The sequence below is a fragment of the Corythoichthys intestinalis genome, chromosome 10 (genome assembly GCF_030265065.1).
Source record: "Corythoichthys intestinalis isolate RoL2023-P3 chromosome 10, ASM3026506v1, whole genome shotgun sequence".
In the NCBI taxonomy this organism is placed as follows: Eukaryota; Metazoa; Chordata; class Actinopteri; order Syngnathiformes; family Syngnathidae; genus Corythoichthys; species Corythoichthys intestinalis.
In genome coordinates, this window is record NC_080404.1 from 34022407 (window position 1) to 34084813 (window position 62407).

The 62407-nt window shown below is 38.8% G+C and overlaps 3 protein-coding genes across 7 annotated transcripts; all 3 read right to left on the reverse strand.

Annotated features, from left to right (window-relative positions):
* Positions 1-1214: 1214 nt before the first annotated feature.
* On the reverse strand, positions 1215-17100 carry LOC130923456 (uncharacterized). The gene is made up of 9 exons (XM_057849189.1): positions 17065-17100; positions 16144-16547; positions 15656-15703; positions 12078-12239; positions 11324-11362; positions 10967-11240; positions 7079-9107; positions 6171-6276; positions 1215-1910 (listed from the first exon to the last, which is right to left on the reverse strand). Exons 2-9 carry the CDS (start codon positions 16516-16518, stop codon positions 1383-1385), a joined length of 3561 nt encoding a protein of 1186 aa, XP_057705172.1. The 5' UTR covers positions 16519-16547; positions 17065-17100; the 3' UTR covers positions 1215-1382.
* A 6392-nt stretch (positions 17101-23492) lies between these two features.
* On the reverse strand, positions 23493-36886 carry LOC130923162 (gamma-synuclein-like). Of its 4 annotated transcripts, none has more exons than XM_057848670.1 (6): positions 36615-36886; positions 28449-28490; positions 25451-25578; positions 25230-25256; positions 23984-24034; positions 23493-23876 (listed from the first exon to the last, which is right to left on the reverse strand). In XM_057848670.1, the coding sequence occupies exons 1-5, from the start codon at positions 36733-36735 to the stop codon at positions 23984-23986; spliced, it is 369 nt and encodes a 122-aa protein (XP_057704653.1). In that variant the 5' UTR covers positions 36736-36886; the 3' UTR covers positions 23493-23876. The 4 variants fall into 4 exon arrangements, with proteins under 4 accessions (XP_057704653.1, XP_057704652.1, XP_057704655.1 ...); XM_057848669.1 differs by having other exon boundaries at positions 23493-23879; positions 36615-36883; XM_057848672.1 differs by lacking the exon at positions 25230-25256 and having other exon boundaries at positions 36615-36880.
* Positions 36887-45572: 8686 nt separating this feature from the next.
* LOC130922526 (cytochrome c) lies at positions 45573-49449 on the reverse strand. Of its 2 annotated transcripts, none has more exons than XM_057847312.1 (3): positions 49282-49449; positions 48081-48255; positions 45573-46247 (listed from the first exon to the last, which is right to left on the reverse strand). In XM_057847312.1, the coding sequence occupies exons 2-3, from the start codon at positions 48247-48249 to the stop codon at positions 46102-46104; spliced, it is 315 nt and encodes a 104-aa protein (XP_057703295.1). In that variant the 5' UTR covers positions 48250-48255; positions 49282-49449; the 3' UTR covers positions 45573-46101. The 2 variants fall into 2 exon arrangements, with proteins under 2 accessions (XP_057703295.1, XP_057703297.1); XM_057847314.1 differs by having other exon boundaries at positions 48081-48252; positions 49282-49443.
* Between the last annotated feature and the right edge of the window lie 12958 nt (positions 49450-62407).

Here is a 62407-nt window from a genome sequence, read left to right on the forward strand (position 1 = left end):
TCCCTAATCCTGTTAGAGATACTACAGGGACTGCAGTAACAAAAGTTATATTAGAAAGTGTAACTGAACTTTGTTTTGGTGAGGCAGCAACTTGCCTCCACAGGTGAAAAGTGTGACATATTCAGAGCCCCTTCCACTTTACACTTTGGAAATGTTATTCTAATTACCATTAATGAGTCCTTCAGTGAATATAGTTCAAACAGGCTCCATTGCTGCCATGTTGATTATGTCATGACATCACAGGCATCATTTTAATGGGGGAAAAAATGACAACGGCCTAACATTATGGCTCACTAATTAAAAAGACAGTCAAATGAAACAATAGTCTAAAATTAAGTGAACCCAACTAAACCTGTTAAAAAAAAGCATGACCCCAGAGCAGTGGTTCTTAACTTTGCTAAAGATACCGAACCTCACAAGTTTCACATGTGGATTCACAGAATCCTTTTAATACTAATGAAGCATTTTTTTTTTCAAATTCATAAGGAGTATATCTAAGTTAGCAAGCTAACTTTGCAAATTCCCATTCAAATTCAAATTTGAGCCTATGCTACCAATTGGTCTGTTGCAGTCCCTCATTCCAAGTGCGAGTCAACCTTCCACTGAGCAAACCACTTCCTCCTCCCATCACATCGAGGACGGCAGTTAAAGAAATGGATTAAACCTGAAATTTGGAGCAAACCAGTCCAAAACCTGCTCTAAAAAGCCACATTCCCTAGATTTAATCAGCGTACAAAAATAGGGCTCTGCGTTTACCTTCACCAAACCCCTTAGACTTACTCACCGAACCCCTGGGGTTCGATCAAACCCAGGTTAAGAACCACTGTCCTAGAGTATTGGGGTGACTTTTATATCAATACAGTAAAGACACCAAATTATTATGATTTTTTTTTACATCGATTATTTTTAATGAGGATACAAAATATGGCCACATCACTATAACAAAAAAATAAAAATAAAGTCTATTTTTCAAACTTAATGCCAAAATGTCTCTACTGATACGCAACTTTTTTTTGGAAGAATTTTGGATATACAGGATGTTTCTCCTGGTGCATAATATGGTCTTTATAAAAACTATGGAAAACACAACTGCACCTTAGAATCTCATTTGTTCAATAGCAAATAGTCCTTCAATGTCAGTCCACCTGGAGATTTTGTGGTTGCAATACACCAGAGGGATCTCTTAAATTGAAGTGATAAAATGTGCAAGAGCAGAAAGCAAAATAAAGTTTTATTACTGAGGTAAGCATGTCACAAAAACAAGTTTCATTGCTGGTTAGAGTATTTATAATTTACACAATTTTACAATAGCTTTACACAAGATGACCATTTTGTGGTCCTCATGCTATTGATCTGTACACATAAAACAACATTACAGTGTTCTACTTTTTATATGTAAATGTACCCCTTTCAAAATGGGAAGAAAACTTCTCAATGACTCTGTGGTTAAAATCTGGGATGCTTTTGATAAAATTCCTCTCCATAGCGATCACAGCTAACGCATTGAGATGATTGTGCGAAACGGCGTTCTGGAGGAATGTCTTGATTTTCTTCAGCGTGGAGAAGCACCGGTCTGATTCCGTCGTCATCATAGGAATAGTGATGAGGATCTTGAGCAGAGTCACAGTCTCAGAGAAGGTGTCCTGAAGACCGTTCCTCATGAAGAGCTGGTACAGTGCCACGACACTTTTGCAGTTCCTGAACTCATCGTTGCCGTAAATCACACCCAATTCCATTTTCAGCTTGTTCTTGTTGAGCAGTGGGTAAGCCTCCACTGTGGAGTTTAGTGCCATTTCAGGGAAATTGCTGCAGTAGTGCTCGTATCTATCTGCTAGCAACAGCGTAGCACTGATCAGGTGCGTCGTGAAAGCAAATCTCTCTTTTGCAAGGTTCAAGATGGTGTTGCAGACCTGGAAACAAACATTTGATAAAAAGATGGAGATGGTTAGTGTCTATAATGTAATACACAGAAGCCAATACAATTAAGTGTGTGTAGCGGATGATGTTTGTGAGTCTGTGGCGGCGAGTCGAGTCAGTGTGTCGGGCACTCGTGTCTCTAGTCTCATTGACCCGGAAACCGGGCGTCAATTCTCCTCCGGAACACAACATCCCTCACATTAGTTCCGTGGGTGAATTATGTTGAGAGGATGTAGTGGCCACTACACAGACCACCCCAGAATTCACCCAAACACGCCAGGTGGAAGACTAATGAACGAGATGATCAGAAGGACGTCCATGGTGCCAGGCGTTGGACGACCGAAAGGGACGATCGTGAGGACGAATGGGTGGACGGCTAGGCCAAGGAGCGTGCCGTGCAGTGCCACCCAGTCGAGCCCGGAGATGAGGGCGACAGGTGTGGCAGTCAGAGTTGCCAAGCCATACCCGGGGACGATGGCAACTGGTGGAATGGACCCAGTCGACCAGTCGTAGCAGGAGCAAAGGAAGTGCTGAAACCGAAGTCGAAGCAACGTCGTCATTGTCTTGAAGCAGAGAACAGGAGAGACGGCGGTGGCGGCGTTCGCAAGCGCTGGCAGGAGAGCAACACCGGAGACTTCCGTAGGCGCAGGCACAGGAGCGATGGCGGTGCCCAGAGAAGCTGGCACAGAAGCGACGTCAGGGCTGGCCAGAGATGCAGGCAAAGGTTCGGCGTCGTCAGGAAGACCAAGAGCAGACGCGGCTTCGTCAAGCATGCGAGGAAAGGACGCGGCGGCGTCGAGAAGGCCATGAACAGACGCAACATCGGCAAGAAACGCAAGAGCTGAAGCGAGCAGGAGTGGCGCTGGAGGCGAGACGGGAACGTCCGCGTCGGGAAACGCCAGAACGGGAGCGGGCGCAAGGGATGGGACCAAGACTGCGAGGTACCGGGGCGGAAGCGTCGCCATCATCGTTGCGAACCTCGGGCAGTCTTTGAAGTCGTAAATGCGTACGACGGTTCAAGGAGCCTGAGAAGGTGCGCCTAGAGCCCCGTATACCTGTCCTCCCTTGGCGGAAAGACGTTGAAGCGCTGAACTTTGACTTCCGCCGAGTACCCTAGCGAAGACACCACGTTGTAGAAGGGTGTGGTATCGTCAGAAATAACACGAAGGGCGAACTGCGCCTCAAGCGCAAGCGAACTACGCGGCTGCAGCAAACTCATTGAACATCGATAGCTCGAGAAAGCCAGTGTCCGCCATCTCGTTTAATGTTCTTAAAATGCCTTGGAGACTTCAGCGAGGCAGATGTCGGGGTCACCGCTGTAGTGGATGATGGTTGTTAGTCTGTGGCGGCGAGTCAAGTCAGCCGCTCGAGTCTTTAGTCCCTCTGACCCCGACACCGCCCGTCAAGGAGTTCCCCTCCAGAACACAACATCTCCCATATTGGTTCCGTGGGTGAATTAAGTTGATAGGATGAAGTGGTCAGTACAAGTGCACTCAATTGAACAGGGACAGTTTCATACATTTTGGGTGATTGGTGAATATTAAAAATTTCATCGATCTTGTCCGCCGATTGCTTGTAGAGTCAGTTAGCTACATTAGCCTGCTAGCATTTGGTGGCAGACATCAATGGTCATTAATATGAACATATAAGTGTACTTGTTAGGTATTTTCACTTTCGCGACCCCAACATATTGTTTGTAATTGTAAGGTCTGTCGTTTGTTGCAATACTAATGTGGGAAGTAGTGAAATTTATATTTACTGTACGTTCCATATAGTCACTGTATGGTAATTGTTTTGTGGCTGCTAATTTACTTCATGACTGTCTTTCCTTTGTGAGTGAATTCAGTCAGATAATGCCTGTTGTTTAAGGTTTACGGCTTACATTTAGCTCATATTCAGAATGTTTCAGTATCAGGTATTAAAATGCAAAAACATAACTTTGACTTAGAGAACTGATGTAATTTAGTAGTTCTTTTCTCAGAAAAAAATAATTTCCTTAAAACTTTGATTTTCTTTTTCTGAAACAAAATACTTCTGTATTTTAATTTTGAGTGAAGAAAATGACAATTTAGTTGTTTGGAAATAAATGTTTTTAACTTTATCTTTTAGAGAACTACTGCATGTGCAGTTAAAAAAGTTTATTCACAGGTAATGTGCAATGTTTTATAATAAAACATGATTGAATGACAAGAATGAATGAATAAAAATTTAAAAAACACTTCAAGTGCTGAAAAACGCTTGAAAACATCTAAATGCTCTAACTCAGACATGTCCAAAGTCCGGCCCGGAGGCCGAAGGCGACCCGTGGTCAAATTTCATTCAGCCCCCAGCCTCTGTCATAAAATCAATCAAGTCTAGCCCACACACAGACTTAATAAATTGGTCAGCAGTACTGCTACCAGCATATGAAGTATTTTACACACTAAATGCTGCTCCTCATTTACCCACTAAAAGGCAGCGGTACTCTAAGCAACATTACCCGGTGTGACCCGTTACTCCCAATTTTCTAAACTGGCGACAACAACAAAAAAAGTTGACTGCGACGGCCGACGCTTCAAGGATAGGTGGAAATTGGACTATTTCTTCACTAAAATGCACAACAACTGTCTGCCTCATTTGCAAAGAGACAGTCATTGTTTTTAAAGAGTTCAATGTGAGGCGATATTACCAAATAAGACACACTGACATGTACGACAAGATTACAGGGAAGATACATAGCGAGAAATTGAAGCCACTTGAAGCTAGTTTAATTTCACAGCAGCGGTATTTCGCTAGAGCCCGAGAGTCGAAAGAGAACGCCACAAAGGCTAGTTGTGAGATTGTTGAAATTATTAAAAGAAATAATAAAGCAAATCTTACACACAGAATGGCTTGCTAAAATTTGCTTAAATATATTGTTCTACGTAAAGGACGTCAGCCAAGGTCGGCCCCCCACATTTTTACCACACCAAATCTGGCCCCCTTTGCAAAAAGTTTGGACACCCCTGCTCTAACTCATTGGCTTCCCTTAACAGCTATAGATGTCCAATCCATTTGGAATTTCTTATCCTTACTTACCACAAAATGAAATAACAATGTTTCACAAGCAGTAAACAATTAACCAGCTTAATACAACAAGTTTTCATCAATTTTAGGAAGAGACCTAATTTTTGAATGGGGTGGCATGGCACTCTCTGCAGCTGAGCAAAGGCAGTACGGTACAAGGTATCATAGTATATTTTCTCCGTATTATGAAGTTTTAAATAAATGACAATAATAATGAATAGTGTGATTGAGGACTTGTTCTTCAATCTGGTCTTTTACAAATAATGGGTCCAATCGGTACAGTAAATTCACTTTATTTCTTCAGCTGAATCTAAAAAAGTAAACATGCATGACGTCATGCCTGAGTACCACATTTCCCTCTAGAGTCCCCATCCAGCTTATTTTCCATGTATCCCTTCTCCAACCCACCTGACTGAAATAATCAAGCTCGTTATCAGGCTCCTGCAGAGTTTGCCGATGAGCTGATCCTTCAGGTGTGTTAAAGGAGGGAGATATGGAAAACAAGCTGGATCGAAGGTCTCGAGGACTGGAGTTGGATAGCCCTACTGTAGTGTAAAATGTGACCGAGCCGGTAAAGTACCGGTACATTTCCCTATAAGTCTTGATTTGGGTAAATTCTGAATCATGCTACTCGGTAATGTTACGTAAGATATACTGTATTGCGTCTGAAAGCAGCTAATGAATAAAACTTTTTTTTTTTTTTAAATAAAGGACCCAATTCCTAAAGTGTGGTGCGCAGCACCCTCTAGTGGTATACAAAATATTGGATTGACCCGTTTGTTGCAGTTATGTAAAAAATTTTTTAAAAACATCTAATTTAAGAGTACGTTTCAGTAGTATTTACCTTGGGAATACGTCAATTCCATTTAAACATTTGTGCATGTCCTAGTGTGGTCAGTTTCAGATTTTTCCTTTTACTAAACAATACAATTGGTCTTCCCTGTGGTTGATGCTATTTTCACACAAATATTGAAAATAAGTTTGACAGCATCTATCGCTTTCTCTCAAAAACGTGACCGAAAATTTGTCATTTCCAACACAAATATGTGAGGAAAAAATGGGTTTCTTAATATATATATATATATATATATATTTTTTTTTTAAACTCAATTTTGAATGAGTTATTTGCTGTAAAAAGCTTTTCTAAAGGTGTGTTTCTTATTTCAACACAATATATCCCTATTCTGATTAGCATCTGATTACCTCACCTTTGTAGCTACCATCTGATGATCACCTTGGCCCAGTGTTTGGTGTCTTTTGGCCAGTGAAGGTAAACTGCAACGGTGTTCTTCACCTAGGGAAGGAAGGGAATCCCTGAACAGAACCAGATGAGTTCAGGTATCATATCTCAGTGAAGTGGCTTAGACTTTGGTTGTCAGGTGTTAAAATAACAAGAAACTGTAACAATCAAGCAACAAAGAGAGCAAAACTACAGTGACCCTTCGTTTTTCGCGGTTAATGGGGACCAGAACCCGCTGCGATAAGTGGAAAAACCGCGAAGCAACCCCTCCCCCCAATTTTTTTTTTTGGGCTGTTTAATGTTTTTATTAAGATTTAGCATCGGAAAGAGATACATATGAGACATGTTTTTTCACTTTTTTCCCCAAAATATAATTTAAAAAATATATATGTATACAGTATTTTAATTAAAAAAAAAAAAAAATCACTTCAAATGTAATAATTATGATAGGTTTTAGACATGTTACTGTCCCACCGAATTATTTTTAAACATAAAGTAGTAGAAAAATGCATGGCTTTAATAAATGTTTCATAGAGTGAGTCCACTCAAATCTGCTCAAGCTGCTCACTTACACACAATGATTTGTCACAGCGACTGTTTAACAAGTTAAACGATGATTGACGCATTCAGCGCTTTTGAAGTTCGTGTCTCTGGGAAGCTCAAACACGAACATCTGTCAATCATCGTTAACTTTAATAAGCAACTCCAGTGCCTGTGCACTGCCAGCTGAACAAAGAGCAGAGAGTGGGGCTCAGGACACTTTATCTGTATTTATTTTTTTAATGAAAAAAAATCCGCGACGGACTGAAGGTGCGAAGTTTGAAGCGCGACGTAGCGAAGGATCACTGTATATCACTCTTCAAAACCTTAATGAACCTGGCTGCGTGTATGCTGTCAGTGAAGTTCTGCATTATTTCTTTAATGAAGATCGAGTTGATGGGCTGCTCCTGGAGTAGATTGTCAAGAATGCTGATGTGAAGCATGATGAGGTGGAACAGTCTCAGGAAGAAGCTGAAAGTGTCATCCTCCAGTATTCTCACCAACCCCCTGGCATCTCTCACAGTGTTGGAATCAAACTCTCCTGATTCAATGATTGTTTCAAAACACTGGAGCAGGTGCTCTTTGTGCCGGAAAACAGTTAGGACAGCCTGACTTTGGAAGTTCCACTCGATTTTGCCCACCCTTGGAAGTCTTTGGGCCACTGCATTATCAAGCTTAGCGATTCTCTTGGGAGATTTTGAAAAAAAGGTTGAGAAATGTGCCAGATCTGAAAAGAAATTAGTCACTTGCGGGTCAGAGGAAGTCACTTGTTGCATGATGTCGTTAAGTTGGTGAGCGTAGCTGTGGATATAGTGCGCATTTTCATAGAGGTGCTCTATCTTCTTCGGCACACTACTCACAGTGTCGTTAATGACACTCGAGCCGTCATACGCTTGGCAAATTAGCTTTTTCTTCTGGTGATCCGGAATGACGACACTCAACTGATCCAGCAGCATTGTGGCGATGGAATCGGTTGTGGCGTGTCGGAGAGGCATCAACTCAAAAAGCCTTTCGTGAACATCGTGGGATTTGTCAATGTAGCGGAAAACGAGCGCCAGATGACACTGAGCAGAAATGTCCATTATCTGGTCGGCCTGGATCGAGACATAATCGGCGCTCTGGATTTCTTCCACGATGCCCTCTCTTAAAACTAACGACATGCAGTCGAGGAGTTCATTCTGTAGGGTCTTGGAAATTCCCTCGAACACTATGTTCTGTAGGTGCTCATGAAGATCCGTTTCCAGTGCCGCAGCAAAATCTACCAACACTCGAAAAACAGCAGGATTCTCAAAGCCTTTGCTTTCGTTCTGGTTGTGCAGGGAAAATTCAAAGGCATCGCAGAACTTGATGCGGTCAATTATTTCTGACAGCATCTGCCTGTTTTTGTCCACCACCTCATTGTTTTTGCGAATCCCTAACCGGTAGCTTTCGTCCAGCTGACATGCTATGCTTGCTTTTCCGAACATGGCTAGTCGCAATGCGTTTTCCACGTGGATGGTAGTTAGTTCGTGATTCTTTGCTTCCTCGTCAAAGTGTTTTAAATCAGTCAATCCTGTCTTAATCCACAACGGGTCGGATTGCGGCATTTGAAAAAGGAGACACGGAAAGCAAAATAAAGCATTGGTCTCACTGCATCCGGTTAGCCAAGCCTTGTTGGCGAACCAGGTCTTGGAAAAAGTGTGTGTGCAATTCGCCCCCTTGTCTTTAAAGTGCTGATTCATCTGGATGTCCGGCTGATGAGGTCCACGTTCTTTCACTTGGAGTTTCTCTGTAAGGGTTCTTTTTTTAAAAGGTGTCATCAACAGTGACTTGACTGAATTATCCAATTTTGGTGAAAGTCTTTTTTTCACTGCGTGAACCTTGAAAACCTCATTTACTCTGGACGGTTGCGCTACATTTATTGAAGTTTCCACACTATTTGTGGCGACTCTTGTTTCCATATTTGGCTGTCGGGTTGTGGCGCCATCAGCACTTGCTGTACAATTTGCCGGGAAAGTGCCTGCTCCTAGTTCGTCACTTTGATTTTCAGCACTTTCATCCTCATCATATTCAGTCTTCAGAATGACAGTTAATGGAAAATTAGTTGACTCAGCCTCATGGCCTTCCACTTTAATGTGTGAGGCTCCAGTTCGAGGAGGTTCTGGCACTGCTTCGTCTTCTTTGTGGGGTGGTTGTGGCTCCTCTTCTAGATTAAAATGATGGAGTTCTGGTTCCTCTTCTTTTTGAATGTGTTGGGCTACCTGTACTACTTCCAACCTACTGTAAGGCTCCTCTTCCTGTTTAATGTGGTGGGGCGCTGGCTCGTCATTCTCTTCAAGGTCATGTGGCTCTGGCTCCTCACTATCAGGATCATTTTTACTGGTGTCTGCAGGGCACAAAAAGACAAACACACATGTTTGGTGCATGTGCATAATTGTTTAACCTCATTATAAAGTACACTTTTTTTCGGCTAACTTGGAAATGCGTCTCTGGCCTTTTGTGCTAAAGGATGAGAAAGCACCTAGTTTAAGTGACCTTCACGTGAAAGATGGTTGCTCAAAGTATACCATATTTCTTAGACCTCTGAAAATTGAGAAAACAATAGTTTAATGTGGTGGAACGTCAGAGCGGGCGGCAGGATTATCAGTTTGAGAAAGACAGTGGAAAAGGATTTAGCGTATTCTTTGGGAGAAGAATCAACGTCGGCAAAAGTTGAGTAACTAAATATTGTGAGCAGATCAAAGAATACTGTATGAACATAGATCTTTAAGTTGCTGTCTATCTCGTATTGTAAGTGTGACTACCAAACATACAAATTCCCACCATGGCAAGTTATAACAAAACTGACTGGTGAATTTTTTGGGACTAAACAACTGGACTTCCAGACTACTTACCAAGCGCGTAGGTTTGGTCTCAACATTGGTTGGAACAATATAACAGCATACACTTTTTGCTGGAGACGGGACATTAATAAGGTCAAACAGATTGGATGAACGGGATCAGGGCTACATTTCTACAGTGGCCGAGAGGTGTCAGGCGAAATGCAAAGTCCAAACACTTTGCAAATAGAAAAAAAGCACGAACCCCAATTGCAAACGCTTTGCAAAAGAAAAAAAGCACTGATGCAAACTGCCACAATATGATCCCCAATTCCTAAAGCACGATTACAAATTGGCAAGAGCACGAACCCCAATTGCCACAACACGACGGCAAATGGCTCGCAGCTTGAATGCAAAAGGCTCGCAAGACCATGATCCAGAAGTAAAAAAGAAAATTAAAAAAAAAGGACGACACTTTTTGCTTTGTGACCATCTCTATGGACCTCCGTAAAGTTGCCCCCCCCATCAGACGCAAATTTTATATATATATATGTAAATAAATAAATAAATAAATAAAATAATAAATTAATTCTTTAAAAATCAAACAATGTGATTTTCTGTTTTTTTTCCCACATTCTGTCTCTCATTGTTGAGGTTTACCAATGTTGACAATTACAGGCCTCTCTAATATTTTCAAGAAGGAGAACTTGCACAGTTGGTGGTTGACTAAATAATTATTTGCCCCACTGTAAATGAGGGACGGCTAGCTTGACTTGTTTGTACCTTGTGGAGGCTGGCCTGGCCGCAGTAGTTTTGCAGGCCAGTAAGTTTAATGCTATGCTAAATATGATGCAGGTCGAACTCTTAGCAGCAACATTAGTGGCGTTTCCCCGACCCCCACAACATTGAAGTCTTTTTACATTACTTAAAGTGGCTGCTGTTGCTTGGAAAAAAATGCTAATATCCCTCCTCTTTGAAGGGGGCGGAGGAGGCGGCGGCATGTTGTATTCCTGTCGGGCTGTCAGTGGGGCAGTGTGGGTAAGAGTGTGCGTCTGTGTGGCGGTTGCGGGGGTGGGGGGTCAAGTCATCAGGCAATCACAAACATGTGTTTGAGGGGGAAAAATGGACCAGCGCATTCAGCAAGTGAAATACAATAAATGTATGTCTGAACATAACGAAAATAATTTACTTAATAATTATAGGGTCTATTCTATCCTTACAACATATGGGAAGACAATCTAAATTACTTATATAACTGAACTCATTATATGATGCAAATAAGGTTGCTTAAAAGTTGGTGGGGACAATTGGAACATCCTGAAAAGTTGGTTATGTCCCTACCATCCCTATGCAAACCTCCTTACAAAACTGGACTAGCTCAGTTAGGTTATATTCAAAGTTCAAACAATAGATTTGAGCATCTTACATGGGTCTGCACCGTGCAGATGACGTTCACGGTCACCGGACGTACAGGTGTCTGATGATGAAGGTAGATATTCTGCTCTGTGCTCTTTTGCTTCTAAGTCATCCTCAAAGTGAATAGTAGAAGAATTAAATGGCTCTGTTTCCAGCCCCGGCGCTTTTTTCATTTTTTTGAACATGCCACTTAGCGTGCCAGAAGATCTGATCAACTTGGAAGTAGCATAGGCATGATCCTTTTTTACTCGCTGTGGAGACCCCCCATGATGCTCTGGAACACTCTGCAATGGTATCGGGGGTAGGGGGGCAATAATTTATTAGTTTGCGTTGTATTTTATGGTTCACTTTAAAATATTTCACATACTTGATTATAGTCGTTCTCTTCCGGTACTCCGGTTTCCTCCTACACCCCGAAAACATCCATATTAGACTGACGGAACACTCCAAATTGTCCTTAGGTATGAATATGAAAGTGACCACTTCCAGAGTTGGCGGAATTATTCAGATGTGATACTGAAGATCAAGAGTAATGAATTTGGTAGTGATTTGAAGTGAGATTGAGTGTTTTTGTATACATGTTATTTTGTGCTGTCAACAGACACCTGCCTATTTAAGCTTGTTCTCCATTTAATTGATGTTACAATAATGTTTGCTCTTGGTCTCTGATAAAGTAAAAATTCCCCCCAAAATGTGACTTATGCACCAAATGTGACTTACAGTTTTTCCCTCGTCGTTGTGCCCGTTTTGGCTAGTTCGACTTATATGGAGGTACATCTTATAGTTCGAAAATACTATGTATGATGGCAGTCCTCAGATTTAAGGAATGGCAAACTGGCCAGAGCCAAGAGAAAATCCTCCTGGCTTTGCCCAGCAAATAAAGGCTAGAGACGAATTCAGACCAAAACATGAAGTATTGAACTCATGGCCTCAGAGTTGGCCTTCTTTGAGATGTCTTTGGCCCCAGAAGTCCCAGTTCTGACTATAGAGGACAGCATATCCAATGATAAAGATTTATGAAATACACAATAATTTTATGCAGACTTGTGGTTCCGTGCTACTGTCAGTATAAAGGACAATAAGGTGTTAGTCTACATTAGAAAAACACAATGAGCTCTTACCTCCAATTTGGATGTCTGTCGTGCACATTGGATTTCTACGAAACCTATTGGTTGAACAAACAAATATTTCGGTTGCTCAGCCATTTCTTCATTGTGCAATTCTGCCACTTCCCCAGTCAAGGTTTCCACTTTTATCTTTTTGGGGCTTTCAGGCGGACATACCTGTAAATCAATGTGAATATCAAGACTGAGACACGAGTACGTTCATCATAGTAATCAACCCAAGTTTATCCAGTTCGATATTTGATTGGCAACTGACCACTCACCTTTTCAGTAACCTGCTAACCAGGCAGAATAAAACATACTTGCAGAGAGTAATACTCAGCAAAAGCAAATATGTACAGGACAGACGAACTGATCCGATCAAATAATCTGAAATCGGGCTGATCGCGCCATCTTTCAGAGGATCGTGAATCGGATTTTGAATAACCCATGTCTTATGTTAGAAATCAGCCCATATTTTTACTAGTGGATTAAATTTGATCTGTAAATTAGATTGGCCTGAAAATACTAAACCTTTGCAGTACCGTATTTTTCGGACTATAAGTCGCAGTTTTTTTTAATAGTTTGGTTGGGGGTGCGACTTATACTCTGGAGTGACTTATGTGTGAACTTATTAACACATTATTATTTCATTTCACATGTTATTTTGGTGTTTTGGAGTGACACTGATGGGTTGGTAAACTCGTTAGCATGGTCTTTATGCTATAGTTATCTGAATAACTCTTAATAGCTATGTTACGTTAGCATACCGGCCACGTTCGCATTTGTTGTTCATGCATCATGTAACATTATCATACTGTACACTTATTCGGCATGTTGTTCTCTATTGCATTTTTGTTTTAAATTGCCTTTCAAGATGACATATCTGTTCTATGTGTTGGATTTTACCATGTAAATTTCCCCCCAAAATGCGATTTATACTCTGGTGCGCCTTTATATGTTTTTTTCCCTCTTCGTTGGGCATGTTATGGCTGGTGCGACTTATACTCAGGTGCGACTTATAGACGAAAAATACGGTATATTGTTTTCGGGTCAAGATTGACCTGTTTTCAAGTTTGGGTATGTCAAAAGTACCATTGATTTTTGCATACGAAAATTTCTGACCCCACCACAATACGAGAATTTAAAAAATATATATATATTATGCCTGAACATTGTCATCGCGATGTGCGGGAGCATAATATTGGCATCGCAAGGACTGACGACAATATACAGAATATACTTTTTTTTTTTTTGAACACGCAAACTAGTTTTTCTGCTTCATGCTTGTACTTCCTCTCACTCTCACTCCAGCTAAGCATTGCAACCATACTATTTTTCTTGTTTACCAGTGCAGGTGGAGTTTGGTACTTAAAGTTGATCATGATTGACAGATTTGTCGCTATGATCTGGCCAGAGAAGATTCGGGAGCTATACGATCAAAGGCACAAATGTGTTAATCATCATTAAACTTGCTGCCCAGTCTGAAGTGTGCTGCGCCAACTCATTCATGCAGAAAAGAAATGAAAACCGGACATCTTCATTTATAAAATTTTACAATTTACAATTTATAAAACCCCACCTGGTGCCCCGGAAAGGATTTAAAAAGTGGACTTATCCGGGCAAAAGTGGACGTTTGGTCACCCCCAATCTTCATACCATATGTTTCCTAACTTTTCTCTAACTTATTTGTCTGCATATGTAGGCATTGATCTACACACCTCACAGTAAACCTCAATTTTTTTGTCTCATCGTAGCCGGGCCAATTCCTGCGGTTACGCCACTGGGGCCGAAACTTTCTCTCCCTTTTCTTTTCAAAGTGGATTTCACTTTTCTTTAACTCTTCCGGTGACTTTCTGTTTCCTGAGTGGTCTTTTTTCCTCAAGCGCTTGGTCGGGTGCTGGGGGTTTCAGAAACATGTCGTCTTGTAGTATAACATTAGGTGGGTACTGAGATACTAAAAATCAATCAGCAGCAGTAATCAGGTTGCGCTCGTTCACGCGAGAGCGAACGAGGTATGTTTACGCCCCACGGAGAGCAATAGCTGCAGCATAGACTGTAAAGTTGTATTTGATCGGGATAGCGTAACATAATAAAAACACAGAACCACTGGGAATTAAAGTGAAATTTTTTTTTTTGTGTCCAAATCGATGCATTATTCTTACTGGCCCCAGTGGTTGGAGCATCCTGGTGGCCCTGACGGTTTTCAAAGTACGTCCGTGCCATTTATATTATCGACCCCTGATATGTATTTCTAAAAATACATTTTAGCACAAGAGATCAATTGTGGCTTATTAGAGCCTCTCTTGGTTCTCTTTAAGGATTTTTTTAAATTTTTTTAAATCGCCGCATTAGTTTTACTGATCCCATAGGTTGAACCACTCTGGTGGCCCTGACAGTTTTCAAAGTACGTCCGGGCCATTTATATTATCGACTCCTGATATGTGTTTCTAACAATATATTTTAGTACAAGAGAACAATTGTGGCTTACTAGAGCCTCAGATCTCTTTAAGAGAAAGGAAAGAGTCGAAGAGGCTTTATTTATTTTACTATTACTTTTATTTCTACTTTTTGTTGTTGTTGTTTTTTTCGTGCCGATGTGGTGGTTCAGAACATCTTCCATGGTAATATGCACTTGGGAATTATTTTTGTTCATATATGCTAGGTGTGATCTTCAAAAGATATTCCATTTTACTGTGCATAATGCAAGTACAGTAATTTGAACTTAATTTTAAAAAAAAAATAAAAAATTACTTAATTTTGTTAATTAAAGATACGGGGTTAAGAATGTGAATGAATGAATGTTTCTTATTTCTTTGTTATTTAAAAAAAAAGTCAATGCTTACATGATCTTCCATTTTAATGTACATCCTAAGTTATGAAGTACGGTACTTAAAATTGATGTTTTTGCATTTAGATGCGAAATGCGAGAAAGTAAAAATTAGGAGATGGAGGTTGGTTTTACTGGTTTTTTTGTTAACTTATTTTGCAAATCAGTGAAAAAATACAATTTTGAATAAAAATCAGTTTCTCATATATGCCTTGTTATAATAAGTTGAATGCAGTAGCCCCATACATGTGTAAAACCTGTCGTTTTATATGTAGAACTGTGCCAAAAGCAGTTTTCTTAGCATTTTGATGGTTTTATGAAGTTTGACAATTCCCCCGCTCTCCTCAAAAAATTCTGGTTCGTGTCAGGGAGTTCCGGCAAGAAATTCTAGCCACTTTCACCCATCGATAATATCCAAACTGAAAATATTTTGCAGTTTAAAATAATATAACAAACTCAATTTTGACGTAAGTCACTATTGTTGTTTGCATCCCAAAATGTTCTGAGTAGTGACGTAAAATGGTGACTGTCAGCATTACCTTTTTCAACGTAGCAAAACCACATTTTATTGCCTTTAAAAAGAGATGGGACTACATCCATCCATACATCCTTCTTCTCCTGCTTTTATACATATATATCCTCGTCAGGAAATTAACAAGAAGCAATTAGGAAATAGCCAAAAATGACAATTAGGTTCCCCGTTTTTAGATTCTGATGAATTGTTTGGTCCGTGGGTATTCACCAATAGTTCTAATAAAGTACTCACCAATTCAGTCATTATTGTTGTAGATTCATGACACATATCTCTCAATCGCTGCAAAATAAAGAGAAATTTGGCACACACATTACTAATGGACAGATTCATTGTTATGCGTTTCCAAATTCTAATAAGCATTTGCTGCGTTATACCCCATTTACATTTTACACTACCCTAACCAAATTTGCAAAGCACTTGAACAGCTGAATATAGAGAATGAACATCTGCACTTGCTTATGTGTTCATACTTATAGTTCATCTTGAAAATATTAAAATTTTTAACAGTAAGTATTTAATTTTCCTTCAAATAATTTCAGACAATATAGGTCACTCAAGCAGAAGAAATGCAAAATGAAGAGGAAAAAAACAAATTCACATGTTTTACTAAAACAGCATGCACTGTAGGTGGCCACGGACAGCAGATAAACACAGATAGACTGGAGCACATAGGTTCAGATTATAGCGAAAAAATAGACACACTCTAGAGTTGCTGGTACCTGATTAATCTGTCGCTTTCTTTCTTTTTTCTCCATCTGAGACAAAGGCGAAGCCAGTGTCACCTGTTGTGTTGAGCGATGGACAAATTCTGTTGGCACGGCATCATCCTCCAACAAGCGTCTTTTTCTGCGCTGTCTTTCTTTGCTTTCCAAGCCATATTTTTCATACACATCCACCTTGAAACAGTCAGGCAGAAAATGTGCCGAACAGAGTTTCGAGGCTTTTGTAGGCGTGAACATCTCTCTTCCAACATTGTGTAGCCATTTCTTCAATAAGCCCCTGTCCCTTGTCGGGAAAGAGTGAAAGGAAAGGTCTGGTGGATTGTGTTTGCCATCTGTCCTGTTTGTACAGCCGATTGCTGAACAATGTGGCATCCTGGAACTGCCTTTACCTCTTCTTTCTGCTTTTTTCCCCCGGGCAAAATATGTGACTATTAAAGTGATGACTCACGTGTAAACACTGTTAATTCTTTATATACGCGTGAAATAATGGGTACTACTGACGTCACTGTGAAAATTTGCATTTGAACAAAAAATTTACTTGCGTTGATAAAACATTTGCACCTATTTTGGGCTGTGTTGACTGGTTTTCATTGACGTCTTTCTCTAAGAGTAACATCTTTGAAAGATCTGTCTTATAATAATGGTCTTTTGAGAATCAAAATCGACAATTAAGACGTGACCAAACCTAATCGATGCTTAAAAGTGATGCACTTACTCAGGGAAAAACAAAACGTAAACAATAAGAGCTGAAGCGAAAATAGCTCCCGGACAAACTACGGATTTCTCCGAGAAGTAGCTCAACCTTCGTTCCACATTTAGTTAACCCATTTGGGAATTAAATTACCTAAATGAATGGCAATATTCACTCACGCTTCTTTAAAACAAGAAAGGTCGGTCGTCTCAGTTCTGTTTGCTTACCAACGTCATCGTGCGACGGCGAGCATTGATGACGTAGGTCACTAAGTGCTCTTTATTTTTGGTCCTTGCTCGCAGTCACTCTTTTGTTCCGTCCTCAATTACATTTTTCTGTATTTTATTATATTTGCTGTCTATAGCTGTTATTTCCTGCATTCAAAATAATGTTTGGCTTATCGTTTTTTTAAAAGGCTTTTTAAGGTTCACTTCGCTACTCTAAAACTGTAATCTTGACGTTCTGATCATTACTGTTCTGTACTTTTGATCCAACATTTGTCTGTTTGACATTGATTTGCATTTTGTAATGAAAAACTGGATTCCAAAAAAGGACGCAACACAAATTGTGAATGAAAACTGAATGCAATTATGTGGAAAAGCCACATTTCACTATAGTATTTTATTCAAAATCACAATTTCAAGGGGAAGATATGTTCATTTTATATATTTGTAGGTGTGACCATTAAAAAAAAAGGAAAAATCTGGAACAGGTAGCAATAAGAGGCTGGTGCCCTTCAGGTACTCAAAGCAATTTGACATAATAATTCACCCACTGTTGACACGGCATCGGGGGCAACATGGGGCTCAGTATCTTGCTCAAGGATACTTGGACGACATCACCAGGGCAGGTAATTGAACCCCCAACCTCTGAGTTGGAGAAACGACTATCCTACTCTAATCCAAACTGTCACAAGGCATAGATGGGTAGATGAACACCAATTCCCCTACTGTTTCGCAGAAAGATGGTGGTGCAATTTCAAAGAGGGTTTCAAAATGAGAAACGGGGTGATCAGGCTCAAAAGCCACACTTGATTCTCATCATGAGGCTCTGCACCACAAACAGTAATGCTACTGTAAAATAAATCACAGAATGGGATTAGCAAAAGTGTTGGTAAAGAGTTTCATGAGCATGTTGCATGGGCAGCTTGTACATCTGAAAAGACACCGTCAATGCAAAAAGGTGTATTATGGTTCTAAAATAACATGCAGAAATGTTATACTAGCTTACCTGACCCTCACTGGACACTTCGGTGCAATATTCGGTGCAAAATACAGTGTCTGCTTGAACTAAAACCACCCAAACATTTATAGATTTTCATATCTTAATGTAGGTTTTCATATTTTAATGAGGGTAGCATGCAAACAATGACAGAAGGGGGGAAATAATTGAGTGAACCCTCTGCCTAAGGAGACTTAAAGAGTAATTGAAACCAATTTTGACCAAACATTTTAAGTTAGGTGTGTACCCAATCACTGATGAGTGGTTTAAAGCTGCCCTGCCTGCTATAAAACACCCACCAGGTAAGAAATGTCTTGATGAGAAGCATTGTCTGATGTGCATCATGGCTCGGTCAAAAGAGCTGTCTGAAGACCTGCGATCAAGGATTGTTGATTTTTATAAAGCTGGGAAATGATACAAAACCATCTTTAGAAGTCTGGATGTTCCTCAACCTACAGTCAGAGAAGTTGTCTTCAAGTGGAGAGAGTTTGGCGGAGTGGCCGTCCACCAAAGATGATACCAAGAGTTCAGCGCAAAATACTCAGAGAGGTTAAAAACAACCCTAGAGTGTCTGCTAAAGACTTACAGAAATCACCGGCACAGTCCAATTCCTCTGTGCACACATCAACTAAATGTAAAACTATGGCCAAGAATGGTGTTCAAGGGAGGACTCTGTGGAGAAAGCCACTGCTGTCTAAAAAAATATTGTTGCTCATTTAATGTTCCCAAAATGGCACTTGGACTCGCCACAGACGTTTTGGCAAAATATTTTGTGGACTGATGCAACCAAAGTTGAATTGTTTGGGAGTAACACACAATGTCATGTGTGGAGGAAAAATGGAACAGCTCACCAACATCAACACCTCATACCCACCATGAAGCATGATGGAGGGAACATCATGATTTGGGGCTGTTTTGCTACCCCAGGGCCTGGACAACTTGCAATCATTAATGAAATAATGAATTCAAAAGTTTATCAGGATGTTTTGCAGCAAAACCTGAGGCCGTCTGTTAGACAGTTGAACCTAAAAAGAGAATGGATGCTGCAACAAGACAATGATCCAAAACACAAAAGTAAATCAGTTTCAGAATGGTTTCAGAAGAACAAAATACACGTTCTGGAGTGGCCAGGTCAAAGTCCAGACTTGAACCCCATTGAGATGCTGTTGCATGACATAAAGACAGCGATTCATGCCTGCCATCCCAGGAATCTGACTGAACTACAGCAGTTTTGTAAAGAATGGGCTAAGATTAGTCCTGATTGATGTGCTAGACTGATTTGCAGCTACAGCAAGCGTCTGGTTGAAGTTATTGCTGCCAAAGGGAGGGAGGCTAAAAATATTAAAAGTGATGGTTCACATATTTGACCCCTTCTGTCATTGTTTGCATGCTATCCTCATTTAAATATATAAATCTATAAATGTTTGGGTGGTTTAGTTAAAGCACACGGATCACATTTGATGATTTTATGCGGAAATGTGAGAAATTCCAAAAGGTTCAGATAATTTTTCATACCATTGTACTTTGTGCAGCTGCTGTTGCTCTTGTATAGTGCTATATAGATAAACTCAAGAGTTGAACACACACACACAAACATAAAATTTACTGCTGTGAGGCTGACATTTGGGGGATTTTGAGAATTTTAAGTTTAAAAAAGCCTTAAACCAAGGGCGTAGGTTTGGTCTTAATATTGGTAGGGACGAAATAACAGCATAACCTGCATGTACACTTTTTTCTGGGGACGGAACATTAATAAGTCCAAATATATTTGGTGAATGGGGGTCAGGGCTAAATTTCTCACGAATATGAACCAAATTAATTGATAAGCTAAATGATCAATGCAAAATAAATCTGTATTGACCTATACTAATTGCACACTGCAAATTTATAACGTCTTAATCTGATAATTTTTGTTAAATCTAGTCAAATAATTTTCGTCATCTTTTTTTGGGTGATAAAGTCTAGCTAACAGATTAATGCGCCAAATTCTTCCACTTACTTTAAGTAAATATTACTATTTGTTCATATTGAGCCTATACATCTAAAAGTTGGTCATTTTTCACCAAAATCAAGAAAAAATTCTTTCAAATGTTTTGAACAATATTCTTGAATTTAGAACATTTCTGACGAACAAGTTTTTCTTTTAAGATTAAATATACATACCGTACTTTTTGCTTAAAATAATTCTGTTAAGCTTATTTTCAGCTAGCTGTTTTTATTTCAAGAAATCTCAGTGAGTAAAATTGACTTGAAGCACTGTAGCAGTAGCAAAATTGGTGGCGTGTTTCCCACCTCCACAACATTGACGTCTGTTTACATTATTTACGGTGGCTGCTGCTGGCAGAAAAAAACTGATATCCCTTGTCTTTGAAGGGGAGGGGGCGAACGGCATGTTGTATTTCTGTTGGGCTGTGAATGCATGTGTGTGTGTGTGGGGGGGGGGGGGGGGTTCCAAGTCATCAGCCAATCTAACGTGCGTTTGTGGGGAAAAAATGGACTGGCATATTCAGCGAGTGAAAAGTGGTCAGTGTAAGTCTGAACATAATGAAAGTACTGTTCACTTAATAATGGTAGGATCAATTCTATCCTTACCACATATAGGAAGACAATCTAAGTAACCTATATATAACTGAAGTCATTATGTAATGCAAATAAGGTTGCTTAAAAGTTGGTGGGGATAATTTGAGCATCCTGAAAAGTTGCTAGTGTTATGTCCCTACCGTCCCTATGCAAACCTATGCCCTTGCCTTAAACATTTTAGCGATTTTTAAGAAGTAGTTGTTGATTAATTTGATATTCAATTAGTTGTTACTTGATTGACTGTTGTACACCCACGATAAATTAATAATTGTAACTCCATTTACCAATTAATTACCTTTTTATCATCATCATTAGCCGCAGGTCAGAGAATTATTTAGATAAATCACATATATACTCAAGAAAATCAGTTGAGAAATGAGAACGTTACCATTTAAATTCAATGTCCATCCAATCCCACTGATGGGAACGTTGACGCCACCAGGAGGACTATGATGTCGGTTAGGCTAAATGTCCTATACTTCAGCTCTGTGTTTTACATTTAGGAGTGTATTGTACCTACTAGGGCTGAACGATATTGGAAAAACTTAAATTGGGACTTTTATGTGGTTTGCGATAAATTGCGACATACATTGCAATATTAAAACTAGAAGAATTTTCACCCGATGTCTTGAATAGCTTTGTTTGGCAAAACTTAAGTGTGTTAGTGTTTTGCATTCAGTATTTTATCAGATTGTTTTTCTTGAGTTTCCCCCTCGTTTCTCTAATTTATCCTTGTATTCTTAATTCTTTATTTTGTATTCTTTAAACAATTTATCATAGTCTTCATTATAACAATGTTATCTTAGTTTCTGTAATTTTATTGTTGCATTATAGATTTAAGATGCTTCACTTTAATTGTATTTTTCATTTATTCAAGAACTGAAAGGGAAAAAAATTGCAAAACAGCGACATTACATACATACATACATACATACATACATACATACATACATACATACATACTAGGGGTGTAACGGTACACAAAAATCTCGGTTTGGTACGTACCTCGGTTTTGAGGTCACGGTTCAGTTCATTTTCGGTACAGTAAGAAAACAAAATGCAAAATATAAATGTGCTAGTTGTTTATTACACACTTTTGTGCTTTCAACAATAGGAACATTAGTCTACAGAAAGCTAGAATTCTGCTCAAAAATAGAAAATACAATATTCTGAAATGTAGATATTTTGAAAAACAAAATAAAAATAACTTTGGCTAAGACTTGTTCTTTAAAATATCTGATGTGCAAAATTGAACAGTTGCAACACTGAAGTGAAGAGTTGTTCCATCTATATTCTTTTTTAAATTGAATTCCCCACCCAGAGGACCAACCATCTTCCATGTTAACATTTAACTGTGACCCACGCTGCTCGCTGCACTTCTGAGTGGTGCGATGGCCCTGGCCGTTTAATTGTTATCTTTTTTGAGACTGTCAGTCATCTGATCGCCGCTTCCGCCAGCTGGCTGCTTCCCCTCCCAACGTGGCGTACTCTGATTGACGCCGGACGGGCAGACGACGTCACCGCCGCTGACGGGCCACCCGAACTAGCCACTGTCTGACATGTATCCATTACGCAGCGCTTTGTTTACATTTGCAGCAATAATGACACTTGCTTTACAGCAGCTAATCCGATACACGGTAATACGGCTCTGGGTAATACTATTAGGCCGTTGTTTGAGCTTGCATACCCACGTGTGTGTTGTATTGTGACTGAGTCTTGTTAACCAAGTAAAGGCAGCGTTAACAAAAGTCATCTGACCGCTCGTCATTTTACAGTCAACACTCAGAGTTCTCAACTTCGCATTTGACAGCATATGTGCTGCGTACCTCCTCGCCAGCTGTTTGCTCGCCATTCATTCAACTGTGCATTTGATCGCTATTTTGTTACACTCACGCTTTTTCGGTGAGGTATTTTGTGTTCATTCGTTATTGGATCGTTTTTGTTCACCACTGTAAATAAGAGCACCGCAGCAGTAGAGGTAAACTGCCGTTTTCGTTCAACCCGTTTTGTTTAGTGTAGAAGCCAGGGTAGTGGCTGTATTGTTTTTTCTTTTTTTACGATCAGGGTTTACTTAGCGGGTGGGGTTCAAGTGTAGTTTCATTTTGTTTGTTGTTTTGGCCTGGGCTTACGCTGAAGCCAGCTTCTTCCGCATTTTGTATATTTTGTTCATTGCGAGTTCGACTTGTGTGAATAAATTTGTGTCCACTTGCAACTTGTGTGCGTGGCTCGTTTTATGTTACGTCCTTAGCAGCCGTCCGTGGGACGTAACAGTGGGATTATGGGAAGCATGAGCGGGCATTCCGCGCTTGCGTTAAATGTGTCAAATATTTTAACGTGATTAATTTAAAAAATTAATTACCGCCCGTTAACGCGCTAAATTTGACAGCACTTTACATTCTGTCAGAAACTCGTTCGGTACGTCCCCGTACCGTTACACCCTTAATACATACATAATTTGTTTAATCCAGGCTAAGGGGGTTTATCTGCAAATGATCAAGATTGCTGTATATAAAAGGGATACAGGAAGCAGTTTTGTGAAGCAAACCAAAAGTTTACGTGTCCCCAAAAAAATAATCGCACATTTTGCAATTGGACTATTGTACATACGCACATTGCGATGGCGATATTCAGACGATAAATTGTGCAGGCCTAGTACCTACCTACCTTTTTTGTGTGCCCCTCTTCGATTTTAGTTGTTCATTCTTTACACCTTGCAAAGTTTCATCATGCAGTATGGCAATGTAATGCTGTTTGGAACTGTCAATGACTACTGCACATCTGTTTTTTACTAGTCGTGTAACTTCGTACATTATTTGAAACAACACCAAAATAAAAGTTCCGGAAAATAAGCACATTCAGACGTTAAAGGTATCTTTATTTCATTTCAACAATTTTATAAAAGAAAGTAGCACTGAAGCTCAGTTAATATCAGCGACATTGACTGCATATAAGTTTGTTAAGTGTACGTGGTGATTAAATCATGATGTGTGTGTTTCTGTTTCATGGCAAAGCGACATGCATGGCTAAAGGCATTGGCTTCGACTTTGACTTCCATCCTTATGATTGGATGCTTGAGGCAGCAAAGTTGAGCCTGAGTGATGTCACTCTACACACTGACCAATCAGCCGAGAGCTGTGTGGGGCAAGGGCGTAATGCTGAGGAAGTGTAGCCATGACAACACGAGGGAAAGGCGGGGATTGGTCTTTCTCCTCATCGGACAGGCAGCAACAGGATGTCACTGCTGACAGGCGAGCGGGACAGAAAAGATCATCACATTCAACTTTTTATGTGATTAGTTTAATTTTTACATTATATATTTTTTAAGATTTTTAATGAAAAACTCACCTACTGAGCAGCTTGTTCGGTCTGTTCTTCATTTGTCTTTGGACCGTCATCCTGCAGGAAACAGAACACAGTGGTCATGTGACCGCCGCCATTTTCTTCCACCTACATCTACTGTATATTCATAACGGGTTTTCACAAAGTAACTCTTTGTTCTTTGTTACAGCATTCCGCTGGTGACTCAACTGTTCCGTTCTTTAGTATTGGAGATTTTAGAGTTCTGTGTTTTTATAAGGAGTCATTAAAGTTCCCTGCCCTATGCCACTCATACATAATTTAAATATTGTAATTTGAAACATTAAATACTGTAAAGGGATTACATTTGGTAGCAACTGGATTTGCTGGATTTACTATGTACTGTACTGGACACACCTACCATATTTCTTGTGGCTTTGAGAGCTGAGTTTTCAAAAATCACTCTTGATTCATATTTAGTTGGAATATTTAGGAGCATATGAAATAATTTAGGAAGTAATTCAGTTATTTATTTCTCGTAAGGTCTTCTTGTGATGAATAGGCCGAACAAATTCCATGTTGTTCAGTCAAACTCGCTCCAGGGGCTGAATTTTTTAAAACATGCACACGACACCGCTGAATCCTTTTCAGGGGTGTCACACTGACAAGCACGACAAAATAGAATGAAATAAATTCAGATAAATACATTAAAATAAATACATATTAACATCAGGGGCTGCAGCTCTGTCGGTTTGGGTGTCAGTAAATGGGAGTAAAATTGTAGGAGTTTTTTTTTTCAGCAAAATCATACTAAAAAGCTTATTTACGTTGTTACGAAAGTGAGAATGACACAAGATGATGTTAGTTAAAGGAAAACGTCGATTAGCCACGGTTGGAAGCAGATTAAGGCACATGCTGCAAACATTATCCAAAGATTAGTCAACATTAAAATACACCTGACAACTGTTAATGGCTCAAACATTAGGTGGTATCAAAGGCATGACAAACATCACTTTTTTTTTCTTCTTTTTTTAAAAAAATATGTCATAAACTGATAACATCTGCTATGCTCTTACTGTATATATGCAATACTTTGGAGGAACACACTTAGTTACCGAGTAAAAATCATGAATCCCCCGCAAGCATGAGTTTCTTTTAAAGTGAATTATTAAAGTGACTCCGATTAGAGCTGTTACAGTGCAAAAGCATTAATGGACAGCAGCGTCATAATTTGCGAGCTGCCACAGACTCATGCCATGCAATCAGTCAGTCATTCATCCAAACAATCAGGCACCTCCTCGGTCGCTGGTACCCCTTCCTCCTGTTTCCATCCAGCCCAGAAATAAATAGAAATAAAGAGCAATTGGTCAGTGACGACTTTCAAAGTCCTCTCATATGAGAATTGTGTAGGCCGGGTATTTTTCTTCACATCGAGTTACAGTATATTCCATCAACAACTGGTACAACAAAATTTTGAACAACAAGAAAAATATGCATAAATTTGTCATTTCTCACCACAGTGACGAATCCGGTGGATAAGGCGGCGTTCTCCACGCTGTCTACCGTAGCTTGAGCTACCTCGTTGGCCCCAGTTACGGCAGCATCGGCCACAATGTTGGCTTGCTCATTTGTCTTTTGGGACACTGGAAGGAAATTAGTACGGTCATTTTTTCCTATTGATTATATTGTGTCCTTAATGGTACTCAGCTCGTGTACCAAAACAATTATTCATTTAACTGATGAGTTATATACATAAGAATCCCTTTGTCACAATGGCGTAGGTTTGCATAAGGACGGTGGGGACAAATCACTACCAACTTTTAAGGATACTCAAATTGTCCCCACCACCTTTGAAGCAACCTTATTTGCATTATATGAACTTCAGTTATATAGGTAATTTAGATTGTCTCCCCATATGTTGTAAGGATAGAATTGACCCTAACATTTTTAAGTGAATTATTTTCATTTTTTTTCCCAGACTTACCACTTTACCCTTTACCCCTTTTTACTGCTGAGTGTGCCAGTCCGTTTTTCCCCTCAAATGGCACTTGGCACCCCCACCTCCCCCCACAGACACACACATCCACTCACAGCCCCATGCTGCCTCCTCTGCCCCCTTCGAAGTAGAGTGATATTCGAAAGTTTTTCGGCCAGCAGCAGCTGCAGCAGTCATTGTATGTAATGTAAAAAGACATCAATGTTGTGGAGGTGGGGAACACGTCACTAATTTTGCTACTGAAAGTCCGACCTGTATAAGCGTTATCATAACATTAAACTGTGTAAATTTGGTAACCTGCAAAACTTGAGTAGGAATCTGCTTAGAGAGGTCCTCCTGTATGTATTTTGTACTGTTAACGTTAAACTGTGAGAAAAGTAGTTAACCGAAGCTTACCCCTTTCTCCACAATTTTCATTTTTATTTTATGTGGTTTTAAAGCAGCCCAATGGAGCTTTCATTGTTTGTTGAGTTTGGCTGTGCTTGTGGCCATAGCAGTAGTGTCTTACCTGAAGGCTGAACTTTTATTTATTTTTGTTATTCCCTGACATGAGGTTTTTTCAGTTATATTTTATTCATATATTATATATACGTTATATTAATTTCTCAACAATGTTGAGTGGTCTTATGACAAATGTTTATTTTTTGCATTCCTGGATAGTTGAGATTATTAACAAGTTTGTATGTATTGTGTATTTTAATATAATTGGAGTTATGTTCAAATACTGAAATATAAATATTCTAATTAAATCCAGATATTTTTTCTGGAAGTTTAACCTCAGCCAATACATATGAAAGTTAGTATAAGTCAATACAGATGTATTTTGCATTGATCATTTAGCCTATCAATTAATTAGGGTCATATTCATGAGAAATGTAGCCCTGACCTCAATTCAACGAATCTGTTTGGTCTTATTAATGTCCTGTTCACAGCAAAAACTGTACATGCAAGTTATGCTGTTATATCGTCCATAGCAATGTTGAGACCAAACCTACACCCTTGCTTTGTCATCTTGGAAATGGTAATAAGCTAAACGATTCCGATGCTGTAGAGTCACGGCTTTCGCTAAATGACATTGCCGATGAAGGGCAATCCTTTCAAGGTCCCCCCCCCCCTCCCCCCCCAAAAATAACAAAAGGAAATGGTTAAGAAATGTTGTTGTTTGGTCCTTTTTCCAAAAACAGAGGTTAAAACAAGCAGTTTCATACTTCCATAACTGTTTTTTTTACTTTACCAAGACTAATCTTCCACCTCCAAATTCAAGGTCCCTCCTTCCAACAATTAATAATTATGTAATTTAAAAATACAACTATATTTGCTTTTGATATCTATAATATCTCCTTATTGCCTTGTTTCCACATCGTATTGAATCCTATTACTTCCAAGTCAATAAACCCGATATGTCTCTAAAGATTTTTTGTAGGGTTGTTCCGATCATGTTTTTTTGCTCCCGATCCGATCCCGATCGTTTTAGTTCGAGTATCTGCCGATCCCGATATTTCCCGATCCGATTGCATTTTTTTTGCTCCCGATTCAATTCCAATCATTCCCAATAATTTTTCCTGATCATATACATTTTGGCAATGCATTACGAAAAAAATGAATAAAACTCGGACGAATATATACATTCAACATACAGTACATAAGTTCTGTATTTGTTTATTATGACAATAAATCCTCAAGATGGCATTTACATTATTAACATTCTTTCTGTGATCCACGGATAGAAAGACTTGTAATTCTAAATGTGACTTTGTATATTGTGACTAAATATTGCCATCTAGTGTATTTGTTGAGCTTTCAGTAAATGATACTGTAGCCATTTAACTGTTAACTGCCCAAATGCATGATGGGAAGTGCAACCATGACTGTGCGTAGTTGTACCAATTGATATATCTTCTCTGCGTAGGGACATAATAGAGGGTGTTAAGAAAAAGATCAATTACTTCCTTTCTTCCCCACATTGCTTCCCACGATATTCCTAATCGTAGGGAGAGGGATTGTAAGGCTTTAGCCAATTAAAAAAGGCCAATTGCTGCCAAAATTCACTTTTCTCATTTTGCGCTGCCTTAAGCTCTATATATAGGTAAAACGGCGCCATTATAGATTGAACGCGACAATGCGTAAGTGGGTTGTGCAGCGCATGCGTTAATTGAGTTAAATATTTAAACGTGATACATTTTTTTAAAAATTAATTACCGCCGTTAATGGAATAAATTTGATAACCCTACCTTAAGCCTAAACTAAAGACTCTGGATGAGTGTAGCATATTATGTCTGTAACGTTAAATACAATTAGAAAACGATTTAATTCGAATATATATATATATATATTAAAAAAAATGGCATGTCCGATATTTTTTTGCCGATTCCGATACATTGAAAATGACGTGATCGGACCCGATCGATTGGCATCCTCTCAAATTTTTTGTATCAAATTACAATGTGAATATGCATGCCGAAGATTGCCTACTCAAGTATATGTATCTATTGTATGACAAAATCTATTAGTTTGTACCTGTGTTGACGCCGGTCACCACGCCCTCCATCGTCTTGTTTCCTGGAAGAAACATCAATAAGCAGATGACAAGTGTGCAAATGTGGAATTTAGGACGGCTTTATGAACCACACATGTTGGTTCGGTGAACCACTTTCCCTCGTTAGCTTGAGAGATAATGAATTATTAATGATGTTACCGGATTACACTGCCATTCAGTGGCAGTATGGGAAGAATGAGGAGATGAAAGAATGAAATATATTTTATAAATGTGTTGCAATGCATACTGTATATACCTCTGTGAAAGTGGTCTTTAAAACAAGCAAAAATAATTAAAGATTATAGGGCACAGATTTACTGTAATTTATTGGCTGTCATTGACGGCGTGAGATGTCCAACCCATTTTGTCTGGGAAAGGCTAGCAATAGATGATCGCAAATCAAGCCCTGCCCTCAATGGCACTGAAAGATCAGCATTGACAGCAAGTCTGTTGCTGTCAATGGCAGGCAATGAGTTAATAATAAATTATCTTTTATTGAATTGAGAAAAATGTAAACTTAGTTTAATTTACCCTCATTTTTAAAAGGATTCCCCGATGTAAGTAGCAAGAGATTTTCTTGGAATGCAATGTTCTTTCATCACTATGCATAATATCTCATCACAAAAACAAAAAAAAAAAATCCACATTACCCTGTTCCAAAATGAACCTGTCTTATCCAAATATGCTTTTGCATCCCACAAATGTGTCTGTTTGTGGCACTTGTGCACTTTTCTTTACATTCTTTCCTTGTGCAAAGTGCAGATTTATTGAACGGTGCACAGGGACAGCATCTGCAACAAAATGATGTTGTAGTCCTTTGGTGGTGGTCTCTGGGTTGTTTTTGACCATTCACAGTATCTTTCGCCTTGGCATTTTGATATTTTTCTTTGCTTGACTCTTCTGGCCTTAATAAGTGTTTGTAGTCTTTTATTTCTACTTATGTTTCTAACAGTAGAAACTGGCTGCTGAAATGTAAGTGGTAGCTTTTTGTAGCTTTCCCATGAAGGGAACCACGGAAAGACTTGTAGTTCTCTAAAGATAAATGTTAGTATGGGTTTATGAGATTAATTGATTGATTGATATGTTTTCGTTTTAGTAAAATTTGAAAATTTAGTTTAACTAGTAGGTCGTCATTGTTGTTGACGACGCAATGCACTTTGGGCGGTGACGTCACGGGGCAGCGCTGCCGTTCTTCCACAGTGTCACTCGTTAGCTACACAAACATATCATCAGTTCTGCCCTTCCAATTTGAACCCGAGCGGAAAAGTGATGAGCAGGACTGCACTGTCAATATTTCACAAAATGATCAGCAAAAGCAATTAAATGAAAGTCTCCAGCGGGATTTCAGCGTGATGATACATTCATGATTTTCCTTATAAGGCAATCACGACACACACACGCTGTCTATCTGTGCACCAAAACCTGCTAGGGAAACGCAACAGAAAAGAAAATGCGGCTGGCTTGACCACGGAATTAAAAAACGCAGCTTACTTGAGACAGCAAGCAGACAACAATAACATAGGGATTGCGTGAAAGGGCTTATTGAACACACACAAAAAACACGCGATTGGGATAAGGGAGACACAAAAAGGGTCTGTGACAGCAGGTCGGGATCAATTAAAAAAAAAAAAAAAAAAAAAAAACGAGGAAAAACCGTGGTGACAGGCAGACAAAGGGAAAAAAAAGGCAATGATGCAACCAACAACGAAGGAATATACAAACTGTCAAATGGCAGCAAGTCAATACAAGCCGCCTAGGATCGGTTTAAAAACACTGCTGATGAGCTGGAATTGGATGCAGGTATGACTTTGCGAAGTCATCTCACATCTCTGTAACAAAACAATCTGACCAGCAGCAGAATGTGACAAAATCATGGCAGTCGTCATACTAGCTTCGCTTGCTAGCTAGCACAGCTATTTTTCTAGTCCAGGCCAACTGCGTCATCACCCCCAGCATGTATTGGGCGCGTAAAACATGGCGCCCTCCGTAGGTCAAAACATGTACTAAATATTATTGTTTTTAAATCAGTGGCAATAATATACAGTGGTACCTCTACATACAAAGTTAATTCGATCCAGGACCTTGTTTGTAAGTCAAAATGGTCATATGCCGAGCAGGATTTTCCCATAGGAATGCATTATAATTCCATTAATTCGTTCCACAGCTAAAAAAACCTACACTAAATCCTTAATAAATACTTCTGTTACTATTACAAATAGCAATTACATAGAGCAAAACAAAGAAATTATGAATAAAAATCGGAATATAATAATAGTAATAGTAATACCTGTAATAATGTAACGAATCGGGTTGCAATGTGGCGAACTTTTTTTGCTGTACCTGAACGCAACGCTGGGCTGACGTGACTGTGAGCAAGAGAGCGCAGTTCAATTTTACTTTCTGTTTTGATGCTGGCGTCGGTGTTGCACAAGTTGATGGAATAATTGACGAAGCTGGCGATTTCTTTGGCGATGTTACCATAATAACAATTGTCACCTTAACATATAAAGACTGGTGAACGGAGAAGGACCGCCAGCCGAGATCAACATTCGACGGCCATATTGTCGACCCAGTTCATGGATGCACACACCATGCTTATATTTTTCTATCATCGATGGTAAGAGTCACCTTCTCTTTTTTTCTCCACCTGCACTAACCTTTTTGGATCCAGTGTTGATTTCTCTCAAGAAAATCAGCCGTGCGTCCGTCTTCCAGCAGAGCAAAGAAACTGCGGCGCTGTCAAAAATCGTCGCATTTCGAGCATGTCGTCGGATGTAGAAACAAATGGAGAGTCAAATTTTACATCGGATGTCGAAAAGATTGTGATTCGAAGCGATCGTATGTCGAGGTACCACTGTATGTCTCTAATAACATATTTTCATAAAAGAGAAAAATTGTGGCTTATTAGAGCCTACAATTAAGTCAGAAGATCCCTTTAAACTATTATTTTGAGTTATCTTTTCATTCCAGTCCTGCGACAGCTGTTTTGAGGCCCCCATGTTGGCACTCTGCTGGAGATTCAAAAATACCATGTTCTCATGAGTGCACGCATCTTTCTATGCGGTTCAAGGATGCCGTGCCAATTTTTGTTTCCAATTAACCAGTGCTCAAAAGTTACAGGTATTAAGATAAACAAAATAGGAAATGAAGGGAACACACATTTTTGCAGCAGTGTAATTTTGTTTTGCTGTATATTGCACATCTTCCGTTAGTCTGATTAACCTAGTTTCAAGGTTGAAATGCTACCCCAGTGGTCCCCAAACTATTCCACATCGGGCTGCAGCGGGTGCAGGATTTCTTTCAAACAAAAAAGGATGACACCTTTGCCCCAATCTAGTCTCTTACAAGTGTAATCAGTTGATTGTAGTCAGGTCCTGCTCGTTTTAGCAGAAACCTCATTGGTTAAATGGTCTGTGCTCGATCAGAAGAAACAAAAACCAGGACCACAGCGGCCCTTGAGGAACGGTTTGGACACCCCTGTGCTTCTCTGTCCATCAGGTTTTTTTGGTGCTATATCTAAACAAAGTTGCTGATCCATATATCCAATGATTTATGAATGAAAATCATGGGTGCCAAAGTTTTTTTGTACCACTGTATGTGGACATCATATTTTAGGTCATGTCTGTCACTCTTGTACAATACCAAATGTTAATATTGTGGTCTACATGGAAGTGTGATGTCCACATGTGAATGCCAGTTCTTTTTTAGGTTTTTTTAATCATAAAAATAGTCACTTGCCCTATAAAACCATTAATTTAAGCAAAATTGTTTACCTACAGATCATGGCTTCTTTATTATCATCAACAATCTTTGTGTTACATCACAAGGTTACAAGCAGGAAAAACAATCTCAGGAACAAAAAGCCACTGTGTGTCTGCTCTCAGATTTTTGAGGCCATCATTGTTCTCTGAATTAAAAAAAAAAAAAAAAAATCATAACCCACACATTCACTTGTTATGCTGTGTTCCTTCTTGTGTCCATTGGGTTTCACTGTAGTATTAAAGTAGCTTCTATTTAGCTGAGCTGTGAACCGTTGCAACGAAAAATAAGTCAGATGGTGAGTGTTAGACTGTGATCATTTGTTATAATTTCTAATTTTCAATGTTTTTTTTTTTTACTCACGCTGACATTGAAAACATTGATATATTTTGTTTTTGCAGCAGTTATTGACATGAAATACACTTCCATTTCTGTCATAAGGAAGTTACTCAGCAAATTTACTTTTGCGAATAGAAAATATGTATGATGAATAGGAAGTAAAATTTATGTCAATGGTGACTTCAGTATCTCAAGTCATTTTCCTCGAGTCCAAGCAAAAAATCTGCATCACGGCGGAGTGTATCTTAAAAAACATCACATTAACACCACATGACTTCAAAAGCCGCAATTTCGGAATTTTTGCATAAATGAGTGATATATTTTGTTCAGTTAGTCATCTAAATCACAGGGATAATCCAAAAGTTGATCTAAGTCATTACCACACAAACAATTACAGTGTATGTAATTTGGATTGTTGAAGACCAAGTTTTATACAAATCTTCTTGTAGTCTTTTCAAGTATTTCATGTTCATATTTAAAGTCATGATCTCAAGATAATTGTGCACATATCCGACTGACGTAGGAGAGACCAGTTATGAATTCTAAAGGGTCATTTACCTATAGCCCCTTGTCCTGTGAAGGTTTCCTGGTTTCTTTTAGTTTAAGCAGACTGTTTATTATTAGGGCCCGAGCACTAGACGTGCGAAGGCCCTATTGTAATGCAAAGGATTATTATTATTATTATTATTATTATTATTATTCTTCTTTCTTCATGGCAAATGAAAATGGCCAATTTGGAGGCCTGAACATGCACGAAAAGTCACCAAAATTTGCACATACGTGCAGATTCGCGTAAATTTCGATAATCTTGCGTCGTTTTGAAAAAATGTCAAAAAATGGCTCAGTGGCGCCCCCTTGACCCTTAAAATTTTCAAAAAGGCCTCTCCTCTCAGGTTTTCAACGTAGAGCAATGAAATTTGGGGAGTAGATACCTTATGCCTAACTGTTCAAAAAAGCCTCTTGCACCCATATTCCAAATCCAACAGGAAATCGGGTATTTTGGATCGAATGTGAAATTTTTTCGGTTCACAGTTGGAGTTTACGTTTGGAGGCTTGAACATGCACGAAAACTCACCAAAATTTGCACATACATTCAACTTTGCGTAAATTTTGATAATCTACAAAAAAATTTAACAAAATGGCTCAGTGGCGCCCCCTTGAAATTTTCAAAAAGGCCTTTCCTATTAGGTTTTTTCAACGTAGAACGATGAAATTTGGCGAGTCGATACATTGTGCAAAACTGCTCCAAAAAGTCTCTTGCACCCATATTCCAAACCCAACAGGAAGCTGGAAATTTTGGGTCAAATGCGAAATTTTATCGATTTACATTTGAGACCTTGTCGCTGAAGGATAAAGTTGGATCGTCTTCAAAATTGGTCAGACTATTCAGGAGACCTATGAGATCTTAAGTTTTCAAAATGGTGTGTTTTCATTCAAGGGTCTGGCCTGGGCGTGGTCCCAAAGTCGGCCATTTTTGGGCAAAATACCAAATTCAGAAAATGATTAAAAACTCCGTGATACAACGTTCAATCTTTTTCATTTCTAGCATGTATATGAGATATCCCAGCCTGAACACGACTGCATTGAAATATTACCCATTAGGCCTGGCGCCCCCTAGTGGGAACAGGAAATGGCCTTCTTTACAAGACAGGCTCCTCCTCCAAGGGAAAAAAATCTATTGACCTCAAACCTGTTTCAGGGGAGCCTCAAGACATGTGTTCAGGTCCCTGATGAAAAATATTGAGATTTCGTTGAAGCGGAGAGGTCCAAACTGGAAGTGAAAATGACCGTCAACAATTTGTCTCGCCAAAAATTTTGAACAGTCATAACTCGGCAGATATGCAACATATCTGCGCCAAACTTTCCGTGTTTGTTGAGAGTCATACCCTGAAGGTTCTTGTAGGGGTCATTTGCATCAACTCTACAGTGCCAACTAGTGGCGACAGAAAGAAGTTTTAAAAAAGGCCTTTCCTATTGGGTTTTTTCAACATAGAGCAAGGAAATTTGGGGAGTAGATACCTTATGCAAAACTGCTCCAAAAAGTCTCTTGCACCCATATTCCAAATCCAACAGGAAATCGGGTATTTTGGATCGAATGTGAAATTTTCATGGGTTCACAGTAAGAGTTTACATTTGGAGGCTTGAATATGCATAAAAACTCACCAAAATTTGCACATACATGCGGCTTTGGATAACGTTCGATAATCTTGCAACGTTACGAAACAATTTAACAAAATGGCTCAGTGGCGCCCCCTTGAAATTTTCAAAAAGGCCTCTCCATTTAGGTTTTTCTAACATAGAGTGATGAAATTTGGAGAGTCAAAACTTTGTGCAAAACTGCTCCAAAAAGTCTCTTGCACACACATTCCAAATCCTACAGGAAATCGGGTATTTTGGATTGAATGTGAACTTTTTATCGATTTACAGTGTGCACATTTTACACCTTGGCACCTAGGGAATTAGTTTGATCATTCTCAAAATTGGTGAGACTGTTCATGAGGCATATGAAATCTTAAATTATAAAAATGGTGTGTTTTCATTCACGGGCCTGACCTGGGCGGGGCGCCAAATTCTTCCATTGTTTCGCCAAAACACCGAATTCGGAAAATGACTGATAGCTCCCTCATACAACGTTCAATCTATTTTAAATCTGCCATGTGTGTGAGGTATACCAGCCTGAGCAGGACTGGATTGAAAATTTATCATTTGTGCCTGGCGCCTCCTAGTGGGAACAGGAAATGCCCTTTTTTACGGGACACACTCCTCCTCTAAAGGGAAAAAATCAATCTACCTCAAACCTGCATAAGGGAAACCTTAAGACCTGTCTTCAGGTTCCTGATGAAAAATATTGAAGTTTCGTTGAAGCGGAGGGGTCCAAACAGGAAAGTGAAAATGACTGTCAACAATTTTTCTCTCCAAAAACTTTGAACAGTCATAACTCGGCAGATATACAAGATATCTGCGCCAAACTTCCCGTGCTTGTTGAGAGTCATACCCTGAAGGGCCTTGTAGGGGTCATTTGCATCAACCCTACAGCGCCAACTAGTGGCGATAGAAAGTCACTCGTTTTTCCAAAACATGTCCAGTTCTTTTCATGTTGGTCATTGTAGTTTCAAGACCTATTAAAATACTTTTTTACGGCCCATGTCCACGTGTCTCTGTCTGTTGCCGTGACGACCCTTTGTTCGCCATTTAAAGGAAATATTTTTTTTCAGAGACTCAGGGAGCTTATAGAGCCACAATAGTTGGCACACTTGGTCGAATTGGCCCAGTTAGAAGATTAATTTTGGTTTTGAATAAGGGCTTGACTGCACAGCTCAGTAGTGGCTCCTTTTTTGTAGTACTCTCTCCAATAGGGGTTTTTATCTCTTTGGTGTGGGAATGTAAATAGGCGACTTTCGAGCATGTTAGGTTCTAATGAGATGATTAGAGAGGAGGATCTGCCACCACCCTGACCTGCACACAGTCCGAGTTGCGTGACGTCCGAGTTGCGCTAGATTGCGAGGGCCCGTTCAGTCCTGCTTGCAGGCCTAGTTATTATTATTATTTATTTAGGTTATCAGCCCACATTTGATGAACAATTTATGCAGCTGGCTTTCTCAGGTCAAATGCATTGAATGTCTAACACTGACAATGGCTGTGAAGGACTTAAATAATATGTATCATGAATCCATATTTTATTGTGTAAGAACTATAAAGGATTTGTAATGTATTTCCATTTCTAATATTGAAACAACCATAAGACTTTTAATCTAGCCCAAGCCACACCCAGAATGTTGCCTTGTCTTCCTCTGCACGCCTCACCCCCAACACACACACACTGCCCCCTGTCCCATCCTAAACCTTAATCTCCATCGCTTGCATTTGAATTTTCAAAACCTCACTTTTGCTGCCACCACAGATGAATAAAATTCTAATTTAGGAAACTTCAACTGCCCTGATCCCTGAACCACACGAAATATTTCAGTATTCTTTCTTTTGAAAGAAATCCATCAAAGTGCACTCATTTCCTATCATGATTAAGCAACTTTTGGATTTTCCCTACTCACCAACATACATGACCCCCTCCTTGGTCTTGGCGGCGGCCTCCTCCACGCCAGCTTTGGTTTTCTCAGCAGCAGCCACCACACCGTCCTTGGCGATGGAGAAACCTTTCTTGAAAACGTCCATGATGCTGCTTCTTTTTCTTGCGCTGCCTCAACTGTCCCGTCCTCTTCTGCTCTGCTCTTTCTTCTAATGGAGGAGAGGGGAGGAGGTGAGGGCGAGAGCGGCTATGCCAACATGGGAGAAAGAGAGAGAGAATAAGTGGTGCAGAGGAAGGAGGAACATGAGTGCCAAATGGAGAGAAAATAAGTGGCAAGAGAACAGAAGCTTCTCATTCATTTCCATACTTTCCCTTTCAATTAGTTTCAAAGTCAATTACAAACAAAAGTTGATGTGTTCACTAAACATCAAAAGCAACAAAACTGGAGAGGATGCGGCCACGCCCCCTCAGGGGAAAGGAGCCCTCCTATTGGTCGAGATTTAACTGCATGATTGTCACTCGAGTTTTTCCTTTTTTTGAAGAGCAAAAATCATAAACTTGTCACAAATCTTAAGATGTATGCATACAGGACTGCACTGCATCACAGAGAGTTTGTAGGTAATTGAAATCAAGAAGATTATTTATCCTTTTAGTACAGGGATCCCTCATTTTTTTAGTCCCCCCCCCCCAAAAAAATTGTGTGTGTTCAATGTATTTATTTAGATTTAGCATCAGAAAGAGATACATGTAAAACATGTTTTTTCCCCAAAGTATAATAAAAAATGTGTATATTTAGAGTATACAGTGGTGCAAATAAGTTTTTAGTCAACCGCTAATTGTGCAATTTCTTGCACTTGAAAATATTAGCGAGGCCTGTAATTGTCAACATGGGTAAACCTCAACCATGAGACAGAATGTGGGGGGGGGGGACAGAAAATCACATTGTTTGATTTTTAAAGAATTTATTTGCAAATCATGGTGGAAAATAAGTATTTGGTCAATACCAAAAGTTCATCTCAATCCTTTGTTATGTACCCTTTGTTGGCAGTAACAGAGGTAAAAAAAAAATTCTGTAACTCTTCGCAAGCTTTTCACACACTGTTGCTGGTATTTTGGCCAATTCCTCCATGCAGATCTCCTCTAAAGCAGTGATGTTTTGGGGCTGTCGTTGGGCAACACAGACTTTCAACTCCCTCCGCAGATTTTCTATGGGGTTGAGATCTGGAGACTCCAGTCCACTCCAGGACCTTGAAATGCTTCTTACGAAGCCACTCCTTTGTTGCCCTGGCTGTGTGTTTGGGATCATTGTCATGCTGAAAGACCCAGCCACGTCTCATCTTCAATGCCCTTGCTGATGGAAGGAGATTTTCACTCAAAATCTCTCGATACATGGCCCCATTCATTCTTTCCTGTACACAGATCAGTCGTCCTGGTCCCTTTGCAGAAAAACAGTCCCAAAAAAATCACATTGTTTGATTTTTAAAGAATTTATTTGCAAATCATGTTGGAAAATATGTATTTGGTCAATACCAAAAGTTCATCTGAATACTTTGTTATGTACCCTTTGTTGGCAATAACGGAGGCCAAACGTTTTCTGTAACTCTTCACAAGCTGGGAGAATGTGTTATGGCCATAACACATTCTCCCAGTCCTCTTCTGGATCATCCAAATGCTCTCTAGCGAACCGCAGATGGGCCTGGACGTGTACTTTCTTCAGCAGGGGGACACGTCTGGCAGTGCAGGATTTGAGTCCCTGGCGGCGCATTGTGTTACTGATAGTAGCCTTTGTAACTGTGGTCCCAATTCTCTGTAGGTCATTCACTAGGTCCCCCCGTGTGATTCTGGGATTTTTGCTCACCGTTCTTATCATTTTGACGCCACAGAGTGAGGAGGGAGTTGAAAGTCCGTGTTGCCCAACAACAGCCCCAAAACATCACTGCTCTAGAGGAGATCTGCATAGAGGAATGGGTCAAAATACCAGCAACAGTGTGTGAAAAGCTTGTGAAGAGTTACAGAAAACATTTGGCCTCCGTTATTGCCAACAAAGGGTACAATACAAAGTATTGAGATGAACTTTTGGTATTGACCAAATACTTATTTTCCACCATGATTTGCAAATAAATTCTTTAAAAATCAAACAGTGTCACATCAGTGTCTCTTACATACTTGTTGCCTCACATACTTATTTAATACTCAAGTGGTTGGTCCAGGGAGATCAACCTGTTCCTAAATACGACAAAGACCAAGGAGCTGATAAACTGAAATAGAAAGCCTTTATTGTCATTGTACAGAGTACACCGAGATGTAAAGCTTTGCCATAACCACAAAATATGCACCACATAAAACAACAGCAAAAGTACAATAAGGCATGTACACAGATCGGGAATAAAGTGGATATGTAACTAGCAGCAAATGGTGATGTATTGCTAATATAACGCAACAGTGCGTACATGACAATTAGATGGTAGATGGCTGACCTGATATGATTGTGGAAATGACAGTTTGTGCATATACATATAGATACTGTATTTAAGTAACAGTGCAAAAATTGCATATGCAGTAACCAGATTGAGTCAGATGTTTGAAAACCTATTACTCAGTGAGATGCATACGGCAATGTTGTGGCATTAGCAGTGGAATGACAGTAAGATTTTAGTGCAAACTTGAGTTGAGTAGAAACTGTCTCTCAGTCCGTTTTGGCGGGTATGGATGGCCCTGTAGCACCTGCCAGAGGGCAGCAGGTTCAGAGGTGGAAGCTGGGGTGTGTATAACATACAACAATATAATCTAATATATAATATAGTCTTTTTTTATGTTCCTTGCCCTTTCTCGGTACCGAGAGCTGTAAATGGTAGACAAGGGAGGAAGGGGGCAGACGATGCTCTTTTGTGCTATTTTGATTAAGCTTGAGGGAAAAAATGGCTACCAGATGATTTTCGCATAAGTAGGAATGACTCTAAAAGTGCATGTAATGAATGTACTAATAACAAATCACTGCCACTTTGTTGTGGTCAATTTACTCACTGTCTGCCATTTCCAACAATAGAATTCAGATCCATTTGAACTCAGGGGGCTGCATGGCAGCAAATGATCACTACCAAACCTCCGAGTCAAAATGGATTGGATGTCTGTTTCTGTTTATGACACTGGAACATGATGATCCATGGCTACTTACTAACTAGCACAACACATACTCTGAATCTGAACTGTTCAAATGGATCAGACGTCTATCCGCATCAATGGCTAGGAATTAGTTAGGATCAACTATATGAAGTGGAAACTTGATAGGGGAGAAAACTACAAATATGGCCACCAAGAGTTTGCAGTGTTAATATTATTAAATGTGCAACTCACTGGAGTTAATTGACACTAAAAAAAGCAGCTATAGTCCGGGGAACTACTAAAATGGCCACTAAGGATGTACATAAATGGACCGCGGCGAGGGAAGTCGCCCTCCAGACGTGAGTACGAGTGTGACTCAGCAATTTCGTCCCTTTTCTGATTGGCTGCTCTATTCTTAGCTGCCGCTGCCTCCACCTCCTGCAGAATCATCATCACGGTTGCTCTGCCTGAGGTTACCGTGGCCATGAAAGCTGCAGTGATCAATACGGGCCAAAGGGGAAAAAAATTAAAGGTGGCAATTTCAGTATGGGAGGTGTGTGAAATATCCCGTCATTGGTTGTTGTAAAGTGTCACAATGGGAACAATGCAGGTTGCAGGTCCAGCAGCAACCCAGTGAAAAATTTGACACATTTTCATCTATGGGACAACAAGCACTTGATCTTGTGTGTGTGTTGCAGTATGTGTGTGTGTTCAATCATCTTTACGAGGAATGCTCCTCCTGCCTGTTAATTGCTGTCACGCATCTTTGTAACATTTTTGTTCAATTACGCATCAGTACGCGTCTGAACTGCATTTGACACTACAGGAGCTTGCGCTGATCATTGTATATATTATTGTGTGTGTAGTCCGTTCATCATAAAAAAATACACATGGTGACTACCTGGAATTGGAATGTAATTTCATGCATTAATCTATTTTTTTCCTTAGGGAATCGCCATAATTTTCACTAAATTTAAATGAGAAGAGCAAACGGTAAGAAAAAAAAAACTGCCGCATGAATTCCTAAAAAAAAACTGCCGCATGAATTCCTAGTTTCATTAAGGGTTTGATCAAGCCACTGGAAGGAAATGGTGTTTAAACCTTTGTAGGACAAGTGATTATTTTTGGTCATTAAAAATGCTTAACCTCATAAAGAACTACCGTCCATTCACATGTGATGTCCACATACTGTATGTAGATGCCAGGTATCACATATAAAGATAATTTTTTTTCTCTTATTAATCATTATTGAATTATATATATCTCCGTATATTATTTTGAGCTATTTTTATAAATAAATAAAACGTTAAATTAATAACATGGAAATCCAAACAAACTTAAAGAAATTTAAATTGGAAAAAAAAAAAAAGAGAATTACAGGTAATGAGTGCCCAATAAAGAATAAAAATGTTGGAATAAAAATGTTGAACGAGTCAAAAATTATTTTTCAAAATACCAGAACATCATTTTGTTTTGCACAGATTTTAAAGACATTGTAATGTTTTTTTAATTATTATTTTTAAATAATTTAATAAATGACTACATAAATTGGTATTTCTAAAGCCAGTTTAATGATAAACGTGGTGAGCAGAATATTTATTCTAAATGATAGAAAGGCTACATCTATATTCGAGTTCAGGTTCAAATGAATAATTGTACATCAAAAAGATAAAATTTTCTTAACCCCACAATGGGTAAGTTTACAATAGACCAAACTAATTTCACCAATATTCCATATTTGGTAATAATGCATAGAGATTTTAATTTCATATTTAAGACAGCTAAATGAATCAATTTGAATAGATTTTTAAAAGGAGCATCTTTCAAACTCCATTCGGATTTCAATTCAATTTCAACCTTGAAAAATAATAAGATCAACTTCTATTAAACTCTCTCAGAATCATGTCATAATGCCTGATTTAATTTTTAATAGAATGTTAAAATGGTATGAGCAATACTATTAACAAAACATCTCTTCAATGTAGGTGAGCGGAATGTTGCTGGCCCTCTCCAATAAAAAGTGGAGCAGACATCAGATGAAGAAAAAGGACTTGTTGGACCATTTGAATGTTTCCATGTAGAAACTGGTCATCACCATGGTGATGGTCTTGGGCACAGAAACACGTGCGCCAAAGAGGTGAAAGGGCAACCAGTTTTTTGTCTTACCACCAGCAAAGCACTCAGACAGAATAACCACAAAGTCATTGGCTGCCATTGACGACATAGTATGTTAGAAAAATATGAAAACAAGAAAAAGAGGAAATAAATTTGCTCTGACTATTCCTTTGGAATAATGCATGTGTATTATTTAAAATTTGATGGATGGGACAAAATGTCTGCAACGACCTAATAGCCAAGAATAAATGAAAAAAAAAAAGGTATTGCTTGAAAATTTTACGCTTATGTCTTCCATCCTTATTTTGGGTTCTGAGTGTAATTTAAAGGAAATGGTGCACAATAGAAGGTGAAATTTAGCGTGCTCATAAATGTTCTTAAACACACGTTAGCTTTATTCATTCATTCCCCAATTTCCCCATCTGAGCCACTCTTCCTCAAGAGCGTCGCAACAAGTAGTGAGTGCTGGAGCCTATACCGGTTAACTGTGGGCAGTAGGCAGGGTACACCCTGAATCGGTTGCCAGCCAATTACAGGGCATAAGAAGACGAACAACCACTCACAGACACACACCTACAGTGGGGCAAATAAGTATTTAGTCAACCACTAATTGTGCAAGTTCTCCCACTTGAAAACATTAGAGAGGCCTGTAATTGTCAACATGGGTAAACCTCAACCATGAAAGACAGAATGTGGAAGAGAAAAAGAAAAAAAAACAGAAAATCACATTGTTTGATTTTTAAAGAATTTATTTGCAAATCATGGTGGAAAATAAGTATTTGGTCAATACCAAAAGTTCATCTCAATACTTTGTTATGTACCCTTTGTTGGCAGTAACAGAGGTCAAAAATTTTCTGTAACTCTTCACAAGCTTTTCACACACTGTTGCTGGTATTTTGGCCAATTCCTCCATGCAGATCTCCTCTAAAGCAGTGATGTTTTGGGGCTGTCTTTGGGCAACACAGACTTTCAACTCCCTCCACAGATTTTCTATGGGGTTGAGATCTGGAGACTGGCTAGGCCACTCCAGGACCTTGAAATGCTTCTTACGAAGCCACTCCTTTGTTGCCCTGGCTGTGTGTTTGGGATCATTGTCATGCTGAAAGACCCAGCCACGTCTCATCTTCAGTGCCCTTGCTGATGGAAGGAGATTTTCACTCAAAATCTCTCGATACATGGCCCCATTCATTCTTTCCTTTACACAGATCAGTCGTCCTGGTCCCTTTGCAGAAAAACAGCCCCAAAGCATGATGTTTCCACCCCCATGCTTCACAGTGGGTATGGTGTTCTTCGGATGCAATTCAGTATTCTTTCTTCTCCAAACACGAGAACCTGTATTTCTACCTATTTTGGTTTCTTCTGACCATAACACATTCTCCCAGTCCTCTTCTGGATCATCCAAATGCTCTCTAGCGAGCCGCAGACCGTTAGACCTCGTTAGAAGAAGTAACACCTCTTTGACAGCCAGAAATCTTGCTTGTTTGTAGATACCAAATACTTATTTTCCACTCTAATTTGGAAATAAATTCTTTAAAAATCAAACAATGTGATTTTCAGTTTTTTTTCCCACATTCTGTCTCTGATGGTTGAGGTTGACCCATGTTGACAATTACAGGCCTCGCTAATCTTTTCAAGTAGGAGAAGTTGCACATCTGGTGATTGACTAAATACTTATTTGCCCCACCGTATATACTCACACCGATATACTGTACTTGTAACTGCAGCTAGATTTGGTCAATACATTAAAAATGGCCAAATTTAAGAGCCACTTTTCGCTCAACATCACAGTGGACAATCTGATGTTATGAGGACCAAAGCTGCCAAAATGAAAAACAAATAAATTAGGGCTGTCAAATGATTAAAGTTTTTAATCGAGTTAATCACAGCTTAAAAATTAATCGTAATTAATCACAGTTCAAACCATCTCTAAAATATGCCATATTTTTCTGTAAATTATTGATGGAATGGAAAGATAAGACACAAGACGGATATATACATTCAACATACTGTACATAAGTACTGTATTTGTTTATTATAACAATAAATCAACAAGATGACATTAACATTCTGTGAAAGCGATCCATGGATAGAAAGGCTTGTAGTTCTTAAAAGATAAATGTTAGTACAAGTTATAGAAATTTTGTATTAAAACCCCTCCTAATGTTTTCGTTTTAAATCAAAAAATAAACTAGTAGCTCGCAATTCTTGATGTCAATAATTACAGAATGCTCATGGTGCTTAAACCCATAAAATCAGTCGCACCAAAGCACCAGCAGAGGGAGACAAAAAACACAAGTAACAAGTGGACATGACACTGTGCTGTCATTTTAATCTGTTTGAGCGGGGCATGTGCATTAATTGCGTCAAATATTTTAACGTGATTAATTTTAAAAATTAATTACCGCCCGTTAACGCGATAATTTTGACAGCCCTAAAATAAATGAATAGACAAATACAAGCGAAAATAGAATGACTAGATAATACAAAAATAAGAAATTAGATTTAAAAATAAATATAATTTTAAAAAAAATGAATATAGGAATAAAATAAGAAATAAGGTTACAAAAATAAATATAAATGCAAACATTAATATATAAATTGAATTAAACATCAATCAAAAAATAAAACCCCTTCGCGCTCTCGTATTTGTGTGTTTTTCATAGTCATTGCATTAATATGAAAGGACTAATTCAAATGAAGGGGCGGTTTTAACCTTATTTCTTACTTTATTGGAGTATTCATATTCATTTTTATTTTGACTTTAATTATTTATTTATTTCCATATTTATTTTTTTGTCTAATTTCTATTTTTTGTATTCACAGTCATTTTTATTTTCACTTGTATTTATTCATAATTTTTGCAGCCGTGGTCCTCCGTAAGATGTTGCCATAAATCAGTCACACATCATAAATTACTGCTGTCATCTGACATTGCGTTTTAATTCAGCAAATTTACTAAGAGCCATCCACTAGGCAAGGGAATTAAGATTAAGATGCCATTGAAGTTGCTCGCCCCCCCCCCCCCCCCAAATGTATATATTTAGAATACTGAAAAAAATGTGATAAATTAAGTATTATATAAGTTTATCAAACAAAAAACTAAAATTCTAGTTTCGTACATTGATTTCAACATGTCAGGTTTTGACTCCTGAACTTATGGGGAGTCACTAAGTGACTAGCTCTATCTAGTGTTACAACTGAGAAGTGCAACATAATGTAGGCCGATTTTAAGCTTTTAGGGCCGATTCAATGATATTTTCATACGTTGCTGAGGGACAATAAAAGCAGGCTAGTGGGCCATCGTTTGGACATATTTCCTTAACCAATTATTGAATGAGATTCGCAAATTAAAATGCATTTAATTTCAAGCAAATCTAGAAAATAACATCTTATTGACTGACTGCTTTTCTTATATTTTGGAGCAGATATGAAAAGGGACAGCTTTTTGTAAAAATTGTCTCATAGCTATCATTTTGTCTTTCAGGGCAGCACCTGAGTGGCTTCCGTTCTTGGAAAGAGCTGGTGACAAGTGAGCGATTAGATAACAGCTGAGAATGTGAAGCGCAATTCAAAGTTCATGTTGCACATGTGCACGTGACTGCTGGCAAGTCAACTAGTTACCTTTTCTCTTCCCAATTACTCCTAGCAATAGATGAATCGGCTCATCTTACTCTTAGAAATAGACATCAGAAAAGGTTTCATTAATAGACGATTGTGTTTAATGGATAATCCATCGTGTTGCCAAATTGGACACAAAGAAATGAGATGATTTTCATACAGTATTTTATTGCGTGTTCGGCAGCCCCTTGTGAACATTTGACAGACACTGTCACATACATGGCAGTAAAATAAGTTAAAACTCTTTCCAGCCTGTGAAACCAGGTAAATAACAATTCATGCCTCCTTCATTCTGCGTGCTTTTTTTAAGTTCTTCATTTCAGCGCATCTCACTTTGCACCATTTGGACCTCAGCGGACAAAAGGAGCTGCCTTTTTATATTAATAAATGTTAACAACCAAGTACAGAGAAGTTTCTGTCATTGGCAAGCACCAAATGACTTCAACTCTACAACGATGTTGATGTTCAATCATTAAATGATTTAAACATATATAACGTTATTTCCAAATATTGCATCGGCCACATGCACGAGAGCCAAAAAGAAGTTGTATGCGCCTCCCTCTCTCTTATCAGCATCTGTACAAATAGCTCAACACAAGACATTTATAGCGCGTGGATTTAAAACACAAAAATAAAACGGAACTAAAACGTTAAATATGCGTGCGTACACGAGGCCTTCATGATGTCGCCGATTTGAGGTAAGCTATCAGGTCCTGGCGCTCGCCTTTCTTCTTGATGCCGGCAAAGATCATCTTGGTGCCTGGGATGTACTTCTTTGGATTCTCCAGGTACACCATCAAGGTGTCCTCACCCCACACAATACCTGACAACACAAGACAGCAGATTAATGGGGCAGGAGAATTTAAACTAATCCTCCCTATAATACACACAAACACAACAAGACTGTAATTGTCTTGATTCTGCACCTTCATGAAAAAGTAAACCGCCCGATTGGAAGATTATTCTGACTTTTAAGTGTGATGACGAGTGCATTTATCCCATTAACACGGTCTAAAACCAAACCTGATTGAGGAATGAATAAACAGCCGGCAAGAAGCATTTTTAGTTTTTTTTTTTTTTTGTTATGACTTGGCCATTTTAAACACTTTTTCAAAGTATAATTGCAACTTATGTGGGTGTCCACCCCCCCCCAAAATTGTTTTTAGATCTAAATAGTGCTGCAACGATTAATCGATTAACTCGAGTATTCGATTAGAATAAAAAAAAAGATTCGAATTAAATTTTGCTGCTTCGAGTATTCGTTTAATTATTGTGGCGTTGTCATGATTTATTTTGAAAGTGTTTGCAATTAGTTTTATTGATTTGAGTGGATACACTGTCCTCTAGTCTGCCCCACTTCACATGGCTGAATCCAGCTGCTCCATGTTAAGACCAACATAAGCTAAGTTTTTGTTTGGGCTAATGTTTTTTTTAATGCATTCATGATTTAGTTTATGGGTACATTTAGCCCTTTTTTGTGGGAATATGTGTCTGAACCATTTGTTAAGAGCATTGTTAAAAAAAAAGTTAACGTTTGATAGCATTTGAGCTAGCGGACTTTTGCTATGTAAGTTAGCCAATTGCTCTTTTGTTGTACATAGATCCTTATTTTTTTTTTATACCGTTTGAGGTTCAGCTCAAGTATTTTAATTTTTCATGTTACTTATCCGATTACTCGATTATTCAACAAACTAGTTCATCAATTAATCAACTACTAAAATAATCGATAGCTGCAGCCCTAGATCTAAATGTCATTAGTCATCTCGTGAGATTTTACTGAAGGAAGATGGACGCCTGAAAACTCTTGCGTGTGGAGAAGTAATCATGTGACTAAGTCGTGTAAATTTTAAAGTTTCCATTGCACTCTTGCGATATTTTGAAAAACCTCACGAATGCGTATAAACATTGAGATTGAACAAAATTTCCATTTGCGAATCACTAGGGATAATGGAAACAGCTACCTATATTAAACTTAAAGCAATACAAAATAAAAAGCAATTTCTTACAATTTTATTGCTGAAAAGTTTCAATGAAAACCACTCTCAAACAAAACTGCTTAATCTAAAATATGGTGATCGACATTTTGTGTTTTCATCGGATTGCTTCTACGCCAATCGATGTATTGTTACACTCCTGCTATCCAGTTACAGTCTTCGTTCTGTTAAGGACTCTGGAATCCATTGCCTGCCATTGACGGAAGTCAAATCAATTTAATCTGGGAGGACAAGTTGTGAATGCTCATTTTTCAGTGACATTGATGGCACTAGATGTCCAATCCACTTGGACTGGGAGACTTAGCAGCGATCATTAACTGCCAGCCTCTCCCAGTCAAAATGGATTGGACATCAAGCAATGTCAACGGCAGCCAGTGAGTTAACAACAACAGACATCCAATCCATTTGAACTGTTAGGGCTCAAATGGATTGGAGGCGTATCGTTGTCAATGGCACCAGAGATTGTTTTGTATGTCAACTCGGCTGTGACTTGACTTCCACAGTGAGCAATCTTAAAATACACGGGCAGTCCTCGATATTTGATGGCGTTCCTTTCTTACAGCAGCGACATAACCCTGAGCAACTTTTCACCTTGAGACATCATCAACTGGGTTGTAAACTCAAAGTCACACGCACAATTGTTGAACTTCTATCAGACTAACCTTTGCTCTTGTTGGCATCAGTGTACGAGTAGCCCTCCGCTTGGCCCGTCTTGCGGCCGAACAGACCCCACAGGTTGGGGCCCACCTTGTGCTTGCCACCTTCCTCTACTGTGTGGCACTGGGCGCACTTCTGCACAAATGCCTTCTTGCCTTTTGCAATGTCGCCCATAGTCTGCTGGAAGGGGAGAGAGGCAAAAAAATAAAAAATAATTGTAAAACTTGTGCTCAAGTCAAAGCAAAATAGGTAAATAGTTCACTCAAATATCGCAGCACCACAATTATTTAACTGAAGACTATTCGCACAATAATGATACGAATTCAGCTGGGAAAGCACGGAAGTCCTACTGTCCTTTACATTACTACAGTGAGTGAAGGTCGTTTAAGGTAACCACTGACATTCAGGCTCATATTACAATCACTATTTAGTATAAACGTTACGTCACCATCCGAGGCAACGTACCACTGGAGGCCATTCGGGGCCAAAGTGTGACCAAAAAAAAAAAAAAAAAACATGGAAACGCCGTTGAAGTGCGTTAGCTTACCTTTAGCATTTACCCACGATAGTTAGCATTAGCCTCCCAGTGGTAAGGAATGTATTACTGGGCTAGTAGGTGGGCAGCTTTAATGCGTTAATAGGAACAAGTAATGTTCTTAGGGTCTGGTTTAATCAATGAATGACTAGCAGTGTTTAAATTACACTCGCAATTAGCATTTAACTGTATAAAAGAAAGATTATAGAAAGCCAGTGAGCTAACGGGTAGGTCGGTTCGGTCAAGGATGTCCGTTAACATGGCGCCCGATGAATTGGACCTGTTATTACTCAAGACTTTTTTTTTTTTTTTCTACTGCGATTTTTACATTCAAGCTAATCGTCTTGGGGTATTTTTCGTTTCCCTCCAAGGCGTGAAGTCGAAAAAGCCAGGCAAAGACGGTTGGCTCTCGAGGATGCTTGAAGGAGGTCGGCTACACGGTTATCGATTTAGGTACAAACTCACGACATTTGTAAGGAAAGTCAACCTGAATTAAACTCTTCGACTTCAATAATTAAAGCAGTAAGTGAGCACAATTTAACATAGGAAATACTAAAGAAACCTTTCGAAATGTGCCCTCAACGTGGCAGCTGACGCCCATTCGCTACAGTTTTCAATATAATTAAAGAAGCTTTAGATTAACATATCCAAATGTTACATGTTGTACTTACCTGTAGTTTATAAACTAGTGAATTAAAATGGCTATTTTCTGGTTCCTCTTCGATAGGCGAAACGGACTCGTTGTGGCGGTCGCACAGAAGGTCACTCCTCTTACGTTTGCCGGCTTATGACGTCACCAGCTCATGTGAAGGGGGTTTCGTCTCCCACCTTCTTCAGGCTGCGTCTCATTTTCAATTACAATGTTTCTTGTCTGGCTTCATGTATTGGATATTAGAATTACACGTTATCGGTAATTGAATTCATAAATACGGCTGTAGATGTAATCTGTTTGTACTTTTATTTTGTACGTGAACGACAGATCGTTTGTTTGGCTTATGAAAATGGCGGTAGAAGAGAAATGAGGGGATCGGCAATGAGATGCAACCGAACCGGATGTGACGTATTACTTTCTGTGAACTCTGTTACAACACCAGTTTCGTAATACGTACAGAACATTTCTGCAAGTTACGTCAAGGTGTCATGTAATGTAGGTAAATAAAAAATGATTTGATATTCTAAAATAGGATATCCATCAGGTAAAATTACAAATTAGAAAATTCAATGCAAAAGGAAATTAAAAGACACATGTGGAAATCATTACTAAATGAGGAGATGCGATCTTTTTCACCCCCCAAATACATTACAACAGTATTCTTTTTCTCACCCTCTTGTGTATTGCACCTGTAATCGTTGTTAATTTTTCATGTCTACATTATGATTAAAAACTAAGGGCATGCAACACATCTGATGAAATATTTCATTAATAGTCTTGTAATTAAAAAACTGTAAATTGATTTAGTGGAGACCCTGTATGAATACTTTTAGTAAAGTTTAAACTTTAAGAAGTCAATTTGTCTTCCAAACGTATTATTTAAGGGGAGGGTTTCATGACTTGAAACAGGAGATTTTAATATAAAATCCGACATCTACAAAGAGAGTTAATTTAGGCCTTAAATAGGCCTCTCATTACTATAAACAGTCATTTATGCACATGAACACGTGTGTCATCACTGATTCATTCAAGGTGACGTCCAATCTGTCAGGTGATTCCAAATCATGTGCTCTTGGGGCCGTGGAGTAGAAGGGGTCTCTAGTTGCCATACAAACTACAGATTAGGTCACAGGAACGAGAGAATTTGAGATGCGGCACAAGTTACTAAAATTAGAGTTTAGGCCTCTTTTATAAGGAGAGGTAGGTTGTAGTTCAATTTCTACAGAGGCAAATAGGAATCATGGGGCTATTTCTTTGTTGAATTATATTACAACACAAAATAAAAATGGTTGAATAGTAATTTGTCATTATGTGTCATTCCAGAGTGCCAGAAAATGCATCCAACAACTGACTGGAATAATCTGATAATACGTAGTGACTCGAGAAGAAGACTCCAGAATTGAAAGGCATTTGGGCTTCAAAATTCTTGGAAAATAAAACTTTACTTTTCTGATTTTCTGCTACATATTCATTAATAATAGGTATTGACTTATTTTCTCAGTGTACATAAGATAAAAGTTGTACTACATGATCTCCTTTCTGTTTAAAATAATTGTCTTATTCTGAGCATATGCATAACAGGGTTTCAAGAGGTAAAGTGAGACATTCAATCAAGGGTAATTATGCTATAAAAATGGGGGGCTACAAAGCTCAGCAAGAATGTGTCTCACAAGCTACTTTATATATATATATGTGTGTGTGGGGGTGGATGTGTATATACATATATATATATATATATATATATATATATATACACATATGGTGGAAAATACAGACAAGGCTGAAAAATCAGTTTCTGCTCTTGCACCCCTCTTTAAAATAAACTGCTGTATTTTAAGCCAAAAGAACTGTTGTGTTTGATAGAACAATATGTCTGTATGCTGCCATAGCAGATTCATGGTGCATTAAGTCCCCAAACTATTTTTAATTTGTCCATTTTACCCTGGAAACCCCTGTTTACAGACATCGCGCAGCCGCTTTAGTTTCATCCTTGTAGACATTTTCCAGCCGATTGTGACTCCTCAGAGGGGTTTCTCCCTCTGCAAAAAGGAATTCGATTACAGCTCTTTGTTTCTGACGAGCTTCAAGAGGGGCAACCATTTTGGAAGCTAGTTTAAGCTTTAAAAATCTGAAAATAAGAAAAACACATATAACAATCGCAAAAAGATGTGTCCTATCATGTTTGTGCCAAATATAAACAACAATGGTAAAATCCTGTACGAACAATGCACTTTAGTGCACTACTTTTTGAATGCCCCTCGATCCCGATTTACGCGGAAATCCGGGTTACATCGTTAGCGCAGGAATGGAACTCATTCGTGAACCGGGGACTACCTGTACTTACTCAACAGACTATACATATGTACATACATACTTTACATACTTTAAATGCAAGTATTAATATTTTTGAATAAACGTAATTCAGGACATGTTGTTTTGTCTGGTCTTTTATAAATAAATGAACTATTTCTTCAGCTGAATCTAAAAACAAGTCCCTTAAATTTAAGACTTACAGGACAAGTTCCTTGCTTTTAGCAATTTGCGTGTGTCTGCTGTCATCAAGAGTTTTTGGTTGGCATGGGTGCAAATGATTTTCTTGGTGCTGACGTGCACTGCACATTTGTTGATGTTCACGCTCTCATCTGCTTCTCAATAGGTCTTTCTCTGATCAGCTTGTATGCAGGAATTAGCGTAACAAATACTGAAGTTGGTGGTCTGAGGAGTCAGTGTCGGGGCGGGGTCCTGCTCTGTTACAAAGTCAAACTGGTAGTGGAAATGTGGGATTCATGCCAGCCTTGTTAAAGTCCCCGGCAACAATAAATGCCTCCGGTATAAGCATGTTGTAATTCACTAAGTTTCATAAAGAACATCCATTACCTCCTTTGTGTGAGCGCTAGGGGGCACGTACTCAGCAGTAATGACAATTGTTGTAACCTCCCCAGGCAGGTTACTCATACTAGGTATGCTGGCTCCAACAGAAGCTATTTTCAGGTGGTGTGCATTTCACGCCAGGCCTTTTTCTTGCGTCAACCTAAAATGCACCCCTTGCGTAACTTTCTATGAAACCATTAACGTGCAGTTACTTTTTGTTTTTACGTTCATTTTGCTGTTTATAATATACAGAAAAGTTTGCATGTGTGTGTTCCCCCAAATGTATTCAACCCTTTTGTTTTAGATATCAGACATTTTAATAGAGATGTCTATTACTGTGTTATTACTACTATTATTATTACGGATATTCTTTTCTATCACTACAATTAATGTACTCTAATAATCAATTTCTAAAAAAGATATAGGACTTGCTCTATTTTTTATCACTATATATTGAAACTGTGCGACACATGATTATGTCATCGTTTCCTTTTTTTTTTTTTTTTTTTGCTGTTCTATTGCTTGCGTACGGAAGCGTATCGCATTCACATGAAAAATTAAAAAATGGGGGGCTGTTTTTTAAATATTTTTTTTCCCCCAACTCTCTGTTTTTCTAGGTAATTTATTTTTGGGGCTATTTTTTAAAATTTATTTATTTTTCAACCCTCTGTTTTTCTGTGTAATTTATTTTGGAAGTTGTTTTTTATTTAATCCCCCCCCCCAACTTCGTTTTTCTGAGTAATTTATTTTTGGGTTTGTTTTTTGAATACATTTTTTTCCAACTTTGTTTTTCATTCATTCATTCATTTTCCATGCCGCTTTCTCCTCACGAGGGTCGCGGAGGTGCTGGAGCCTATCCCAATTAACTACGGGCAGTAGGCAGGGGACACCCTGAACTGGTTGCCAGCCAATCGCAGGGCAACTTTGTTTTTCAAAATAATTTATTTTTTGGGGTCGTTTTTTTTATTTATTTATTTATTTAAAATTATGAATTAATTAATTAACCCGAAAATAAATTATTTTGAAAAACAAGGTTGGGAAAAAAACAAATTAATTAATTAACCCGAAAATAAATTATTTCGAAAAACAGGGTTGAAAAAAAAAATAATTCAAAAAACAACCCCAAAAATAAATTATTTTGAGAAACAAAGTTGGAAAAAAATTAATTCAAAAAACAAACCCAAAAATAAATTACTCAGAAAAACGGAGGGTTGAAAAAAAAAATTCAAAAAACAGTTCCAAAAAATAAATTACTCAGTAAAACGGAGAGTTGAAAAAAAAAAAAAAAATTCAAAAAACAGCCCCCCCATTTTTTTTTCATGTGAATGCAATACGATTCCGTACATGTGTGATGTAGAGGCAGGAAACTTCTCTGTCCTTTAGTTGTTCGAATGCAACATTAAGCTGCAAAAACCTCAACAGAAACACGAACAATTAACACTAGAAGTCCCAGAGAATTCTTGTACTCCTAATAGTCCCAAGCAATGGCCTATTTGGCCTCTACCCTGGAAAAACCCAGAGGTGGCCAAAATGACCCAAGTGCTTTTGAATTGGAAAGTCGTTGTCCGACAGACAAGAGACATTCATATATGGGAATATTAGGAGTATTTGTCTTGGGGAAAGGCCGATTTGGCCTTTGCTGGGTTTTCTAGTGTTAAACAAGTAGTCCGTTTCGGATCTGCCGAATTTTCAGATCAGAAGGAAAACAAGTATGCGGTAAGTTTTCTGATTTGTGTCAGTAATCATGCATTTCAAACACAGTTAGGACAGCCTTTAATACATTACTTGAGTATTTATTGTCATTGTCTGTACATTTTCGGCGCTATATATAGCAGATGCCTCTGTAACTGGTGTTACTTAGTACAGCCACCACACGGTGGCGACTCTTAACTTTTGTTTATTTTCTTCCTCACTTTCAGTCGTGGCTCATCGTGTGCATGGACTGGTGTGCTCCCAGTGACGAGTGGCTTAGCTAGCTTGTTATTTTGTGCAATAAAGGGGCATATTTGGAACTCTGCTCCTTTTCCTTTGCTATCTGAAGGCACATGCCACTCAGTCTGCCCTACCACACGTAACGATACGAAATGTATGCCTAAGATTGTTTTCCACCACTTATTATTATCGCAAAATGGACCCCAGTCTTTACGAACAGATTGTGAATTACAAATCAAACGGTTCGTATTTGGGTGGCATTTCGAAGACAATGAAACATGATATCCGCAGAAAGGCCTCAAAATATATCGTTGAAGGTAAGTGCCATTTTCTCTAACACCAATATTACATAGATTAAAGGCGGTATCTCCGAAAAGTTTTCTCCCCTCGGAGTCAGTCGGTAAACATCGAATTTGCATTATCGTTTGCACTGAATTACTTTAGTGTTTGTAAATTATTCACTGACAAGTAATTGTGAAAAGTTACTGTTATGGCCCGGTAAAAAAAATTGTTCATTTTGCCAATTTACACGAAGTGTATTAATCCACAGTCGTCCCATGATGGAAGCAAAATTCCCTTTTGTGACATACACTGGATGTTTGGCAGTTTGCCCATTGCATTGCACAGTAATGTTAGTCATTCCTTTTATGTGCACTTTGTGCAAGTGTACCCTTTGAACACAGTGTCTGATGGTCTTAATGGAAGGTGTCTCAAATAGGGCTGCTGCTATCGAATATTTTAGTAATCGAGTATTCGACTGAAAATTCTATATATTAATCGAGTAATCTGATAAAACATTTTTTTGAGGTAAAGAGCAATTATAAATATATATAAGAAAGCCATACATTTCATCTAATATTGAAACATTTTCAGTCAATCAATTTATTGTTGATGTACATTGATGAAAACAGCCAACAGTTGCATCTCAGATGTCTGAATCAATGCTTTCACGCTAAAAAACCTTCAAGATATTATTAAAAAAAAAAAAAAATCTAATTTCTTACCTAAAAATGTCATTACGCTTGATGACACACATCACTTAAAAGTTAGGTGTTTTTTCCAAGTGTTTCAATTGAATTTCCATTCGTGTCAAGCTATTTTTAAGTTCTAGTTAAGTTTTAAGTTAGTCTAAACTAAGGCTAGGTTCATACTACAGGTCTTAATCCACAAATCCGATTTTTTCGTGTTTTTCCGACTCGGAGTCAGGCATTAACCTGACGGTCTGAATGGGACGAGTCGCATGGAAGTGGACCATTTCAAATCCCATCTGAGTCACTTTCGTATGTGGTTCAAATCCGATCTGGGCCACATTTTTTCAGAACGTGACTGGTGGTCTGAACTGTCAAGACTCCCAAATCGGACATCATCGGAAAGCCATTTGAACAGAGGTGTACATATGCGTGTTACAGCTTTACAAATTGTTAAAAGTGAAGGAAGTACAAAGCTTCATAACGCACAATTGCTTTTTTTGCTGTCTGTCAAGCTGAACAACTTCACGTTTAGTGAGGACAGAACAAGTCATGTTAATAAAGTAAAAAATAAGATACCGTGATGTACAATTGGGTACTGTTTGTGCCACCAAAAAAAAAAAAAAAAAAGACTGGAGACAAAAGGGCGGGCAAGACTCCGGCGTCCTATATAATAATATTACAATAATTATTGTAATTATTCATTGCCAATCAGATTTTTCAGAAAGGGTGTCATTTTAAAGCTATTCTTGGTGTAGAATCTGAATTCTGAAGTATGTGAGATTAACTCCAGAAATCGCTAACCGTAAGCTTTACAGTCCGCCAAAAAGCACTTTTCGTCATTGCATGTGGTGTCAGTAATAATTTATTTTTTTATTTTTTCGTTTGTAAATGCTGTTAACCAGCGATTTTTCATGTTTGAAGTGTCACCTTTATATTTTATAGCAGGCTAAAGTAGGTTGTCTATTTCCCCCATTAGCCCAGTACCCATGCTAACGTTTACAGTGTTTAATATAGATGTATTTCCTTATTTTGTATGTCTGAACTTTAATTCTACAGTGTGATTGATGACCAACGAACATTTGTGAAAGTAGAGTCTATATGCCATCAACACACACACACAAATGTATGCCCGCTCTCACTCATATGCATATTGCGACAGGCTTAGCAACTTCAATAAAGCATATCGTCAGTTAGTTAGATGGACTTACAGTCTGCCAGCTTGTTGTCTCCTGTCGTCTTCCAAAATTACAACTGGGTGACGGCACTTTAGGTGTTCATTCACAGCTGGCGTGCAGCCCAGCTTGGCATTGAAGAGACAGGACACAACAGTGTACCCTTCGTTTTGTTGAAATAAGTCAATGTTTCGGCCACTCTGGTGCGCTTTTTCGGCTATGTGCCGCTTTCCCCACTTGCATATTGAACGTCTGACATTCTCAACTTTCCACTTATATATTTTTTTAACCCGTCATTAACCGTCGACGGGATGTTGTGCTCGTCGACGCATTTACGCCATCGATGTCGTCGACTAGTCAGGACAACTCTAATATTTACGTCATCAGCCTTCGCGCTGTGGCCGAGGAATTAACCGGCTGATTTCATACATGCCGCTTCCCGGTTAAGTCACGGACATTATACTAGGACGCAACCTGGTTAATGTCCGTGTCACCTCCGTGTCAGTCGACCAGGGAAATTGCTTTCAGACGTAAGGGCTACCCGTTTAAGTCGCGGACTTAACTGGAGTTAATCATATGTCTGAAAGGTGCTCAAGTGTGCGAAAAATGCTCACAGCAGTGTATGAAATATGTCGCTTTCACAAATCAACTACAACCCCTAGCAAAAAGGTAGGAATCACCAGTCTCGGACGAGCACTCACTCAGACATTTTATCATGTAGAACAAACTCCGATAAAAAGCTTGAAAAAATAATGAATTTGTTCAAAAGTGCAATTGTTTAGCATTCAGAAACACTAAAAGAAATGAATAAAAAACATTGTGGTGGTCAGTAAATGTTACTTTTTTAGAGCATGTGCAGGGAAATATATAGGGAGTCACTCCATTCTGAGGGAAAAAATATGGAATCATGAGAAACAAAGAAATAACAATCAAAGCACATCTCTAGTATTTAGTAGAACCACCTCGGGCTTTTATGACAGCTTGCAGTCTCTGAGGCATGGACTTCATGAGTATTCTTCGTCAATTTGGTGCCAACTCTATTTGATTGCAGTTGCCAGATCATCCTTGCAGGTCGGAGCCTTGCTGTGGACCGTTTTTTTTCCAATTTCCACCTCAGGTTTTCATTAGGGTTGAGATCTGGGCTATTTGCAGGCCATGACATTGACTGGATGAGTTTTTCTCCAAGGAATGCTTTACCAGTTTTAACTGGCATGATGCAGTGTCATCTTAGAAAATGACAAACATATTTTCAATTGAAGGGATAAGCAAGCTGTCTAAAATTTTAATGTAAACTTGTGCATTTATTGAAGATTTAACCACAGCCATCTCCCCAGTGCCTTTGCCTGACGTGCAGCCCCGTATCATCAAGGACTGAGGGAATTTTGATGTTTTTTTCAGGCAGTCATCTTTGTAAATCTCACTGGAACAGCACCAAACCAAAGTTCCAGCATCATCACCTTGTCCAACTGCCTGAAGAAAACCTCAAAACTCCCTCAGTGATATACCAATAATAATAATAATCAATACCATATGCCTGAAAAATAGGCGATACCCCGCTTTTAAAATATTCCATGCAAAACATGTATCCGTCCATGGTTAATTTCTTATCCAATTAATTATTTCCCTTACCATGAGGTATTCTCAATATGCTCAACTCGTTCACCTTTAGCCAATTATAATTCAATGTTTTTTCAGGTTAATTTAATTGTCAATGACTTCCATAGGAGACCAACTTTACTACGTCAGAGGGAATTCCAGAGCCCACCTAAACACAGTGGTCAATGGATTGGAACAGGCCAATGCAATTTTCCAAAATTTCCATGTCAGCCCAACTGGAGTTCACATCGGTCAAAGAAAAACCAGGACTACCATCTCGGAAATATATTACTGGCCTGGAATGTGTGTAGACATTGAGAAATGGGTAAATAAACACCATAGCGAGCTAATTTGTCATTTCTAAGCACATTACAAATGCACTTTATCCTTTAGTATACATGATTGCAGTATTCTGTTTACCTTTTTTGAGGTTATGAATAATCAATGAAAATGTTGCCTCAGGTGGTCATTTTTGTGTTCTTTGCAGGTGTCAGATTGTGAGGTTTGTCAGGCCAATAAGCCCATGTTAAAAAAAATGTTAAAACAGGAGGTGAATTATTTACCCGTAACACAGAAGTTGGAGTATCCACCCGCAAAGGTAATCATAGTTTGTTGATATTGGATGTAAACCATATTTTACACGTTGCTATTTTCTGACAACATTGTGTTCTGCTTCATCTAACCCTGAAATAAATTCCAGCCAAAAGGAATCTACTCCTCAATTGTTGTTCTTTGTTTTGCTTTTTTTTCCTCTTTTAGGTCAAGCAGCCATTTGAGCTAGTGGGGATGGACCTCATTGGAGAACTTTCTGAAACCAAAAATGGAAATCAGTATATTTGTATAATGGTTGATTATTTAACAAGATGGACACAGGCCTATCCCATAAAAACTAAAAGTGTTGATGAGGTGACAGACTGCATAGTGAAGTTTTTGTATCAGTTTGAGGTGCCGAAAAGGATCCTAACAAATCAAGGATCTGAATTTGTGAATTCGGTAATTTTGGAATCTTTCATAACAATATAACTGAAAAAAATTGTGTTTATGGTTAAAGCCTTAATGTAGTAGTATTCTTTCATGTTTTTGCCTTAAAATTGTCTGTGGCTGAGACTAAATCCTACACATACCGTAACAACATTTGCTATTTTAAACCCTCATGTTCCAAAATAAAATGTTTATCTTCACTATGTTTCAATGTCTGGGACTTGTGTGCCCTTTTCATTTGCAGATAAACCAAAGGGTGTGTGACAAGCTAGGGATACGATGGAGCCTTTGTGCTCCATATCCTCCTCAAACCAAAGGCTTTGTAAATGGGATGAATAAAACCATCCAGATGTAAGGAAAAAACAGTCTGACAGACAGTATCTTTAGTTTACAACAGCACAATAAATGACAGCATTTAAGGTAATGCATATTCAATCTGTCGAATGTTTCAGAGCTCTTGGAAAGCTTGTGGGAGGAAAACCTGAGTTGTGGGATGAGTACCTGGATGCAATGATGTTTGGGCTACGAACTAAAAAGCAATTAACAACACGATTCTCACCATTCTTCCTAATGTTTGGAAGAGAGGCACGTTACCCATCACAGATTCCAGAAGAATTCATGGTGAGTAAACACACTGTGGCCTAGGATTGGGAACCTCTTGGTACCTCACGATGCGATACGATTTGCGATACAAAGCTCATGATAACGATGATCTGACGATATAGCGATTAGTGTTGCACCGATACCATTTTTTGGCCCCGATACCGATACCTGGCTGTGCAGTATCGGCCGATACCATACCGATACCACCCCGTATATATATGTATATATATATATATATATATATATATATATGAGAGGTGTCAAACGATTAACATTTTTAATCGAGTTAATTACAGCTTAAAAATTAATTAATCGTAATTAATCACAATTCAAACCATCTATAAAATATGCCATATTTTTCAGTAAATTATTGTTGGAATGGAAAGATAAGACACAAGATGGATATACATTCAACATACGGTACATAAGTACTGTATTTCTGTATTATAACAATAAATCAACAAGATGGCATTACCATCATAGCAGTCCTGCTCTTGCAGGCTCAAACTCGTTGTATGCGGGGAGGGAAAAAAAAAAAAGCGTCAAAGATCGCTAATTGCGACAGATGATCTTGTACTAAGCACAAATTCACATTCGCTGGAGGAGGTAAAGCATCACTCCCAATTGTTTTTAGATGAATGCATTTGCCAGCATATTGAATTTGGTGAGTAATGGTTTTCGTTTTCATATTTTGTGGTATGACAAAGTTACTGCCGTTCGTTGCAGCTTGCGTTGAAAACTGCCGGAGCGTCCGGTGAAAAAATATCTCCCGTTAAGGTAGCGTCAAGCTTGTGTATTTAACGGTAATATAAAAGCAGTGTTGTCAATAACGCAGTATCGTAATGCGTAACTAACCTGATTACTTTCTTTCAGTAAAGAACAATCTAACGCATTCATTTTTCTAAATCAGTAATCTGAGTAAAATTACTTTCCTTGATGCCTGTGCGTTACTATTTTGTTATTGCCCCATAATGTGTGTAGAATGAAGAATACTGTAGTCATGGGAGTGACATCACGTGTCACATTTTTTAATCGGGGATGGAACAAAAAGGGTCACGTGTATTACCATGATGCGTGAGCGCTGGGAGTTTGGCCAAAACAACATAGCCATGCTACCTCGCCAGGATGCAATGAAATAGGCAGGAGATATACTACAAACGGCTGCATTTGCACACTGGAAACACAGCCATTACTTCACATTTTTGTCCAGTAAAGATGACAAAAATATCTTCGTGCGCTGTGAACTTTGCGCTGGCTCAAAAAGACTGTCGACCGCTATAAGCATCCAATACAAGCACCACTTGGAATAACAGCACAACAGGTAACACGACAGCCAGGACTTTTTGATATTGCTTGTGCTCAATCCTCGGTTCAAGCTCAGTTGTTGTTGAAGGTTTTGAAAGCTTAGGTTTAAAGAAATTCTAAATATCCATCTTGCCTCCTCAGCTGTAGTTTTGGCTAAGCAATGCAAACGGCTGTCTCTAAGGTTCTATAGTCACATGATCTGTTCGAAAAATAATTTGGACCCATTAAAAAATACTTTGAAGGATTCCTGTTCATTTTATTCATTTTTGTTGTTTGTTTTATTGCTCTAAAACTTTTATAGACAACATTTTAATGGCCATATTCAATGGTCTTTATTTTAAAGGGGAAGTTCAGAATTTTTTACATTAGGCTTAATCTTTGAGTTAGCCGGGGTTTAATTAGTCGTTGGAGTTGATTTGAACAAATTCTGTGCAGTTTGACAGTTATTTGTTAGTTTCAGGGCTCTGGAGTGGCTAAGCTAGCGCGAGTCAATGGTGGTTGAAATCAACTCCTTCAACTAATTAAACCCCCGTTAACTCGAATATTAAGCCTTATGTGAAAAATTAAAATGGTCAAATTCGCCACATGTAGGACGTTTTGCCGACGGCGGACATTTTGGCAGAACGCCGGAACATATTTCCTCCACACCTTTCTCACCTTTTTAACCCCTGACCCATTTTCATGCCTGAGTTCAATACAGCCTTTTTTATCTCTAAAAAAAAAAAAGAAACGTTTAAGAATCTCCCACAAAATAATGTTTTGTATTTGTTATATTTCCTTTTCTGAAATAACAATTGTTGTTCACAGTTAGACAGCAGTGTTGAGGCCGTCATAGCAGAAGAAGCTCTGAGGGAGGACGTAGAGCAGCTTAACAGCATCAGAGACATTGCCCATTCAAATGTGAAGAAGCAGCAGGAGAGAACCCGGAGCAGACTCAATCCAGGGGGTCCCAAACAAACTTTTAAAGTTGGTGACAAGGTCTGGAGGATGAATTTTCATAACCAGCAAAGGAAGAGTGGCAAGCGTGAGGCCAAATTCCTTGGCCCTTATATCATTACAGCACTGCAGGGGAATAAAGCAGATCTGCAAGAAAAAAATGGTGCTTTATATCCTGAAGTTAATTTGGACTATTTGAAAATTATCCCAAGGAAAATTCCACGTACACCACGTAAATTTAAGTCTTCCATGGGCCAGTCCACCCCAGCTGCGTCAACCTCACCACAAACAAACCCACCCTCAGTAGTTGTTGTCATATCGGCAACATCAGCAAGTGCACCCACTCCTGCTGGTGGTTCTTTCATAATGTTCGAAGATGCTTGAAACTCTGTAGCTGTTCTACAAGGAGACTGTGTACGCTAAGTGGCTTGGATAGGTGCTGTAGGTTTTTCGTCATCTTGTCAGTATTGTTGTCACTCTTTACCATCTTTCGGTGTACTTTGGAGACTGTAGCAGCCCCTCGGAATGACGACGTGAGATCGACTGATGTGCAAGGTTTCTTTATTTTCCAAACGTCCTTACAACACCGTGAAACTAAAAATTCAATACAAAACAATTAACATTTCACAGTGATCAGTTATCAAACAATTACAAAATAAAATACCTCGCTGCGCTCTCCGAGGCGTGCAAATCAACCCGAACACGGAAGTGCCGCTCCAAGACAAATTGAGCTGACATCAGCTGGTTAAATCAAATAACAGTTTGAATTTGTTAGATG

Excerpts from the sequence above, each read along its gene's own strand:
- LOC130922526 (XM_057847312.1), bottom strand. The coding sequence starts at position 48,249 with ATGGGCGACATTGCAAAAGGCAAGAAGGCATTTGTGCAGAAGTGCGCC. Across the intron at positions 46,248-48,080 it reads TGATGCCAACAAGAGCAAAG|GTATTGTGTGGGGTGAGGAC; the intron begins GTTAGTCTGATA and ends TTGTGTTGTCAG.
- LOC130923456 (XM_057849189.1), bottom strand. The coding sequence starts at position 16,518 with ATGCCACATTGTTCAGCAATCGGCTGTACAAACAGGACAGATGGCAAA. Across the intron at positions 12,240-15,655 it reads CAACAATAATGACTGAATTG|GTATGTCCGCCTGAAAGCCC; the intron begins GTGAGTACTTTA and ends ATTGATTTACAG. Across the intron at positions 11,241-11,323 it reads AAGAGAACGACTATAATCAA|AGTGTTCCAGAGCATCATGG; the intron begins GTATGTGAAATA and ends ATACCATTGCAG.
- LOC130923162 (XM_057848670.1), bottom strand. The coding sequence starts at position 36,735 with ATGGACGTTTTCAAGAAAGGTTTCTCCATCGCCAAGGACGGTGTGGTG. Across the intron at positions 25,257-25,450 it reads CCACCGGATTCGTCACTGTG|GAGGAAGGGGTACCAGCGAC; the intron begins GTGAGAAATGAC and ends GGATGGAAACAG. Across the intron at positions 24,035-25,229 it reads GGGTACCAGCGACCGAGGAG|GATGACGGTCCAAAGACAAA; the intron begins GTGCCTGATTGT and ends TGTTTCCTGCAG.